Raw genomic sequence first — 72,089 nt, 5'->3', positions numbered from 1 at the left:
AAAATGTCACACGGGCAATGTCTCTACATTTCAGTGCGACTGCACAAAGGGAGATTGGTTTTGCTCTATCCTCCTCATCCAACTCCGAGCCTAATCTTCTCCAACTAGTTAGTCTTAAGAGAGACTGCAAAAGTGACCGGCTTCTATTTGTGTGTTTATTGTTTCATCGGCAGTCCTCTATTATCGTAATCACACTTAATATCTTTGGAACAGGGACGCTCAGCTCTATTTTAGTGGAACTGCACAAAATGATCGGAATGTTGCATGCTCCAGACAGCTACTTTTTTCCCAACATGCCTTGTTGATTTAGACAGAGCTGGGGGGACGTTGCTGCCAATGAAAGCATGGATCAATTTTAATTTAACACCTTCTCACAACTCTGTCTTCAGTTGTGATGTAATTATTAGCTCTGATCTGCTAATAATTGACATGCATTAGCAAGGAAGTTAGTTTTTTATTGTTTCCGAAAGAGCATCGATGGCAAGACACGCGAAACAAAAGCTGAAAGCTCACACCATTGTACAATTTCATGTCGCTGGAAAATTATTTGTATAGTACGTCAATTATGTAAACAAATGATGGAAGCTTGATAGCATTGCCAGAAGCCTCTTCATCATCCGGGTCCATGTGCCATGCACAAAATTATACTCCTTCGTTCCTAAATATTTGTCTTTTTACAAATTTCAAACGGGCATATTTTAGAGTGTAGATTCACTCATTTTGCTTCGTATGTGTACTCCCTCCGTTCCTAAATATTCTATTCGTCTTTCTAGAGATTTCAACAAGTGACTACATACGGAGCAAAATGAGTGAATCTACACTCTAAAATATGTCTATATACATCCGTATGTGCCAGTCCATTTGAAATCTCTAAAAAGACAAATATTTGAGTAGTCACTCGTTGAAATCTCTAGAAAGACAAATACTCCGGAGTATATTTAAGAACCGAGGGGGTAGTGCACAACCGCATGGGAGACTCAGCCCGGTCGTTGCGCCGCATTAATAGTGAGTAATGAGCAGTCAAATCATAAGCCCCACCTTTCCCACTGTAAGTTGCTCTGAAGAAGCAACCATCAATACGCTCTTCTTTGAATCCGCTCATACTACTCCATCCGTCACTGTTTATACAGCGCGCTTCAGAAAAAGAAAAAAAATCTGTGGGACCAAGGCGACTAGCGATCGGCCTGAAAAATAGCATTGGTAGTTATAGCACGGCGTCTATTACTAGAGGGAATAATGCGTACACACATGCATGCAGTGCTTCCACCCCGGGTACACACATGCATGCACTTACTCCACTCCGTAGTAGTACAGTACATGGAGAGAAAATTGTGGACTTGATTGCGGTTACCACGCCCTAATTAATTGAGCATTAAACCAAACGCGTCTAAAGTCTCTCTGGTGGTGGAAATGCATTGAGAGAAATGCATCATAATGAAGCGCGCCCTGTAAACTGTGACGGAGGGAGGAGTAGTATGAAGGTGCAAAACCAAGTACGCGTATGGCCAGTCGGTCAACGCACCTCCTCTTGGCATATCACTGACATGTGGGACAGGAGTGTGAGCAAACCGATCTCAATTGACGGCAAAGAGCCAACCCGCCGTTCCTTGAGAGAGACGAGGAGCGAGAACACACAGACGGGCTCGCACGGAGGCCAAGATATATTCGAGCATGGTTGGTTGATCGATATCATTCATTACATGTTGGGCTGCCGTTTTCCGCCCTTCTCCGGAATAAACGTGTACTTTATCAGAGATAAAAAATAAGAGTACAGACGCTCCACCATGCGGTTCTAGTAGTAGTACTACTCGTACTACTGCGCTTGGCTCTTCGCCTCTTCGTGAAGTCGAACAATGATGGTACTCCGCATGTTGGGTACTACAGTGTATGCCTCTGACAATCTGACACCGAATGGACTGATGCATGTCCACCGAGGGTAGGTTGCATTAGTCAAAAGGCGTAAGCGAGCTTCACCTTGTCCTGCAAGCTTCTCCTCGTTCTGCGAGTTGACGGGACACACCAAAAAGTAGTGCTAGTCCATACTCCCTCCTTTCCGGTTAATATGGCTTAATCTTTTTTGCGGGTAAATGAGAGAGCTTTATTCATATATAAGCATTCTTAGGACGATCAGCCAAGACACTGGTCACTAGGAAGCGAGGTACCCCGCAAAAAAGAAGTAGGAAGCGAGGTGTTTCATCAAGCCAGCTCTCGGCCACATTCAAAGTGCAGCAAGCACGGTTCGCACGAAGATGCGCCGCAAGGTTTGCTGACCTGTTTACATGCTGAATAACAAAAAAGAGGAAATATTGCCGAGCGCTACTATTTGTAACAGGATATGAGCCAGAATTAAGCGAGAATTGTGGCGAGTGTTCCATGCAATCAACTTCCATTATCACATGCGAGAACCCTCGAAGAGAACCAAATGTGTTGAAGATTGCTTTATCACATTTTAAAATTATAATAAGAGTGCAGACGCTCCTCCATCCGGTTCCTAGTACTAGTATAGTACGTACCTTTATAGACTATAGTAGTAGTACTAGTAAACTTTGCGCTTGGCTGTTCGCCTATTCGGGAAGTCGAACAATAATAGCACTAGTAGTATAGTGTATGCTTCTGGCAATCTAACACCGAATTAACTGTTGCACGTCCACCGCCTGAGCGAGGAGAGCTTGCATTAGTCAAAAGTTTCTCCTTGTCCTGCGAGCCACCGCGCGCAAGCTTCTCCCGTCCTGCAACCTTCTCCTCGTTCGGCAAGTTGACGGGACACAGCAAAATAATGCTAGTCCATACTGCCTCCTCTCCGGTTAATATGGCTTAATTTCCAAACGAGATAAATACACTGTCTGTCACTGTATATTTGTAAAAATACGGTCAGTGGACTTCATAATACGCTCATTGCGCTCAATATATATATTTTCCGGTGTTTATACGGTCACTAGCTCACCCTGACTGAGTATGTGTGTGCATGCACATGTAGGTTGAGCACTTGAGCGTGACCGTGTGTGTTCCGTCGTGTGCTCGAACATGCATACATTAGGGCGTCGCGCGCGTTTTTGCGTCCATGTGTACGTGTGACTGTTGCATACACGTAGGGGGAGTATGTGTAGGGGCCACTAAGGAGCAGTCAAATCACACAGTAAGTTAGTCAGAAGAAGCAACCATCATTTCACTCTTGAATGACACGTACGCAATATAAAATGGTTGATATGGAGAGAAAAAGAAAACCACTATATATACACTAGCAGGAGCCTAAGCTACAAGCCTGCTTGCTTAGGTTGCTCTCTTCACAAGCATAGAACGACGGGCCTGATCCCGCAGCTGGGGGAAGGGAACAATGTTCTGCGTAGACGCGGTCGACATCGGCGAGGGAGAAAACCCACAGTCGGTGCGTCCCAATCGGGGGTCACCGCGGTATGGGCCGATGCCGTGTCCCAACCGCCCTTCTAGCTACAGCCCGACGTCCCAGGTAGTCCATCTTCCTTTTGGAGCCGGCTTGCTCCACTGCCGTAGCTCCATCTCCATGTCGATCTTTCTCTACTTCTACCAGCTTCTACTTGTGATGAGTTTATGTCTCATGAACTAGTGCCAGTACTATTATTCTAATCACACTTCTTCAATATCTTTGCCATCAGGGATGCTCAGGTCGATTTTAGTGGAACTGCACAAAAGCATCGTATGATCCGAGGGTGCCAGCCGTCTTTCCTTCGACAGGTTCTACCTGGCCAGGAAATTAAATCATGTTTAGGGTTTAGGGTTTAAGTCGTAGTGACCCCATCAGTAGTTTTTCTTTCGTACACGCTCTCACAACTTTTTTCTTTAGTTGTGAAGTAAATATTGGCTATGATATGTGAATCATTGAGATGCATCAGCATGCGTGTTAGTTTTCCTTTGTATTGGATGGAATGTTGTAACGGGGCAACCTTGGAATAGGAATGAAAATGGAGTGGAAAGTTTCCATTTTTCCGGAGAAAAAATGGAAACGGAGAGAAACCAACGTTTCGTTTCGTTGGATCGCGCCATCGAGCAAAACCAACGTTTAAATCACGTCTGTCGTGTTCGTGTCTCACCCTCCTCCACGGCTCGACCCCACATGGTCGCTCGGCATGCCACTCACCGCAAACCGAGTATATGATAACTTTCCTGCCTGCTTGTCGATGGATCGCGCCATGGAGTACTAGCACTACTGAAAGAGATTGACGAGTTGGGGGAGGGCAGCTAGCTATAGCACGGACTCCCAATAACTTTTTACATGCATGTTGTAGCCGGCTATTGTGACCTTTGAACACGGAGCAGCCGCGTGCACCCGGAAGCGGCGCGGGCGACGCTCTCTCGGCCGGCGCGCCGCTTCAATGCCGGCGCCAGTGAGAGGTCGCGTCCGCTCTGGCCGGGCATGAATGCGGCACTGACCGTTTCGGGCGGGAAGCACGCGCGGGTGATGAAGAGGGTTCGGGTTGGTCAGGACCGGCCATGGCAGCGGTCCGGACGTGCGCAAACAAGAGATGTTGTACGTTAATATTGTTGCGTATATAATTAACAACGTAAATAATGTGCCAGTTGGACAAATATGATTGGAGATGGAGATGGAAATGGAATTTTACGTAAACACGGATATGCATGTCTATGTCTATGTGTGTGTGCGCGACGACTCTCGCGACCTGGAAGCGGGGGCGTGTTTTTGATCGAGTTTTCTTTCTTGGTACGTTAGAAAATCAATTTGTCTAATTCACATCTAGATGTTATTTAAGGATATCACATCTAAGCTCCCACAAGTATATAATGTAGCAACAAGAAACAAAAAAAACTAGGAAAAAAATAGACCACAAACAGAATGGACATCAACTTAGATGTGACATAACTATGTCACATCTAAATGTGTCCTAGACAGACCCTTAAAAAATTGTCCGCCAGTTTTCGTTTCTTTTTTTCGGGAACACGTGTATTCTATTTAAAACCACTGCTATGGAGAGATTTTTTACTCCATTATAGCCTCTTGTTTGATAGAGTTTCTCGCGTCTCGCTCTCTCACCCTCTCCATATATGTTACACGCTGGAGACTCAGCGTTCATTTGCTAGGGTTTGCTATATTCACAGTCTCTCACCATCTCTTCACCAGATCTAAACAAGAGTGCATTGGCCTCTTGTCTCTCTCTCCCCCCTCACAGCTGGTGAAGGAGGCGTCTGTATCCCGTCGCACCGGGAAGGGGAGGAGGTGCAGCATTCACTCTATCACCTTCGGCGAGGGAGGCAATCCACTGCCGGCTGCGCTGTTCTCTTTCACCCAGCGCCTGTGCGGGAGGGCCACCGACCCCTTCTTCCTCGCTGCCGTACGTAGTGTGGGCAGATCCGGCCTCCCGCCGCACGCCTTGCCACATCTCGACGACCCTAAGGTATAAGTTTCTTTGAAACCGTCGTTGCTCTAGCTGCATGTGGATCTTTTTCGATCTGTAGTCGAATCTAGGTCTTGGTTCAAAGAGGAAAGAAGGGTGCGGTGGGCTGGAGCAAGAATCTAGGACGTGGTTCAATGAGGAAAGGAGGGGCGGAAAGTAGTATAGACTGGCTATCCAGCCGCTTTGTAGGTCGAAAAGGGAAAAGGGGGTAACCCAGTACACACATCTGTAAGGAACCGATCTCTTTGTTGAAAAGGGAAAGAAACTGGGGGGTCGGGTAGTTTGTGCAGGACTAGATTTGCTGCCCTCACATAGGAAGAAGGTTCAAAGAGAACAAATATGGGACCAGCGCATATGCTTGGCTACATCTGCATCACCCATTTATACGTGTGGACGCACATGGTGCTGGCATGTCCCATACAACTATTTTGCTGTTGTTAATCTAAGAATGCCGCCGCAAAATTGAAGCAATGCCACTGTTAAAAGTAAATTACATTTTTTAACGAATGTTGTTTCAAGAGAATGTCTCTGTTAATATGAATCAATGCAACAGTTTTAGAAATGCTACTGTCCTACTTTGTTTTCCATCCAAGATAAGTTAGATGCTTCTTTCTGTCACCGTTTGTTTCATCCTCCTTTATCGGCAAGTAATTGTTTCCTTTTTTGCCTCTGTTAAAACAGGGCTATCGATTCAACTTGTTGCTATTGCGACATTTTGCTTCGCTACTCGAAACACTTATGTTTTAAGAGTGTTTTGTGCAGTTCAACTTGAATGTCACACCGGTGACTTTGCTTAATTTTGGTGGAACTGCACAAAAGGAGATCGAGATTTGTTTCCAGTCTTCGTGGCGAGTTGTTTCAAATCTTGGTCTCAACCACATGATGTGCAGTGTGCTTTGAGATGTTGTGCTACTTGTTTTGGTACTGTTTTAAATAAATGTTGAATTGAAGCTATTGTATTGCTGTCTTTTCCCATTAAGTAGTGAACAAAAATGGGACCAACCCAGACATGATGCTTGTTGCTTTGTTACAACAAATTCAGCATCACCCCCTTTATAAGCCAGTAATTGATGCCACTCTCAGAATTAACTACTGAATCTTATTTCAAAACTGCAACACTTGTTAGGGATTGGCGGGATTACCATTTTTGTGGCCGCATGTTTCATCCTCCTTTATTAGCCAGTAATTGATTCCTTTTTTGCCTCTGTTTAAACAGGGATATCTATTCAACTTGTTGCTATTGCGACATTTTGCTTCGCTACGCGAAACACTTTGCTTGATTTCAGTGCAACTGCACAAAACGAGATTGGATTTCCTATTCGTGTTGGCAGATTCGTATTTTATCTTGTCCGTCTCATGAAAGGTCAGTACAGGCCTTCATCCACATGATTGTGCAGTGTGCTTTGAGATGTTGTGCTACTTGTATTGGTACTGTTTTAAATAAATGTTGAATTGAAGCTATTGTATTGCTGTCTTTTCCCATTAAGTAGTGAACAAAAATGGGACCAACCCAGACATGATGCTTGTTGCTTTGTTACAACAAACTCTGCATCACCCCCTTTATAAGTAGATGGAAGCACATACTGTTGTTGCGCCCACTCTCCCCTGGAACTGTTTATGCTTTTCGTTAATCTAATGCCGCTGGTAAAATTAAGCAATGCCACTCTCAGAATTAATTAACTACTGAATCTTAGTTCAAAACTGCAACACTTGTTAGGAATGGTACTATCCTGCTTTGTAGTTCTTTCTACATGTTTAACCAAGGTATTGTTAAGATAATGTCTCTGTTAAAATGAATCAGTTGCATTGTTTTAGGAATGGTACTTTTCTGCTTTGTCGTTCTTTATACATGTTGAAACAAGGCATTGTTAAGATAATGTCTCAGTCAATATGAATGAATCACACTGATGGAGAATTGCTACTCTCCTGCTTTGTTTCCCATTAAGATAAAGTAGATCAGTAGATGCTTTTCTTCTGGGAGTACAAGTCATCAACCGTTATTTCTCAGTAATTGTTTCCCTTATACCTATTGTTGCTTACAGGGATATCAAAATTAAAGCTCGGTTTTATTCCGACTTCGATTTTAGTTGAACTGCACAAAAGGAGCCAATGTGTCCAAGGCAAACTGCTGCATTACTGGGTCCAGTTGGTCGTTCCACTTTGCAGAAAGAAGCAGTCACTATTTGCGCTACATTACAGAAGGAATGACCGAGAAGCTTTACAGAGTATTATTAGACACCGGTGACATGACTAGTCTGCAGAGACCATTGGCAATTTAACAACACGTGGAGTGCCCTGGGCAAAAAGTGCCCAAACAAGTACAAGAAGCTACGACAGGACTCCACGATCATAGGCATTACATATTTTGAATGGGAAAAGCTTGTCAAAGTTTAATCATTGATGTTAGCAAGAAGACGTTAGTTTAATATATTGGAATTGGAAAACCTTGTCAAAATTTGCTCATTGATGTTAGCCAGAAGACATGCATTTGATATTTTTGAGTGGGACGCCCTTGCTGTGAGCAGCGTCGAGTGTTTTTTCCTATTCCTGTGTTCAGTTTAGAAGTAAATAGTTACTCTGCTGAGATATTCCTGTGTTAAGAGTTTGTTCTGAATATTGTCTATGTAATGCCAGGCCTTGTGTTTGATTGCAAAGTTGAGCTTGGAATGTTGTGGCATGCGGCATCACGAGCTGTTCACCGTGCCTCCTGAGAATAATGCTTCGTATTGTTTTGCATGTCGATCTAATGCCAGTGATTTGCTTGTTAAGAAGATCATCCTCTTCTGTTGTTTCCGTGCTTAAGAAGTTCATCGTCTGATGTTTCATTCATAGCCTATACGACAAGTCGGGTAGGTTAGACGTGAAACCATATGATCTTCCGACCAACTCATGATATTAGGCCGTGATTGGATCGTCGTTTTCCAACCAAAACCGCTTGTAAAACTGACGCTTGTAAATTAAAGCAGATGGTCTCGGGCGAAGGCGCTTGGTTGGTCGATTTCGACTAGTAAAATATCGGAAGTACTTCACACACGATAAAAACGCTGAACGACACTCGGACGATTGCTAATCCAGCCGTTAGCTGCTGTTTTAGTCTTGCCCATGGATGGCATGATACACACGTCGTGCATGTATCGTCTGGTAATGTCGTCCATATAGCAGTGCTCGTAAAATATACACTGGTCTCTCAAATTACACGCGTAACCCGCCGGTTTTACTTACAGACCTCGGGCCCTCGGTTTCATTACGCCTGTATTTTACGCGTTGTTTCCGATGACGAGTAAATTACACTTGTATGTTAATACAGGTTTGAAATAAACCAGAGCTCCCAAGCGCGGCCTTACCGTTTCATGCCGTCTCAGTTTCTCGAAGGTGCTCATAGGTGTCCGATGATCCTGGCTTCCTGAATGAGCAGCGGGCGCTGTATCAGACCATCCGTAGGGCCTGCGAGGCCCTCTCCGTTGTCCTTCGAGTTGTTGCGCTCGCCGTGGCGCCGAGCATTGTTAACATCGTCAACGAACATGAGGATTCAGGAGATGACTTTATTTTGACTGGATGACACTAGGGACCCACTAGGGCCATAGCCGTACGTACGCAAGTGCCTCCTTATTATGTACAACTATATTTTTTTTGCTTTCTCCTGGTTTCCTGACATCACGGTCCCACACCATTGTCAACCTATGTAGTCAATATAAACGAGAGAATTGCACAAGGTGCGGCCGACAGCTGGGACCAAGCAGCTCGAGCAGTATTTGTGTTTTTGAGGCGTGAGCACTGCAGAGTTTTTCTTGGCGATGATTTCGTTGTTGTTCAGAGGAGAGCGGGGTATTAACTGGGCGGGCTGTGGCCCGTCTAGCCCACGCCAGATATCCAGCCCAGATACTAATTTTTTCAAGATGAAAATGGCTAGCCCAGCTATACGTTTTGGGATACCAGGCAAGGTCAACTTGTTATTCTCCGCCCGCTGGGCTGCAAATCTTTCCTAGGAGGGATGCATTAGGCTTAACAGGAAAATGGGCTTTAAAAAATAATAAATGGGATGTAATTATAAAAACTGGGCAGTAACTATAAAAAATGCACCAAACACGAAATTAGTTTATAAAATATTATTTATGGATTTTGAAAATCTTAAATTTTCATTGTTGCGCGCGCAATGTTTCGTTGGATTTTTACGTAATACAAATTTATATTTAATCTGACTAGAAATTTCGGGATAAAAATATTTCGGATCCCATCAAAATGTGGGAAATTTTATTGAATTCTGTCTTCAACGGTTGGTTGAAATTATTAATCGTTGTCCTAGCTAGAAAATGGGCTGTACTTTTAACAAACTGTAAATGGGCTGTTGTAAATTCCATTAGAATTCAAAAATGGGATGTACATTCTTACAAAACGCAAATGGGCTATAAGTTCTCTGCCACACACTTGTGGGCCTACTAAGTGACGCGTCCCCTAAAAAAATAAGTTGACGCGTATGCAAGGCTTTGTCAACTTATTATAGTCAACACACGGTTCTAGCAGCAGTGGCCGTTGGATGTCTATCCAACGGATGTCGTGCTTCTTCTTCAATCTCGGATATTCTTAGCTTCGGCCGCCCAAAAAATGATTCCTCCCCCTGACATCTGGGGCGCACCGTTTCGGAGGCTGACCTGTGGGCCTACTAAGTTGGAGCGTACCAAGGGCTTTGTCAACTTAGTCAATATAAACGATTCTAGCTTCAGTAACCGTACGATGTTCATCCAACGGCCGTAGTGCTTCTTCAACCTCTGGTCTTCTTGGTCCAGCCGCCCAAAGCAGCGCCGGTCGTGCCGCCTGCTCCTGCCTCCCGTGGCCGGCTGTGCTGCCGCGGAGGCCTCACCGCCCCCATACTACTCCCACCGCTGGCCAGGCCATCCCTCCACTCACCCACACCCCCTGTTATTCTGCGGCGACGGCAGCCTCACACCGCAGCCGAACCAGTGAACCCTCGTACTCCTCTCCGCGCGGGCTTCCACTGCTGCGTCTTCCCCGGCTCCGCGTCGTCCCCTTCCTAGGCCTCGCCGTCGTCCACCGCCCTGGTGCTCTCGGCGCGGCGTGGTCAACGTGGTCAACGACCGACTTCCATCGGAAGAGTACTATACGTGGAGAGGCTGACAGCTGGGTCCACGGCGGCCGCAAGGAAGTGCCTCCTTATTACGCGCAAAATAATTATTCCTCCACCTGACAGCGGGGACCCACCGGACGGGCCACCTTATTTCACGAAAAAAATGTTTCCCCCCTGACTGCTGGGACCCACCGGACGGGCCACTGTATTTCGCGAAAAAAACGTTCCCCCCGCTGTCAGCTCGGACCCACCGGAAGTGCCTCCTTATTACGCACAAAAAAATGAATACTCCCCCTGCTAGCTGGGACCCACCTTGGTGGGAGGCTGACTTGTGGGCCTACTAAGTTGACGGGGACGGAGGGCTTTGTCAACTTAGTCAATATGAACGATTCTAGCTCCAGTGACCGTACGATGTCCATCCAATGGCCGTAGTGCTTCTTCAACCTCTGGTCTTCTTGCTCCAGCCGCCCAAAGCAGCGCCGGTCGTGTTGCCTGCTCCTGCCTCCCGTGGCCGGCTGTGCTGCCGCGGAGGCCTCACCGCCCCCTACTATTCCCACCGCTGGCCAGGCCCTACGGCGATGGCAGCCTCACACCGCAGCCGAACGAGTGAACCCTCATACTCCTCTCCGCGTGGGCATCCACTGCCGTGTCTTCACCGGCTCCGCGTCGTCCCCTTCCTAGGCCTCGCCGTCGTCCACCGCCCTGATGCTCTCGGCACGGCGTGGTCAACGTGGTCAAGGAACGACTTCCATCGGACGTGGACTGTACGTGGAGAGGCTAACAGCTGGGTCCACGGCGGCAGCAAGGAAGTGCCTCCTTATTACGCGGAAAATAATGATTCCTCCACCTGACAGCAGGGACCCGCCGGACGGGCCACCGTATTTCGCGAAAAAAACCGTTTCCCCCTGACTGCTGGGACCCACCAGCTACACCTTCGCACGCAAGGAAGTGCGTCCGGGAAAAAAAACGATTCGCCCCCCTGACTGCTGGGACCCACCAGCTACATCTTCGCACGCAAGGAAGTGCTTCCAGGCAAAAAAAATCAAAACGATTCGCCCCCCTGACTGCTGGGACCCACCAGCTACATCTTCGTAGGCAAGGAAGTGCCTGACAGTCAGGACCCACCTGGTCGAAGCATACGTAGCGTTGTCATTCTGGTCGCGAACATGTACGTACATATATACTGGTCGATGTAGAGGCGCGCACGTAGCATGTACACGTACGTACAGCGGCCAGGGTGCAAGAAAGAAAATCCGGCCACGTACGTGCATACGGGCAGGGTCTCGAACACCTACTCGCGCATACATACGGCGAGGGCTCGTGTACATGGCTGGGTCGGAACGGAGAAACAGCGTCGTCGTCGTGTTCATGGGGAGGCAACGGAATGCGTCGTGTTCATGGGGAGGCAACGGAATGCGTCGTGTTCATGGGGAGGGGTGTGGCGTACCGCAAAACGGAGGAAACGGACCTCCTACGGTCGAAACGGGGGTCCTGTTGATCGGGAGGAGTGTGGCGTACCGCAAAACGGAGGAAACGGACCTCCTACGGTCGAAACGGGGGTCCTGTTGATCGGGAGGGGTGTGGCGTACCGCAAAACGGAGGAAACGGGCCTCCTACCTCCTACGGTCGAAACAGGGGTCCTGTTGATCAGGAGGGGTGTGGCGTACCGCAAAACGGACGAAACGGACCTCCTACGGTCGAAACGGGGGTTCTGTTCATCGGGAGGGGTGTGGCGTACCGCAAAACGGGACTCCACGGGATATTGTTCATCTCCACCGTCGACCTCCTCTAGCCTCCACGGGCTACCGTCGACCTCCTCCAGCCTCCACGGGCTCCTGTTCATCCAGCCCCCACCGCGCGCTACTCCACCGGCTACTGTTCGGCCACCCCTCCACGGGCACCCCTCCACCGTCTACTGTTCATCTAGCCCTCCACACCACGGGGTCCTGCTCAACCACCCCTCCACGGGCACCCCTCCACCGTCTACTGTTCATCCAGCCCTCCACACCACGGGGTCCTGTTCATCCAGAGGCAACGCCACCGCTCACTGTTCATCCAACGCGCCCCCCCTGCAACGCTCACTGTTCATCCAATCGATCGGCTTCAATTAGCAGCAGTAGCGAAGGAATCGCTCGATCGGGTTCAGTTAACAACCATCGATCGATCGCTCGGGTTCAGTAACGTGTAGCCTGCAGTGCAATCGCTCGGGTTCAGTTAGAGCCCAACGCCTCGCTCGGGTTCAGTTAGAGCCAACGCCTCGCACACACGCGCGTATGTGTACGAGAGAAACGCGCATCGCTCGGCCCCCGACCTCCCACCGTAACCGGGAACTCCCCGAAATTTTCCTCCCCCTTGCTTCTACCATGGTTTTTTCCGTCATGGACGGCCCAAAGAATGTCATGCAGCTGCGTCTCCGGCCCGCCCAGGACGAAAAGCCCATTTTCTGTCATGATTTTTTGTCGTAGAAGTAGGATCCCACCACATCTATGATGATACCGGGTTTTGTCACAATTATCGTCATAGAAGTGTCATATGTATGACAGAAAAAAATTCGTTCGGCCCAAAATGTCACGGATGTGTCTTTTTTTTGTAGTGAGGGGCAGGCGTTAGCTAACATCCTAGCCACACATCCAATACCCGATGATTTCCCCATAGATGATGACTTGCCGGATGAAGAGGTGTTCACTACATCAGTTGCTAGTACATGTTGGCAAATGTACTTCGATGGCGCATGTCGACGATCAGGGGCAGGTGCTGGAGTCGTCTTCGTGACCCCTAGTGAAGGGATAATCCCGTACTCATTCACCCTAACTTCAGCGGTTTCAAATAATTCGGCTGAATATGAGGCTTTGATAATTAGGCTTGAATTAGCTCTGAATATGGGGTTAGATTCACTCATTGTTTATGGTGACTCTCAGTTAGTGATCAACCAACTACTGGGAATTTACATGGTAAAGAAAGAAGAATTAAGGCCTTACTTCCAACGAGCCAAAATGCTCATGTCCATGTTTGCTGATCTAAATATTCAGCATGTTATAAGAAGTAAGAATGAAAAGGCTGACGCCTTAGCAGGTTTAGCCGCTAGTATGTCATTAACTTCACATCAAATGATGGACGTTCGTGTTGAAGAATGCAAAATCCTACCTATACTCGCCGAGGAGGAGGAGACGACGACATCGGTTGCAATGACTGCAGATACCTACGAGATTAAAGTTGGAGACTGGCGAAGCCCTTTCCTGGAATATTTGTTCCATGGATATTTACCTCTAGACTCCGCACAAAGGTCTAGAGTTCGGAAAAGGTCAGTTCACTATACATGTATAAATGATACCCTATATAGGCGTTCCATCGATGGCATCCTCCTCCGCTGTCTAGCAGGGAATGAAATTGTCGAAGCCTTAAATGAAGTGCACGCCGGGGTGTGTGGGGCGCATCAATCTGGCCCTAAGTTATATTATCAATTGCGACATCTTGATTACTATTGGCCTACCATGTTTGACGACGCCATGAAATTTGCAAAAAGGTGTCACGAGTGCCAGGTACATGGTAATTTCATACATCAACCCCATGAGTCGTTGCATCCCACAAATATTGCATGGCCGTTTGAAATGTGGGGAATGGACATAGTAGGACCTATTAATCCGCCATCATCAAAGGGTCATAAATTTATCCTGGCTGCCACCGATTACTTCTCTAAATGGGCTGAGTTTATACCATTAAAAGAGGATAAGGGAGAGCACGTGGAGCACTTCATAAGAACACACCTCATATATCGCTTCGGAGTTCCTTCCTGTATCATGTCTGACAATGGGGGACCATTCAAAAATAAGCATGTCGATAAGTTATGCTCGAAATTCAAAATAATTCATCACTATTCTACGGCTTATAATCTGGCAGCTAATGGACAAGCGGAAGCTTTTAATAAAACCCTCTGCAAATTGTTAAAGAAAGTCGTGTCTAGAAATAAGCGTGAGTGGCATGAGAAACTTCTTGAGGCCTTGTGGGCTTATAGAACCACGACACGTACACCGACGGGAATGACACCATACTCCCTCGTATTTGGAGGAGAAGCAGTTCTACCACTAGAAGTACAAATTACTTCGCTCAGAGTGGCTGTTCGAGAGAAACTTTCGGAAGAGGAGGCCATAAAATTACGCCTCGGTGAACTCGAAATGCTTGAAGGGAAACGTCTTCAGGCATTACAAAATTTGGAAGCTTATCAGGCTAGAATGTCGCGTGCTTTTGACAAGCGCGTTAAAAGGAGATCATTCAAGCAAGGAGACCTAGTGCTCGCCGTCATTCGTCCAATGAATGTTACACGACGGATGGGAGGAAAGTTCGAGCCAAAATGGGAGGGTCCCTACATCTAGTGGTGCATACAGGATAATTTCCCCTGACGGCGAGTATTGCCCGCCACCGATAAATGGAAAATTCCTTAAGCGCTACTATGCTTGAGTATAAAAAACAAAATGATACTCCATACCCTCATGAGTGTAAACTGGGGCACAAACAAAAAGACTCCAACGACTTACGAGTATAAACTGTGATGGGAAAAAAATCGAATCATCATACTTACTCCATACCCTCATGAGTGTAAACTGGAGCACACCAAAAAAAAGATACTCCAACAACTTACGAGTATAAACTGTGATGAAACAAAAGGATCATCCAAAATACTCCACACCCTTACGAGTATAAACTAGGGCACAAAAAAAACTCCAATGACTTACGAGTATAAACTGTGACGTAAAAAAAAGTAATAAAAAAATATAAACATCAAGCAGGCTCCAGACTTCATCATAAGCTTAAACGTCGTACAAAAAATAGTACGCACATGCATTTATATAAAAAAAATAGAATAAAAATATAAGGCTTCAGGCCATACACAACGATAGTGTAAATAAATAAGGATGCTTCAACGTCAACACTGGCGTACTAGCACATCATGCATAAAATTCGGAGTTCCCACGTGAATAAACAAAGTACTGCTACATTTGAAGTGAAACTGAGTACTGAACCTAAAATGATTCAAAGGGAAATGATAAATTGAAATGGCTAAATAATAATTAAAAAAACTAAGCGAAGTCTAGGCCTTCTCAAGGAGCTCGCCAGTTCTGCACGCTGTTCAACAAATGACTTGCTTCAGTCTTTAATTTTGCCGTCTTTTGTTCAAATTCAGCAAGCCTTGTACGCTTGCCGGCGTTGGTGTCCTGCAGACTCTTCACCAAGTGCTTCAGTTCAGATTGATGGGCATTATGTGCTTGTCGGCGCTGTTCCCTCTCTAGTTTAAGCTTCTGCAAACTGGCGGTAGCCTCCTTAAGCCGCACCTTAAGCGCTGCTTCCTGCACCTCCATTTCAGCACACTTCTTGTATAGGTCAGATAAATCCCCAATTGCAGCCATGGAAACTTCATGGACGGACTTAATTTTAAGCTCGACTTCAGCAGCAGCATGTTCATCTCGCTCGGATCCCTTCGTGAACTCAGTCTGGCCAACCTCCAATTTCTTGGAAAGGTCAATAAGCCCGACCAACATGGCATGCACCTTAGCTACCTCAGGTACTTGCTTGGGCAACGTCTGAGAAACGCTCTCAAGCATGATGCGTCGCTTGGTATCGGGTAGAGTCATTCAGTCCTTCGAGGGCTCGTTTCACCATGGTATCCGTGGCATCTATAAACGTGTCTTTGACAAAGCTGCAGTACATCTGTGCGCCTTCCCCTGATACAACCGTCATTACAGGGTCTCGCGAATGGTAACTTGCTTGTTCGCAACCTAAAAAAAATAAGTGAAGAGTCGTGAAAATTTGATGATAATGATGGTTCATAGACACGGCCAATTAAATAAATGCATAAGTAAATAAACTACCAGGTAAAGTTGACAAGAAATCAAGAGCATTAGGGGTATGGGGCACAGCTTCGGTCACACCCGGGCTGGAAGGTGGACGACTTGCGCCACACTCGCCAGCGGTATAATCCTCGACGGATAAATCGAAGAGGTCACCAAGGCCATTGTCCTTTTCTCCTGTGAGAACGTGAGCAAAATCTTCATCATTAACCAAGTTACTGAGTTCGACATCTAATGACAGACTGTCCAATGTTATTGGTTCAGAAAAATCACATTCATGGGAAAAGTCAAGTTTGCGCTTGAGGGGGAGCCTCTCTTCCTCGTCAGCATGAGTGGGCGATAAATTTCTACGCTTCTATCCGCTGGTGGCCGGGGCAGTTTCTGGAGGATCATCACTACCCACTAGCACTGGATGAGCAGAGAAAGAACCAGCTGCAACAATAGACTTTGGTATGCCACTTTGCTGCGGCCACATATATAAAAGGATAATATTATTAGTACTGGTTAGTACAATAAAGAAATAGATAAATTTTACGCGGACCATTAGTTCACCTCTTTGGATTTCATGGGTTGAGTAGAGCAACGTCTTGTAAGTAGCTATGGAGGATCGGCATCCAGTGATCTTTGACACGTGCTTCCTCCTGTTCAATGACACCAATATGCTGGTCCCGGTGCTCATCAGCCACCCTTCTTACTACCTTAAAATCCTCATCAGACAATGGACGAACTCTAATATGGCGTTGCAGTGCGGACCTATTTTTTCTCCTTTCATTATAAGGGACCTTCCCATTCAAATTACCATTGCGAAGTTGGTCAAATACATCAGCGAATGGCTTCAGAAATTCATGTAGCCAATTTGCCCATGCCACAGATGAGTCACCGCCGCGAGAATCGTCTGGAATGGGGCGTGGATCCTCCGCATCCCGCAATAAATGAAGCCAAAAGGCATATGCAATACCTATATCATGTCTTGTATACAGACTGGTGAAGGGAGGAAAAGGCACCACTTGGTCAAGCCTAAATTGTCTTGTTACTCTGTCAGGATGATAAGGTTCCGCTATAAATTCTTCAACACGCCTCCATGGAAGCATACCCCGACGTATGGAAATTTGGAAAACCCGATTCAGATGACCTACATTTTCTAATTTAGAGAAACTGTAGGGGTGCCATGAGATCTGGGTGTGCTTTCTAAGAAGTTTGTGTGCTGAGTCATGATCATGGAAAAGTGGAGTTCTAGACAGTGTTCCACATTTTTGGTTTTGGAGCTGGATGTTTATAGAATGGGAGTGATTTGGTGCTAGATTTATTCCCAAAAACCTTCCTTAAGTATATACCTATCCATCCGATCAGATAGTGGACTTGCCATGCCCTTTTCAAAAAGGAGGGACCAATGGGATGAGTACTGATCAGCCGAAGCGAATAGTATAAGGAGCAAAGGGCCGGCGGAGCTAAGGATATGCGACGCCCTATTGTGATCCAAGAGGCCATCACTAATACCCCGGGACGAATATATGGCCCTCCACCTGGAACAACAAAGCGACAGAGCCAAATAGTAATATAGGCTGCAGTGTAGAGGCGCTCGTCTTGGAGACTATTGATAAAGAATGTGTCGTTTAGACGATTGTGGAAGTAATCGCACCATTCCCGAAAGCCTACATTGCCGCTTTCGGAGAGTTTGTTCCATATGTCAAGGAGTTGTGGCAAAAAGCTGGGGTACAACAACAGAGAAGGATCCAGTTCATGAGTAGGGGGTATAAATTCTTCATACGGATCACCATCTAAGGGTAGCCCAGCCATTTGGTTCATATCAAGAAGAGTCATTATGCGTTCACCACAGGGGAATAAGAACGTGTTAGTGTTAGGATCCCAGTGCTCTAACAAAGCCCTCAGAAGCGGGGGAGATACAGAGTACTCACCCAAAGAGCAGTAAATGGCTCCATAGATATAGTCAGTGTTCTCTTCACTACCTTTCAAATGCATGGAATAATTCTTCAAAATGTTAGTTCCCCATTCAACGTACCCAGGGGGAGCTATTGAATATTCAACCTCGTGGAATTCCCAACCTAATCCTTTGGATATCATGTGAGTCCCGAGGGTGACAGCTGTATCGACTCTAGGATGAGGAGCGACAGGATAATAGCACTGCGCTATGAAGGAGCGGCCTGATGTCCACCCTCGCCTAGAATATTCAGGATTTCCTTGGGGTGTCAGTTGTTCCCTTATCACAGGATTGTACAACAAATTAGTATCTGGTTCAAAAAGTTGCCTCTTAGCTAGCTGCAATAGAGACATCCTATGGACTTCATCCGGCTCCATCTATATGCAAGGAAAATATGCATATTGGTACATGCACCAAACACTATCGAAAGATAAAAGAACAAAAGAGAAAATACAAGATAGGAAAAAAACTTACCAAGGTGGACGTGCCCAAACAGCCAGCCCACAACAAGGATGAGAGAAGTAGTATCTACAAAAAAAATCAACGATATCAAAAGTTGGCATATACAGAATGAAAATACATGGGATGTGAGAAGAGAGGTATGCATGATTAAAGATAGTCCTCACGCATAAGAACAGTGGCATCGTCGTCGAACGACAGACGAAATCAATATATTGGCCTCCCGGAACGCCGACGATGATCAAGTCATCGATTCATATATATAAGATAAAAAAATCATCGCCGAACGACGGACGAAGCCAATATATTGGCCTCCCGGAACGCCGACGATGATCAAGTCATCGATTCATACATACATGATTAAAAAAATCATCGCCGAACGACGGACGAAGCCAATATATTGGCCTCCCGGAACGCCGACGATGATCACGTCATCGATTCATACATATATGATAAAAAAATCATCGTCGAACGACGGATGAAGCCAATATATTAGCCTCCCGGAACACCGACGATGATCAAGTCATCGACTCATATATATAAAATAAAAAAAATCACCGTCGAACGACGAACGAAGCCAATATGAAGGCTTCCTGAAACGCCAACAGTGAGCAATCTACTAATTCATGCAAATATAATAATCCCCGAGTCTAACGACGGACCAAGCCCTGGTAGAGGCTTCCCGGAACGCCGACCATGGGATCACGTAGTAAATACAGATCAAGCACATCCAGAGACCAGGGCTATATACACCCCAAAAAAAATAGTTCAATGCGTTCAGGGCATTATATCCCTGGCACTTCTAGAGAATGAGAGAAATGCAACAACGAACGAATATAATCAGACAATTTGGAAAAGTAGATTACCTAAGCAAGATTTGACCCAAGCCGTAACCTAGTCTCCTTGTCTTCCTGCACCTACGAGATAAAAAGATGGGTGATAAACTAAATGAGCACCCAAGACATTAAAAGATAAATCATGGCTTAATAATGAGAGAGCTGAAGGGGCATACTCAAGCTGGACGAATCAATAGTTTCCCACACAGAGGTGCATCTTGTGAGGAATTGAAAGCAATCTGGGAGCAATGAAATAGCAAACCAATCAACCAATGAATTGATCTAGGTACTAGCGAAGCAATCTACAGTTTGCTAGCCCATGAAAAGAATTGCATCCGCGGCCGGACGGAATCAAACCTTTTTCTCCAACGTCTCCTGCCTATCTAAAGAATCGCGTCCACGGCCGGACGGAAGCAGACCTTTTCTCGTATGTCTTCTAGCTGGTCTAAGGAAAAAGAAGAAGGCAGCTGGCTGTTTAAAAGATAGTTGAGGGGATAAGGGACGCAGTTTGTTAGCCGGATAGAGTTTGTTACCCAGCTAACCTCAAACGTGGCCTGATTTCTAGCTTGCATGGTTGCAAAATCGGTTGGCAACATGTGTAAAACAAAGGAAAATGCACAGCCACGTATAACTGGCATGCACTTGACTAAAAGGTCCAACGTTTCAAAAGTGATATTTATATCAATAAAACAGCACGATTACGTATACTCACAGGAAGTGCTCTAAACACAAGAAATATGTATAATTAAGTTTCGAGCTCTGGGTCCAAAAAAAAATCGCTTCGAACCCAGACCTCGAGGGGCATCTGTTGACATAGATTTTAACCAAAATAAATTAAAATGTATGAATCACATAAAATATAAATGCAAAACGGCAAAAATCTGTTTGACATAGATTTTGATCACGTTAAATTAAAAAGGCACGAATCACATAAAATATAAATGCAAAACGGCAAAAAAAGGATAATCAATTAAAAAAGGATAATCAATCGCTCAAAATGAGGAATGACAAGATAGGCGTGCGATATATTTTCGAATGTCGATAATGCACGTTGCTACTGATGGCGAAAATACAAACATAAAATTGTCAGAAAAGACGCAAATATCACCAGAATGTCGACTGACTATATGATAAATGTTCGGCATCCATTGACGAGGTGAAATATTGAAGCGATGCCTAAAAAAAGGAATACATCACGCAAATGAAATATACGCATGGTGTACTTTGTCAAATAACAAATATCCATATAAGGCTGGACCGTAGGTTTCATCCAAAAAAAATTAACGTGTACGTCTACCTTAATGAGCCGCTAACTAATGGCCGATTAAGGCCAGCCCATTAAAATATGCTAGATGACATGCAAGTGGGTGACGCCAAGGCCCATACTTTGATTAGTTGATTAGAAAAAGAAAGAGTTCAGCTATCCCACCAGTCAAACTACTGGTTGCACCAATTAATAATTAAACAAATAAGTAAAAGAGGCAGCCCACGTCCCATGATCTCACACGATCCCACGAGGTGGAGAACGTGGGCACGTCCCACCGATTGGATTCCTGGTGCTGCACTCCTCCTCCTCCTATAAATACAAGGCTCCTTGGCTGCTCTAGGGGTTCGGCTCATTTTACTTCTTGGTTCTCTGGTCTCCTTCCCTCTTCTCTAGTAGCAATATTCTACTACACATTATACTACACAAAAAAGCACACCGTGAGAAAAGGAAGCAAGGGGAGGAATCTTGGTTGGTTCCAAGAAGGAAGAAGGTGAGATATGATACTACCCTCATACCCTTAGTTTCGGCCGTTTGGTTCGAATCAAGGAATCCTTTCCCCTCATCCATGAACTCTCGTCCTTAGTTTCGGCCATTCTGGTTCGGATCAAGGATTCTCTCTCCCTCACTTCAGGAAATCATGTCCTTAGTTTCGGCCATTTTGGTTCGGATCAAGGAAAATACATATCATGAAATCATATCCTTAGTTTCGGCCATTTTGGTTCGGATCAAGGAAAATAGAATGAAATCATATCCTTAGTTTCGGTCATTTTGGTTCGGATCAAGGAAAATACATATCATGAAATCATATCCTTAGTTTCGGCCATTCTTTTGGTTCGGATCAAGGAACATAAAACTCATAAAATTATACCCTTAGTTTCGGCCTTGTGGTTCGGATCAAGGAATATAATTCATAAAACATTGTCCTTAGGTTCGGCCTTGTGGTTCGAATCAAGGAATATGTATATCATGAAATTATGCCCCTTAGGTTCGGCCTTTTGGTTCGGATCGAGGAATATGCATACAATGAAATCATGCCCTTAGGTTCGGCCTTTTGGTTCGGATCAAGGAATATAAACCCATAAAATCATGCCCTTAGGTTCGCCCCTTTTGGGTTCGGATCGAGGAATCTAGATACTACATGAAATCGGGGATTCGCATGTTCATGTAGATATGCCCTTAGTTTTGGCCATGTGGTTCAAATCAAGTATGCATATTTTTCTTCACGTAGACATGTCGTGATTGGGGAACATATAAAATGCTCTAAGCATGGGTTCTTTCGTGTTCATAAAGCACATCTCGCGCATGGGTTCTTTCTTCTCACGAGGATGAATTCCGTGGCATAAGTCAACAAAATGCAAAATACCATATGACATGGGTTCTCTCATGAATCCCATGGCATAATAAAAATTGTAGTATGGCGTGGGTTCTTTCAAACGAATTCCGTGACATATACCATCAACCAAACAAAACGGAACTTTTGCTCTAAGCATGGGTTCTCCTATATGAATTCCATGACGTGGGTTACAAATATTGAAAATATATGCATCCAAATATGGGGCCAGATTAAGCCTCGCCAAAATCAAACTTCATTTACACCATAACATAAATGAAGTCAAGCACGAACAAAATATGTTGCATGCATGGTAAAGAAACATATGACATAATATCAAACATAATGTCATTGAAGAAAACCTACGCGGATAAACTTCAAGTTCCCCCAGGCCGGAGTTCAGCGTCGATCGCGAGGAGGATTCCTTTTATTTTATTTTATTGTAGCATATTGTAATAGGCATGTGATGTAATCCTATGTAATAGAAATGTCGGAATTCCTAATCATGGGTTTTCTCTTCGGAGATGTAATTAACAGAATTTTTATGTAAATGTAAGGGTTCTGGAAATAATGTACCTGCAATGTTTGATTCTACTTTTATTTTATGCATTTAAATTTCACTCTGTATCAATGACGTGGACGCGTGTCTCACGCCCGCCATTTTCCCGTCATCAAAGACGCATGCAAACTCCGTTTTCGATGAACTCAAGCTTGTCATCAAGATGACCATAAGCTCTAAGACTCACAAAGAGAACCAAACAAGAACCAAGAAACATGATGCAAGGATGCAATGGTTTGATCTCTCGACGAACGATACGATCAAGCTACTCACTTGAGAGCCCCCCTTGATAGTACGGCTATCGATCCTATAACCCGGTCTCCAAACTATCACCATGAGACCGGTAAAATATAAAACCTATCAAGGGCAAACATTTGCCTTGCACGAAGTCCACTTGAGCTAGATGATGACGATCTTGACTCCCTCAAGTTGGACCACCTTTCTTCATTGCATTCGCTCGATGAAGACTAGTTGATTGCTCCCCCATACTCCACTATGGGTGAGCCACTCTTTGGCACATCTTCACAAGTCCATTGATACAATAATGGACGGCAAGCTACAAGCATGATTTCTTCGTGATGCTCCACTTGAACTTGCACAACACAACCTTGATTTGATGTCATCCTCCATGGGTTGTATGTGATCTTCCTCTTGACGCAAGCCCATGGAAGATAACCTAACCCCACATAGAACTCTCACAAAGACCATGGGTTAGTACACAAAGCATAATTGACAATGCTTACCATACCATGGGATCGCTTGATCCCTCTTGGTACATCTTCTACGCTTTGTGTGTTGATCAACTTGAAACACTCTCTGTACTTAGTCTTGATCAACCTTGAATCTTTCCAACTCTATTCATTTGGATGATGTAAGACCAATCATTGGATAATTCCTTAATAGCACCTCGGTCATCACAAACTCTCCTTGAAACCAACAAATGGACTCCAAAAAAAAGCCTATGGACAAACCCTTCAAAAATAACTCAAGGCAACCATTAGTCCATAGAGATTGTCATCAATTACCAAAACCAAACATGGGGGCACCGCATGTTCTTTCAATCTCCCCCATTTTGGTAATTAATGACAATCACTTTCAAGAGAGTTTATATAAGGAATTATGCATCACCATACCATGCAACAATAATGTATGCGCATGAGATGCAAAAGTTTAGGAACAAAACCAAAGCAAGAAGAGATGACTCTCTAAACTTCTCCACAAAACTCTCTGAAACTTCTCCCCCATTGGCATCGATTGCCAAAATGGGCGAAAGGCTTCGAAGGCCAATATAACTTGTGTTCCTCCATAAATTGTCTATTTCTCAACTTGAGAGTGGAATGCAATACACATATCCAACGGTCAATACTTGGAGGAAGACAAACTATATTGAGGCCCAAAGATTGCCAAAAGAATGACATGCCACAAAGGCATAACAAAGAGAGAAACAAGAACTCAAGCAATCAAACGATACCAATTGAAGCAAGCTATCAAAAGATACCAATTGAAACAACTAGACTAATGATCCTACATGCCACATGAATAAAAGGTATTATGATATGAGCAAAGGAGTGTTCTAGAGAAACTAGAGAAGCTCCCCTTGTTTTGTGCACAATTTAGTTTTGCAATTGCATACAACGAGCACAAAATAGGATTGTCACTCCCCCAAGATCAATAGAACCTCACGACAAGTGCAAGAGACCAACGAAGCGTTCTAAAAGACACTAGTGAAGTTCCCCATGATTTGTGCGCTCCTTAGAATATTTGCATTAGGATACCAAGTGCACAAAATAGGATCATCACTCCCCCAAAATCGATAGAATCTCACAACAAGTGCAAGTGAGCATGTAGGAAACAAAGCCTAGCACTTCCAAAAAAACAAATAGTTGAGCAACATATAAAAGAGGCAACTTGGAAATAGGTTCAACCAAAAAGATGTGTGTGAGTCATGGCAAAGCACTTGAGGAGACTAATATAAGGATGAGCATTAAGCATCAACATAGTCTTTAATAGTTGACATACAAGGTGCATGACATCTCCTTCTCACACACACCAAGCAAATGGATTCACAAGCTCACTAAAAAGAGAAAATTTAACCAAGCTTGTGACAACCCATGGTGAAGATAGAAAATGAAAGCCTCATCAAGACGAGGGATACCAATTAAATGGCAAGCTTTGTCAAGACAAGCATGAGGAAAATGATCTTCATCACAAAAGAGTGCATCAAGATGCAACGATATAAGATCCGCACTCAAGACACACACCTTCAAGGAGCCACCAAAGAAATAATACAAGAAAGAAAAGGTGGACGCGAAGGAAGGGGATATCAATTAGATATGAAACTTCTCTCAAGTGTATAGGATTCTAGGTAGATGAGATCATGATGATATCAATCCACAAAGAAGGATGTGCACATGAAATTGTTGCAAAAGGGAAAGAATAAGATATCCACAAGGAAGTCATAAATATACCAATAAGATATTTGCTTGAAGGCATAGCACATGGCTAGATATGGTCTTATTGTATATAAATGAGTTCCAACCACACGAGCATCAAAGACATCACAACTAGCAACAAGAGATCATTGTTGGGATGCTTTGAGAAAGGAAACAAGTATCACAAGAAAGAATGAATTACATGCCATGATACAACATACACAAGGTTGATGCAAGAAATGTGTGCATGAAGTAGATGATGATACTTGTTACCGAGATACCATTGGAAGGATGTAGTAGATACCAATTGAAGGTGGATAGTAGTTCATTGATCATCCTAGCTTGACTCCAATAAGCACATGGTGACAACACCTCCCTTGTTAGTGAGCCGAGCATCCAATGCATCTCCAATTGTTCCTAGAAGAACAACACAAACTAAACGGTACCCAAACTCATTGGGACCAAAGAGTTAGAAACAATTGTATAGGACAAAATCCACATATATATGTGCATATAGAGAAGGAAATGAATTTCATGCACATCTCATCCAATTTGAGACTTGGTGGAGTTTCCCTATATATTGGGTCAAATAAAGAAAGCATGCCACAGAGACTACATGAAGTAAAAATGCATGCTCAAGACCTTCAAGAACCAATACCAAATGACAAAGAAAAACCAAGTGAAGAAAAGATACCAAATGAATAAAACATCACTTGGAGGATATCCATAAAAGATACATCAAGGAATGAGATATCCATTGATACACTCGAAATAAAAGATATCAAACTCCCAAAAGAGAGGATGGTTCCAAACAAACCAAGCTCTCTACAAAGTTTCATGATGGCACAAAGTACCAAAACGAAAACGGCTTGCCTTCCACCAACACACACTTGACAAGGATCGCAAGATGAGAGTTTTATAGAAAATAGGATAGCTCCCCCAAGACTAGTGCATTATAGAGAATTTGCATTTGAATACAAAATGCACAAGGTGGGATCACCACTTTCACTATATCTAGAAAACACTAGACAAGATCAAAAATAAACAAGATCCACAAGTGGTATGGAAGACAAAGGGAATTGATACATTCCTTGGCAAGAGAAAAGGCAAATAAAAGCAAAAGCCAATGTAAAGATGATCAATAAATTCTACCACACAAGTGAGTACCAATTGTCAAAAGACAAGAAGTAAATGGAAATAATTCCCGGTGGTAGATAGCAAGGATATCTGACATCATCTTCACACCAAACAAAAAGCAAATTGCAACTTGTAGAGCTAATATGACACCTAGGAACAAGATAATTTACAATATCAACTCTAGGTGACAATATCTCAAATGTACACATTTTCTAGGCTAGTAGTATACACATAGCATATTACTCCCCCATAATGTGATACCAATTAAGGGTAAACAAGAGGCAAATAAAAGGATCCAACAAGAGATAATTAATGGACTATTTAGAATTTGAATTTCTCATGAGAAGATATACCACATAGTGACTAGATAATCTTGAAATATCAATACTAGATGGTATTACTCATGTACACACATTTATAGGATTGTGAGGTGCACAAAGCACATCACTCCCCCATAATGGGATATTCCATTAATCTCTCGCAAGAGCCAACTAAGATACAAACAAGATGCACAAAGGCTCAACGAACGACACACATGTACATGAAGTGCAAACCAACACACACAAAGGCAATTTGGAGACACATCATATACAAACACATGCAAGGAACAAAACCAAAACATGCAAGGGGGCAAGTAACCTTCAATGTAAGCAATTTAAGTACAAGTTACCGCAAGGAGGCACATTGGATATAATATATAAGCTTGATGATTCAATTGACTTGGCTTGAGACAATAAGAGTGATGAAGTCCCCTTAATTCTTCATAATGTAGCCAAGTCTCCAATGTCCTCCAACATCACCTATTGATCAAGTTTGAGCTTGTTGGTCCCCAACCAAGTTGGGTCCTAAGAGGTTAGTCACAATAGGCTTGGCTACCCAAATGGTTTTTTGCTTCAAACCACTTTGAGTACCAACAAACTTGGCAACCACATTGCCAAAGCCAACCTTATCCTTCCCAAGAGAATAGACATCATCAATAATAATTGGGTTGGATAAGATACCACTAGTGCATGAAGAAGCGAGGTGACCTTTCTCACGACATAGGTAGCAACGTGTAACACCCCGCATGTAACTTGCCATATTTGTAACTCTGACTCTTGCCATTTTTAGCTATGTGTTATGATATTCCCTCCGTGGTTGGGTTTTGTTTGTCGTTTTGTATTTTGTTCATGTCATGCATTTCATATCATGTCATCATGTGCATTGCATTTGCATACGTGTTCGTCTCGTGCATCCGAACATTTTTCCCGTTGTCCGTTTTGCAATCCGGCGCTCCCATCTCCTCCGGCGCACCCCTCTTGTTTTCTTTCGTGAGCGGGTGTCAAACATTCTCGGAATGGACCGAGGCTTGTCATGTGGCCTTAGTATACCACCGGTAGGCCACCGGTCAAGTTTCGTTCCATTTGAAGGTCGTTTGGTACTCCAACGGTTAACCGGGCATCCGCAATGTCCATTTGTGTGTTGCAGCAAAACCCCCCTCAAAACAGCCAAAAACCCACCAAACTCTCTTCCATGCTGTAGGTCGTTCGATCACGATCGTGTGGGCGAAAACCGCACCTCATTTGGAGCCTCCAAACTCCCTCTACCTATTTATATGTGACCCTCCCGAAAAACATTCTCAGATAAACCCTAGACCCGCTTCCTCTCCGCCGCCGGACACGTCCGGGCGGAGCAAAACATTCTCAGATAAACCCTAGACCCGCTTCCTCTCCGCCGCCGGACACGTCCGGGCGGAGCCGGACGCGTCCACCTCCACCGCCGCCGCCACGTGGCACGCCACCGCGCCCCGCGCCGCCGCGGCCCGCCGGGCCCGAGGACGGCCCACCCGCGCGCGACCGGGCCCCGAGCCGCCGCCCGCCGCCTCCGCCGTGCCCCGCCGCCGCCGGCGCTGCCGTCCCTGTCGCCTTGCCGCTCGCCGTCGTGCCCGCCGCCTCGCCCGTCGCCGGCGTGCCCGCGCGAGCCCGGCCGGCGCCGCCGGCGCCCCCTCCTCCGGCCGCCGGTGCCTCGTCCTCTCCTTCCTCCGTCGCCGGCCGCCATCTCCGGCCACCGCCCGTCGAGCTCGAGCCCCCATCGCCAGATCTCGATCCAGTAGAGTGCGTTGACTTTTCCCGAGCCCCCCAAAAATTCCTGTCATTTGATTTTGATGATATGTGCCCCTGTTCAACATTGCATAACTCTTTGCATATAGTTCCACTTCGCGCGTGTAATATGTCAAATTGTTCGTATCGTGATGCTCTACATTTTGTTCAATTGCACCATGTTTATTAGAGGTCATCTTGATGCCCAAATCTCTGTTGCAAAAGGGCTAGTTGCCGTTATCTGCTGGTACTTAACAGAACTTGGAGATTTGTCATTTTTGTATCATTTAATCTGTGCATCTTATGGACATGAGTTATACATGTGTTTTGTTGCATGCCATGCCATCTTTCCAGTGGTATATGCCATGTATTTTTGTGATCTCTGTGGTGACTAGCACAAGTATGCAAACTAGGCCCCGTAATGTTTCTGATTTCAGGGACTTAGTGTTTTCTCCAAGTCCTTGTCTGCTGTTATTTTGTTGCCATGTAAACTTGATGCTACAGAGAGATCCATGCATATTTTGGTGATGTTCAGTAAGGATGTTTTGTAGATATTGTTGTAATTGATCTATTACTGCCCTTGTTTGCAATTATGGAGTGCCATAGAATGACTCAATCTTGCTCTACTTTTGCTATAAAATATTTCTGGCAGATTCTTAACATGATATGCAATTTTGCAAGCTTATTGTAGTTGATCCATACATGCTATGTATTTTCTCTTGCCATGGATAGCTTCATAAACATGCCATCTAGCTGTAGGTATGCTTGTTTTGTCATGTATTGCTTTGTGGTGAGTGCATCAAGCTCACCAAGAGGCCTTCATATTGTTGTTTCTGCCATGCTCTGTTTTCTGCTAAGTCTGGAACCTGTTAACGAAAATTGCTATGTTTACAAGGTTGCCATCATATCTTCTGGTCCTGTTTGGCTTATGGTCAGTAAGGGACTTTTGTCATATGCATTTAGTAGAATAGTGCCATGCCTTGTTTTTCTATGTTAAGTTCATGTAGCTTGTTGATTTCATGCTCTAAACATTGCTACCTGATGCTGTTTTCTGCCATGTCCAGTAATTTCACCAAGTCTGTGATCCTGTTATCTTTTGCACTTTTGCCATACTTGTTTGAGCTTGTTATGTTGTGAACTAGCCGTAGCTCAGTGTTCATATTTTGTCAAGCATCTCCTGTAGATTACTGTCATATGCTTTGTTACTATGTTGGACTGCTGTAGCTTTGTTACTTGTTGCATTCTAAGTGCTATCATGCTGTTAATCGCAGATTCGTGTCAATTCTTGTTTTGTTTGCCATTTGCAAACCGTGCATCCGTTTCCGGTGATCTTTATATCGATTTCGACCGAAATCATCTCATCTTTCCAGTGGCATGCTTGGTTTTCCAAGTTATTGCCTTGTTCATCATTTTCCTTCCGGAGCACGCATATGCATCGCATATCATATCTTGCATATCATACATGTTTTGCATCATGTTGCTTGTGCATTTCTCGTGATTGATTGTGGTTCCCTTGCTTGTGTTATTGTCTTGGGTAGAGCCAGGAGACGAGTTCGTGAACGAGGAACCTGTTGAGTACGCTTACGAGGATCAAGCTTTCGACAACTCTGAGAACCTTGCAGGCAAGATGACCACCCCTCGAAATCACTTCTATCTTTGCTTTGCTAGTTATTCGCTCTATTGCCATGCTGCGCTACCTATCACTTGCTATATCATGCCTCCCATATTGCCATGTTAGCCTCTAACCATCCTTTCCTAGCAAACCGTTGTTTGGCTAAGTTACCGCTTTTGCTCAGCCCTTCTTATAGCATTGCTAGTTGCAGGTGAAGTTGAAGTTTGTTCCATGTCAGAACATGGATATGTTGGGATATCACAATATCTTTTATTTAATTAATGCATCTATATATTTGGTAAAGGGTGGAAGGCTCGGCCTTATGCCTGGTGTTTTGTTCCACTCTTGCCGCCCTAGTTTCTGTCTTACCGGTATTATGTTCCTTGAGTTGCGTTCCTTACGCGGTCGGGTGATTTATGGGACCCCCTTGACAGTTCGCCTTGAATAAAACTCCTCCAACAAGGCCCAACCTTAGTTTTACCATTTGCCACCTAAGCCTTTTTCCCCCGGGTTTTCTAGAGCCCGAGGGTCATCTTTATTTTAAACCCCCGGGCCAGTGTTCCTCTGAGTGCTGGTCCAAACTAGAGCCCTTTGCAGCGCCACCTTGGGGAAACTCGAGGATTGGTTTTAGTTGTACGGACTGCTCATCCAGTGTGCCCTGAGAACGAGATATGTGCAGCTCCTATTGGGATTTGTCGGCACATTCGGGCGGCTTTGCTGGTCTTGTTTTACCATTGTCGAAATGTCTTGTAAACCGGGATTCCGAGACTGATCGGGTCTTTCCGGGAGAAGGTTTATCCTTCGTTGACCGTGAGAGCTTATGATGGGCTAAGTTGGGACACCCCTGCAGGGTATTATCTTTCGAAAGCCGTGCCCGCGGTTATGAGGCAGATGGGAATTTGTTAATGTCCGGTTGTAGAGAACTTGTCACTTGACCCAGTTAAAAGACATCAATTGTGTGTGTAGCCGTGATGGTCTCTTCTCGACGGAGTCCGGGAAGTGAACCCGGTTTGAGTTATGAATGACGTAAGTCGGAGTTCAGGATCACTTCTTGATCATTGTTAGATGACGACCGTTCCGTTGCTTCTCTTCTCGCTCTCAGTTGCGTATGTTAGCCACCATATATGCTTATTGCCGCTGCAGCTCCACCTCATTACACCATCTTTTCCTATAAGCTTAAATAGTCTTGATCTCGCGGGTGTGAGATTGCTGAGTCCTCGTGACTCACAGATTCTACCAACACAGTTGCAGGTGCCGACGATGCCAGTGCAGATGATGGGATCGATCTCAAGTGGGAGTTCAATGAGGAACGTGGTCGTTACTATGTGTCTTTTCCTGATGATCAGTAGTGGAGCCCAGTTGGGACGATCGGGGACCTAGCATTTGGGGTTGTCTTATTTTCATCTGGATTTTGACCGTAGTCGGTCTATATGTATGTATTTTGAATGATGTATGATTTATATTTATGAATTGTGTGAAGTGGCGATTGTAAGCCAACTCTTTATCCCATTCTTGTTCATTACATGGGATTGTGTAAAGATGACCCTTCTTGCGACAAAACCACTATGCGGTTATGCCTCTAAGTCGTGCCTCGACACGTGGGAGATATAGCCGCATCGTGGGCGTTACACAACGTCTACTCTTCACTTTCTTCTCACTTGATTTCTCAACTTGAGAAGCATTAGCTTGAGTCTTCTTGGGAGGAGGCCTTTCTTCAACTTGAGGTTGAGCATGAGAATGCACTTGTAGCCGCTTCCCTTGTTTCTTGTCACTAATGGCCTTCTTCTTCAATGGGCAAGATCTAACATGATGCCCTTCAATTTTGCACTTGAAGCAAATAATCTTGGCCGAACTCTTGACTTGTTTTTGGCCCTTCTTGTTGTTGCTCTTGGACTTCTTCTTCTTATTGGAGTTGAATCCAAGTCCACCTTTGTCATTGGGGGATTTTTGTACACTCAAGATATTGTTGAGTGTGGCATTCCCTTCATGACACTTTTCCAAATCTTTCTTCAAGGAAGTGGCTTGGGCCTTGAGCTCTTTGATTTCCTCTACATGGTTAGTCTCAACACAAGCACTAGAGGAAGTATAAGCTTCATCTTTAGAGCAACAAGGCAAGGAAAGCAATTCATCACAAGATGTACCAATGTTATGCATGGAGGAATCGCGAGGACTAGCATAAGGCAATATAGCATTTTGAATAAAAGTAGTGCTAGTATCCACATGAGGCTCACTAGATGTTACCTTAGCAATCATGGCCTCATGTGCTATCTTTAGCACATTATGGGATACTAGAAGATCATCATGAGAGCTTGAGAGCTTTTCATGGCTTTCTTCCAATTTCCCATAATTGCTAGATAGCAACTCAAGTTGAGCCCGTAGCTCAATGTTCTCCTTCAAAATGGATGCTTCACAAGTAATAGAGTTAGTAGCACAAGCATCATCATTAACAACAATAGGAGAGGACAACTTGTCAATCTCTTTTAAATAAGAAGCTTCAAGTTGATCATGAGACTCGGTGAGTTTGATGAGCTCACCCTTGATGACCCTTGAGCCATTTTCGAGGTGCTCAAATCCTCAAGGAGTCTAGCATGAGCAACTTCAAGCTTAGCATTTTTAGTTTCAAAAACATTGGCCACCTCAAGAGCTCTATCACGAGATTCCTTCACTCTAGATAATTCTAGAGCAAAAGTCTCCTCAAGAGATCCCTTGGTGGTTTGTTCAAGTTCAAGAGCTTGAGAGAGGTCTGCAATCTCATTAGTGTAATCATGCTCATGACCTTCCATTTTATCAATGGTGACCTCATGCTCCTCAAGACGAGATTCCAACTCATCAATATATTTCTTGCCCTCAATAGCAATAGACATGATTTCCATGAAGTTGGAACGAGCAATTTTATTCTTATGAAGAGCTTTAAAAATCATTTCTCCCTTAATTTTTAAGGAGGCAACGGTATCATTCTCTTCATCACTAACATCATCACAAGATATATTGGGATTCAAAGTGGGAGATACCTTTGAAGCCTTAGCCAGAAGGCAAAACGCAATCGATGATGATGTAGGATCCCTTGAGGCACCATTCACGACCACATCTTGTTCCATGGGGTGTTGGGTTTCCTCTACATTGTTAGCACAACAATTCGAGGAAATAGATGCATTTTTATCATGGAAACAAGACATAGCAAGCATATCATCATGAGATTTAGTAAAGCAATTTCTACATGATATGCAAGGACTATCAACACAAGCATGTGAAACATTTAGAGAGCTCGGAGTGTTGAAGTCCAAAGGTGGAGCATTGCAATAAGATAGTGATGAAGAGTCATCAATGATAAGCACACTATCATCATTGCAATGACCACCACTACTCACCATATCATTACCTTGTGGCAAACCACATGTGGGTGATGTAGTAGAACTTGAGAAAGCAACACGGCCGGAGGTGGAGGGAGAACAATCATCCCCACAAATCTTGGACACACCATATTTATCTTGAAGCTTTGTCCACAACTCATGAGCATCCCGGAACGACATGAGTTGAAATATAACTACATTGCTCAAAGCATCGAAAAGAACATTAGAAGCATGAGCATTGAGATAGATTCTCATCCTCTAAAGATAATCTTTGGGGATCCTTTGGAGGAGAAAAACCCATATCTACAATTTGCTCTAAATTTGGGTCCATGACCCTAAAGAGATTAAGCATGCGAATTACCCAAACATCAAAATTTGTGCCATCGAAACTAAGAGTGTCAGAGAATCCTAATCCCCCAGTCGACATCTTTACTCTCTAGGCCGTTAAGCCTAACAAAGAGAGACGAGGCTCTGATACCAATTGAAAGATCGTGGATGTCGCCTAGAGGGGGTGAATAGGCGCTTTAAAATAATTACGGTTGAGGCTTGAACAAATGCGGAATAAACCTAGCGGTTAATTTGTCAAGCACAAAACCTACAACAAGTAGGCTCACCTATGTGCACCAACAACGTATGATAAGCAAGAAAAACTACTTAGGTGATAGCAAGATATATGACAAGAAACAATATGGCTATCACAAAGTAAAGGGCTCGGGTAAGAGATAACCGAGGCACACGAAGACGATGATGTATCCAGAAGTTCACACCCTTGCGGATGCTAATCTCCGTTTGGAGCGGTGTGGAGGCACAATGCTCCCCAAGAAGCCACTAGGGCCACCGTAATCTCCTCACGCCCTCGCACAATGCAAGATGTCGTGATTCCACTAAGGGACCCTTGAGGGCGGTCACCGAACCCGTACAAATGGCAACCCTTGGGGGCGGTCACCGGTACCCGTCAAATTGCTCGGGGCGATCTCCACAACCTAATTGGAGACCCCAATGCTTGCCCGGAGCTTTACACCACAATGATTGAGCTCTGAACACCACCAACCGTCTAGGGCGCCCAAGCACCCAAGAGGAACAAGCTCAAGGGTACCAAGCACCCAAGAGTAATAAGCTTCTCAACTTGTAACTTCCACGTATCACCGTGGAGAACTCAAACCGATGCACCAAATGCAGTGGCAAGGGCACACGGAGTGCCCAAGTCCTTCTCTCTCAAATCCCACTTAAGCAACTAATGCTAGGGAGGAAAATGAGAGGAAGAAGAAGAAGGAGAACACCAAGAACTCCAAGATCTAGATCCAAGGGGTTCCCCTCACATAGAGGAGAAAGTGATTGGTGGAAATGTGGATCTAGATCTCCTCTCTCTTTTCTCTCAAAAACTAGCAAGAATCCATGGAGGGATTGAGAGTTAGCAAGCTTGAAGAAGGTCAACAATGGGGGAAGAACATGAGCTCAAAGGATAAAGTTCATTGGGGAAGAAGACCCCCTTTTATAGGTGGGAAAAAATCCAACCGTTATGCTCACAGCCTGCACCGAGCGGTACTACCGCTAGGGAGGTAGTAGCCCTTTGAAACACAACAGCGAGGAGGCAAAAAAGCCAGAAGAACCGTCGGAGCGGTAGTACCGCTTGACCTCACGGTACTACCGCTACGGGTAGCGGTACTACTGCTAAGGGTAGCGGTACTACTGCTTACGAGCAGTACTAAAAAATTACATCCGTGCCTACCACCGCTGGACTTGTGACGAGATTTTGGTCCTGAGCGGAAGTAGCCACGGAAGTAGTCGTGGTAGTACCGCTCCCAAGAGCGGTACTAAAAAATTACATCTGCATCAGCCCCTTTTAAGGACACCAAAACTGACACAACTTCTGCAAACAGACTCCGAATTCGACGAAACCAAGTTTGTTGGAAAGCTAGCGACAAGGGATAAAACAATCTTGATAGAAATACCAATAAGAAGCAAATCAGAAAAGTCCCAAAATAAAATGGTGAGAAACCTTCCTCGGATAACACCGGTAAAACCTCCAACACCGAAAACATCATAGAAGACGCATGCAAACTCTGTTTTCGATGAACTCAAGCTTGTCATCAAGATGACCATAAGCTCTAAGACTCACAAAGAGAACCAAATAGGAACCAAGAAACATGGTGCAAGGATGCAATGGTTTGAGCTCTCGACGAACGATACGATCAAGCTACTCACTGGAGAGCCCCCCTTGATAGTACGGCTATTGATCCTATAACCCAGTCTCCAAACTATCACCATGACACCGGTAAAATATAAAACCTATCAAGGGCAAACCTTTGCCTTGCACGAAGTCCACTTGAGCTAGATGATGACGATCTTGACTCCCTCAAGTTGGACCACCTTTCTTGATTGCATTCGCTCGATAAAGACTAGTTGATTGCTCCCCCATACTCCACTATGGGTGAGCCACTCTTTGGCACATCTTCACAAGTCCATTGATACCATAATGGACGGCAAGCTACAAGCATGATTTCTTCGTGATGCTCTACTTGAACTTGCACAACACAACCTTGATTTGATGTCATCCTCCATGGGTTGTATGTGATCTTCCTCTTGACGCAAGCCCATGGAAGATAACCTAACCCCACATAGAACTCTCACAAAGACCATGGGTTAGTACACAAAGCATAATTGACAATGCTTACCATACCATGGGATCACTTGTTCCCTCTCGGTACATCTTCTACGTTTTGTGTGTTGATCAACTTGAAACACTCTCTGTACTTAGTCTTGATCAACCTTGGATCTTTCCAACTCTATTCATTTGGATGATGTAAGACCAATCTTTGGATAATTCCTTAATAGCACCTTGGTCATCACAAACTCTCCTTGAAACCAACAAATGGACTCAAAAAAAAGCCTATGGACAAACCCTTCAAAAATAACTCAAGGCAACCATTAGTCCATAGAGATTGTCATCAATTACCAAAACCAAACATGGGGGCACCGCATGTTCTTTCAGTGCGGCACTGCGTTGAATCTAGCAAACGCAATTCGCCCGAGCAGTGCGTGGTAGCCGCTGCGGAAGGGGACGATATCGAAGATTAACTCTTCGCTTCGGAAGATGCCCGGGGAACCAAAGACCACTTCCAGCGTGATTGAGCCGTGCAACGGGCCTCTACGCCTGGTATGACTCCTTTAAAGGTAGTCTTTGTGGGCTTGATTCGTGAGGGATTAATGCCCATTTTACGCACTGTATCCTGATAGAGCAGGTTGAGGCTGCTACCACCGTCCATTAGGACTCGTGTTAGGTGAAATCTGTCGATGATTGGGTCGGGGACCAGCGCGGCCGAACCGCCATGGCGAATACTAGTTGGATGATCTCGACGATCGAAGGTGATCGGGAATGACGACAACGGATTGAATTTCGGGGCGACTGGCTCTACCGCCTAGACGTCCCTGAGTGCTCGCTTGCGCTCCCTTTTGGGGATGTGTGTAGCATATATCATGTTCACCGTTTTCACTTGAGGGGGAAATTTCTTCTGCCCCCAAGTGTTCGGCTGCCGGGGCTCTTCGTCCTCGTCCTCGCTTTGTGATCCCTTTTCCTTGTTCTCGGCATTTAACTTGCCAGCCTGTTTAAAAACCCAACAATCCCTGTTGGTATGATTGGCTTGTTTGTCTGGGGTGCCATGTATTTGGCACGGACGGTCGAGTATGCAGTCCAAGCTGGATGGTCCCTCATTGTTCCTTTTGTAGGGCTTCTTCCGCTGGCCGGACTTGGAGCCGCTGAATCCGGCGTGAACTGCCGTGTCATCGGTGTTATCGCCATTACTTTGGAATTTGTGTTTATGGCGCCGGAGCTTGCCGGTGCTGTTTTTGGCCTCGGAGGGGCCTGCCTCGTTGGCTGTGTTTGTACTACGAGCCAGCCAACTATCCTCACCCGCGCAAAAGCGGGTCATGAGTGCCGTGAGGGCTGCCATGGATTTTGGCTTTTCTTGGCCGAGGTGGCGAGCAAGCCATTCGTCGCGGATGTTGTGTTTGAAGGCCGCTAGGGCTTCGGCATCCGGACAGTCAACGATCTGGTTCTTTTTGGTTAGGAACCTAGTCTAGAATTTTCTGGCTGATTCTCCAAGTTGTTGAACTATATGACTTAAGTCATCGGCGTCTGGTGGCCGGACATAAGTGCCTTGGAAGTTGTCAAGAAAAGCTTCTTCCAAGTCCTCCCAACTACCGATGGAATTTTCAGGTAGGCTATTTAGCCAGTGTCTAGCTGGCCCTTTTAATTTTAGTGGGAGGTATTTGATGGCGTGGAGGTCATCTCCTCGAGCCATATGTATGTGGAGAATAAAATCTTCGATCCATACTGCGGGATCGGTTGTTCCATCGTATGATTCGATATTGACGGGCTTGAACCCCTCGGGGAATTCGTGATCCACTACTTCATCTGTGAAGCAGAGAGGGTGTGCGGCGCCTCTATATCGGGCCGCGTCACGGCGCACCTCCGATGAAGTCCGTCTGCGGTTATCGGCCCGGGCGTGACTAGGTTTGTCACATCCGAATAGGTAGCCGTCATCCCGAGTCGGAAAGCGTGCTCACGATCCGGAGATTGATCTGGTGTGTCCTGCTCTACTGTTCAGTTCCTGCCAAAGGTCGTATGTATAGTCCCAAGCTGTTTTGTCTCTGTTTTTGCGGGGCGGTGGGGCGTTCTGCTGTTCGGCATGAGCTGCCGTTTTGTCCCGACCGCGGGGTGGTCGGTCCGCCGCACTGTCCCGACCACGCGGTGGTTGTTCCGCATTATGCGAGGGAGGTATGGGATCTGGTGCCTCCTCATCGAACTGAGGTAGCAGTCTGCGCTTCGGGTAACTCTTGGCTGGGCACTTGAGGCCGTATTCTTTGGCTGCCAGGACATCGGTCCATCTGTCAATGAGTAGGTCTTGATCGGCTTGGAGCTGCTGCTGCTTTTTCTTTAGGCTTCTTGCAGTAGCTATTAGCTGGCGCTTGAAGCGCTCCTACTCGAGGGGTGCCTCAGGCACGATGAAATCCTCGCTGCCAAGGCTCTCCTCATCCTCGGTGACTGGACGATAACTGTCGTCATCCGGGTCATTGGGCATGGTCTGTTTATCAGGGTTAACTTGCTCGTTGTCTTGTTCCTCCTGTTTGGATGTAGCTCCAACAGGGTCTTCATTGTTTTCGGCGTCGCCCAGACTACTATTTTCTCTGGTGCCAGTGTTGCCATCTTTTGAGCGACGAGGCTTAGAACGGCGTTTAGGGCGCCGGTGCTTGGACTGTGTCTCAGAAGGTTTATTCGCAACTGGATCTTCTTTGTCATCGTCGCTAGCTTTTGTAGGTGTGTCAACCATGTACACATCGTACGAAGAGGTGGCCGTCCAACGTCCAGTGAATGGCGGGTCTTGGCCTTGCTCCTTGTCGGCATCGTCGTCCATACCGTCGATGTCTTCGGAGCCATAGTCAAGCACGTTGGTTAAGTCATCGACAGTGGCTACGAAGTGGGTGGCGGGTGGGAAGCAAAATTCCCCATCATCAGCTTCTAGCTCGAACCGAACATAGTTCGGCTGTGAGTCCTTATCCAAGGAAAAATTCTTTAAAGAGTTTAGCACATCACCCAAAGGTGAGTGCTGGAAGATGTCTGGGGCGCTGAATTCGAAAGTCGATAACCGATCCAGCTCGGTGTCCACCGGCGTACATGGTCCGGAACTTATAGCTGGAGACGAGTCCGGAGTTTCATTGATGCAAATATTGTAGGGTGTCGAGTCTGTGTGTGGCTCCAACACTGCGGACTCTGTGGCCTCGGATGGCACGATCTGCTCCGGCTTTAAGGCCGTTGTAGCAACAGGAACCATCTCCTGGATGTGACCCGATGATAGATTTAAGTCATGTTCATCGGAGCGAGGGGGAGCGATCATCGCAGTCTCAAATCCATCGAAGATCAAGTCTCCGCGGGTGTCCGCGACGTAGTTCAAGCTTCCGAATCTGACCTGATGGCCAGGGGCGTAACTATCGATCTGCTCCAGATGGCCAAGCGAGTTGGCCCGCAGTACAAAGCCGCCGAACACGAAGATCTCTCCGGGGAGGAAGGTTTCTCCCTGGACAGTGTCACTATGGACGATCGAAGGGGCCATCCAACCTTTCGTCGACGGCACAGTGGAACTCTCAATGAAAGCACCAATGTCGGTGTCAAAACCGGCGGATCTCTGGTAGGGGGTCCCGAACTGTGCGTCTAAGGTCGATGGTTGCAGGAGACGGGGGACACGATGTTTACCCAGGTTCGGGCCCTCTCTATGGAGGTAATACCCTACTTCCTGCTTGATTGATCTTGATGAATATGAGTGTTACAAGAGTAGATCTACCACGAGATCGTAATGTCTAAACCCTAGAGGCCTAGCCTGTATGACTATGGTAATGAGTATATCCTTTCTGGACTACGCCCTCCGGTTTATATAGACACCGGAGGGATCTAGGGTTACATAGAGTCAGTTACATGAGAAAGAATCTTCATAGTTGATCGCCAAGCTTGCCTTCCACGCCAAGGAGAGTCCTATCCAGACACGGTTACAGTCTTCGGCCTTCACGTCTTCACAGCCCATCAGTCCGGCCCATGGACAATAGGCCGGACGCCCGAGGACCCCTTAGTCCAGGACTCCCTCACCCCCCCCCCCCGAGTCCGAATTGGACAAGGGGTGGGGCGGCGCCCTCCTCCTTCCTTCTCTCACCTTCCTCCTTCCTTCCCCTCCTTGTTGGACTAGGAAAGGGGGGAACCTACTCCTAGTAGGAGTAGGATTCCCCCCCTTGGGCGTGCCCCTTATGGCCGGCCGGCCCCCTCCTCCCTTCCTTTATATACGGGGGAGGGAGCACCCCATAGACACACAAGTTGATCTCTTAGCCGTGTGTGGTGCCCCCCTCCACAGTTTTCCACCTCGGTCATATTGTCGTAGTGCTTAGGCGAAGCCCTGTGTCGGTAACTTCATCATCACCGTCACCACGCCATCGTGCTGACGAAACTCTCCCTCGACCTCAGCTGGATCTAGAGTTCGAGGGACGTCACTGAGTTGAACATGTGCAGACCGCGGAGGTGCCGTGCGTTCGGTACTTAATCGGTTGGATCGCGAAGACGTTTGACTACATCAACCGCGTTACTAAACGCTTCCGCTTTCGGTCTACGAGGGTAGGTGGACACACTCTCCCCGCTCGTTGCTATGCTTCTCCTAGATAGATCTTGCGTGATCGTAGGAATTTTTTTGAAATACTACGTTCCCCGTCAGTGGCATCCGAGCCAGGTCTATGCATAGATGTTATATGCATGAGTAGAACACAAAGAGTTGTGGGCGATAATAGTCATACTGCTTACCAGCATGTCATACTTTGATTCGGCGGTATTGTTGGATGAAGCGGCCCAGATCGACATTACATGACCGCGTTCATGAGACTGGTTCTACCGCCGTGCTTTGCACACAGGTGGCTAGTGGGTGTGTGTTTCTCCAACTTTAGTTGAATCGAGTGTGACTAATGTCTATTACACAACCTTCTTCTTGTAGACGTTGTTGGGCCTCCAAGTGCAGAGGTTTGTAGGACAGTAGCAAATTCCCCTCAAGTGGATGACCTAAGGTTTATCAATCTGTGGGAGGCGTAAGATGAAGATGGTCTCTCTCAAGCAACCCTGCAACCAAATAACAAAGAGTCTCTTGTGTCCCCAACACACCCAATACAATGGTAAATTGTATAGGTGCACTAGTTCGGCGAAGAGATGGTGATACAAGTGCAATATGGATGGTAGATATAGGTTTTTGTAATCTAAAATTATAAAAACAGCAAGGTAACAAGCGATAAAAGTGAGCGCAAACGGTATTGCAATGCTAGGAAACAAGGCCTAGGGTTCATACTTTCACTAGTGCAAGTTCTCTCAACAATAATAACATAATTGGATCATATAACTATCCCTCGGCATGCAACAAAGAGTCACTCAAAAGTTACTAATAGCGGAGAACAAACAAAGATCTTATTGTAGGGTACGACACCACCTCAAAGTTATCCTTTCTAATCGATCTATTCAAGAGCCCGTAGTAAAATAACATGAAGCTATTCTTTCCGTTCGATCTATCCTAGAGTTCGTACTAGAATAACACCTTAAGACACAAATCAACCAAAACCCTAATGTCACCTAGATACTCCAATGTCACCACAAGTATCCACGTGTATGATTATACGATATGCATCACACAATCTCAGATTCATCTATTCAACCAACACAAAGAACTTCAAAGAGTGCCCCAAAGTTTCTAGCGGAGAGTCAAGACAAAAACGTGTGCCAACCCCTATGCATAAGTTCACAAGGTCACTGAACCCGCAAGTTGATCACCAAAACATACGTCAAGTAGATCGCGTGAATATCCCATTGTCACCACAGATAAGCACATGCAAGACATACATAAAGTGTTCTCAAATCCTTAAAGACTCAATCCAATAAGATAACTTCAAAGGGAAAACTCAATTCATCACAAGGAGATTGAGGGGGAGAAACATCATAAGATCCAACTATAATAGCAAAGCTCGCGGTACATCAAGATCGTGCCAATCAAGAACATGAGAGAGAGAGAGAGATCAAACACATAGCTACTGGTACATACCCTCAGCCCCGAGGGTGAACTACTCCCTCCTCGTCATGGAGAGCGCCGGGATGATGAAGATGGCCACCGGTGAGGGATCCCCCCTCCGGCAGAGTGCCGGAACAGGGTCCCGATTGGTTTTTGGTGGCTACGGAGGCTTGCGGCGGCGGAACTCCCGATCTAGGTTATTTTCTGGAGGTTTCAGTATTTATAGGAATTCTTGGCGTAGGTCTCACGTCAGGGGGGGTTTTTGAGTCGTCCACGAGATAGGGGGACGCTCCCAGGGGGGTAGGGCGCGCCCCCACCCTCGTGGACGGCTCGGGACTCTTCTGTCCCAACTCTTTTACTCCGGGGGCTTCTTTTGGTCCATAAAAAATCATCAAAAATTGGCACGTCAGTTGGACTCTGTTTGGTATTCCTTTTCTGTAGAAGTCAAAAACAAGGAAAAAACAGAAACTGGCACTGGGCTCTAGGTTAATAGGTTAGTCCGAAAAATCATATAAAATAGCATATAAATGCATCTAAGACATCCTAGATGGATAATATAATAGCATGAAACAATCAAAAATTATAGATACGTTGGAGACGTATCAAGCATCCCCAAGCTTAATTACTGCTCGTCCTCAAGTAGGTAAATGATAAAAACAGAATTTTTGATGTGGAATGCTACCTAACATATTTTTCAATGTAATTTTCTTTATTGTGGCATGAATGTTCAGATCCAAAAGATTCAAGACAAAAGTTTAATATTGATATAAAAATAATAATACTTCAAGCATACTAACCAAGCAATTATGTCTTCTCAAAATAACATAGCCAAAGAAAGCTCATCCCTACAAAATCATATAGTTTGGCCATGCTTCATTTTCGTCACACAAAATGCTCCGATCATGCACAACCCCGATGACAAGCCAAGCATTTGTTTCATACTTTAGCATTCTCAAACTTTTTCAACTTTCACGCAATATATGAGCGCGAGCCATGGACATAGCACTATAGGTGGAACAGAGTATGATGATGGAGGTTGTAAGGAGAAGACAAAAAAGGAGAAAGTCTCGCATCAACGCGGCAAATCAACAAGCTATGGAGATGTCCATCAATTGATGTCAATGCGAGGAGTAGGGATTGCCATGCAACGGATGCACTAGAGCTATAAATGTATGAAAGCTCAACAAGAGAAACTAAGTGGGTTTGCATCCAACTTGCTTGCTCACGAAGACCTAGGGCATTTTGAAGAAGCCCATCGTTGGAATACACAAGCCAAGTTCTATAATGAAAAATTCCCACTAGTATATGAAAGTGACAAATAAGAGACTCTCTATCATGAAGATCATGGTGCTACTTTGAAGCACAAGTGTGGAAAAAGGATAGTAACATTGCCCCTTCTCTCTTTTTCTCTCATTTTTTTTTGTTTGGGCCTTCTCTTTTTTTGCCTCTTTTTTTATTTTTCGTCCAAAGTCTCATCTCGACTTGTGGGAGAATCATAGTCTCCATCATCCTTTCCTCACATGGGACAATGCTCTAGTAATGAAGATCATCACACTATTATTTACTTACAACTCAAGAATTACAACTCGATACTTAGAACAAAAATATGACTCTATGTGACTGCCTCCGGCGGTGTATCGGGATGTGCAACGAATCAAGAGTGACATGTATGAAAAATTATGAACGGTGGCTTTGCCACAAATACGATGTCAACTACATGATCATGCAAGGCAATATGACAATGATGAAGCGTGTCATAATAAACGGAGCGGTGGAAAGTTGCATGGTAATATATCTCAGAATGGCTATGGAAATGCCATAATAGGTAGGTATGGTGGCTGTTTTGAGGAAGATATAAGGAGGCTTATGTGTGATAGAGCGTATCATATCACGGGGTTTGGATGCACCGGCGAAGTTTGCACCAACTCTCGAGGTGAGAAAGGGCAATGCACGGTACCGAAGAGGCTAGCAATGATGGAAGGGTGAGAGTGCGTATAATCCATGGACTCAACATTAGTCATAAAGAACTCACATACTTATTGCAAAAATCTACAAGTCATCAAAACCAAGCACTACGCGCAAGCTCCTAGGGGGATAGATTGGTAGGAAAAGACCATCGCTCGTCCCCGACCGCCACTCATAAGGAAAGCAATCAAAGAACACCTCATGCTTCAAATTGTCACACAACGGTTACCATACGTGCATGCTACGGGACTTGCAAACCTTAACACAAGTATTTCTCAATTTCACAATTACTCAACTAGCATGACTCTAATATCACCATCTTTATATCTCAAAACAATTATCAAGTATCAAACTTCTCATAGTATTTAATGCACTCTATATGAAAGTTTTTATTATACCCATCTTAGATGCCTATCATATTAGGACAAATTTTATAGCCAAAGAAAATTACCATGCTGTTCTAAAAGACTCTCAAAATAATATAAGTGAAGCATGAGAGATCAATAATTTCTATAAAATAAAACCGTGCTATAAAAGGATATAAGTGAAGCACTAGAGCAAACGACAAACTACTCCGAAAGATATAAGTGAAGATCAATGAGTAGTTGAATAATCATGTAACTATGTGAAGACTCTCTAACATTTAAGAATTTCAGATCTTGGTATTTTATTCAAACAGCAAGCAAAACAAAAGAAAATAAAATGACGCTCCAAGCAAAACACATATCATGTGGTGAATAAAAATATAGCTCCAAGTAAAGTTACCGATGAACGAAGACGAAAGAGGGGATGCCATCCGGGGCATCCCCAAGCTTAGGCTCTTGGTTGTCCTTGAATATTACCTTGGGGTGCCTTGGGCATCCCCAAGCTTAGGCTCTTGCCACTCCTTATTCCATAGTCCATCGAATCTTTACCCAAAACTTGAAAACTTCACAACACAAAACTCAACAGAAAACTCGTAAGCTCCGTTAGTATAAGAAAATAAATCACCACTTAGGTACTGTTGTGAACTCATTCTAAATTCATATTGGTGTAATATATACTGTATTCCAACTTCTCTATGGTTCATACCCTCCGATACTACTCATAGATTCATCAAAATAAGCAAACAACACAATGAAAACAGAATCTGTCAAAAACAGAACAGTCTGTAGTAATCTGTATCATTCGAATACTTCTGTAACTCCAAAAATTCTGAAATAAATTGGTGGACGTGAGGAATTTGTCTATTAATCATCTGCAAAAAGAATCAACCTAAAATCACTCTCCAGTAAAAAAATGGCAGCTAATCTCGTGAGCGCAAAAGTTTCTGTTTTTACAGCAAGATCGCAAAGACTTCACCCAAGTCTTCCCAAAGGTTCTAATTGGCACAAACACTAACTAAAACATAAAACCACATCTAAACAGAGGCTATATGAATTATTTATTACTAAACAGGAGCAAAAAGCAAAGAACAAAAATAAAAATTGGGTTGCCTCCCAACAAGCGCTAACGTTTAACGCCCCTAGCTAGGCATGATGATTTCAATGATGCTCACATAAAAGATAAGAATTGAAACATAAAGAGAGCATCATGAAGAATGTGACTAGCACATTTAAGTCTAACCCACTTCCTATGCATAGAAATTTTGTGAGCAAACTACTTATGGGAACAATAATCAACTAGCATAGGAAGGCAAAACAAGCATAACTTCGAAACTTTAAGCACATAGAGAGGAAACTTGATATTATTGCAATTCCTACAAGCATATGTTCCTCCCTCATAATAATTTTCAGTAGCATAATGAATGAATTCAACAATATAACCATCACATAAAGCATTATTTTCATGATCTACAAGCATAGAAAATTTACTACTCTCCACATATGCAAAATTCTTCTCATTCGGAATAGTATTGGGAGCAAACTCAACAAAATAACTATCATGTGAGGCATAATCCAATTGAAAATTAAAATCAAGATGACAAGTTTCATGGTTATCATTGTTCTTTATAGCATACATGTCATCACAATAATCATCATAGATGGCAACTTTTTTCCTCATCATAATCAATTGAAACCTCTTCCAAGATAGTGGAATCATTACTAAATAAAGTCATGACCTCTCCAAATCCACTTTCATCAATATAATCATCATAAATAGGAGGCATGCTTTCATCATAATAAATTTTCTCATCAAAACTTGGGGTACAAAAAATATCATCTTCATCAAACATAGCTTCCCCAAACTTGTGGCTTTGCATATCATTAGCATCATGGATACTCAAGGAATTCATACTAACAACATTGCAATCATGCTCATCATTCAAATATTTAGTGCCAAACATTCTAATGCATTCTTCTTCTAGCACTTGAGCACAATTATCGGAATCCTTATTTTCACGGAAGACATTAAAAATATGAAGCGTATGAGGCATCCTCAATTCCATTTTTTGTAGTTCTATTTCATAAACTAAACTAGTGATAAAACAAGAAACTAAAAGATCTGATTGCAAGATCTAAAGATATACCTTCAATCACTCACCTCCCCGGCAACGGTGCCAGAAATTACTTGATGTCTACTACACAACCTTCTTCTTGTAGACGTTGTTGGGCCTCCAAGTGCAGAGGTTTGTAGGACAGTAGCAAATTTCCCTCAAGTGGATGATCTAAGGTTTATCAATCCGTGGGAGGCATAGGATGAAGATGGTCTCTCTCAAGCAACCCTGCAACCAAATAACAAAGAGTCTCTTGTGTCCCCAACACACCCAATACAATGGTAAATTGTATAGGTGCACTAGTTCGGCGAAGAGATGGTGATACAAGTGCAATATGGATGGTAGATATAGGTTTTTGTAATTTAAAATTATAAAAACAGCAAGGTAACAAGCGATAAAAGTGAGCGTAAACGGTATTGCAATGCTAGGAAACAAGGCCTAGGGTTCATACTTTCACTAGTGCAAGTTCTCTCAACAATAATAACATAATTGGATCATATAACTATCCCTCAGCATGCAACAAAGAGTCACTCCAAAGTTACTAATAGCGGAGAACAAACAAAGAGATTATTGTTGGGTACGAAACCACCTCAAAGTTATCCTTTCTGATCGATCTATTCAAGAGTCGGTAGTAAAATAACACGAAGCTATTCTTTCCGTTCGATCTATCCTAGAGTTCGTACTAGAATAACACCTTAAGACACAAATCAACCAAAACCCTAATGTCACCTAGATACTCCAATGTCACCACAAGTATCCACGGGTATGATTATACGATATGCATCACACAATCTCAGATTCATCTACTCAACCAACACAAAGAACTTCAAAGAGTGCCCCAAAGTTTCTACCGGAGAGTCAAGAAAAAAACGTGTGCCAACCCCTATGCATAAGTTCACAAGGTCACTGAACCCGCAAGTTGATCACCAAAACATACATCAAGTAGATCACGTGAATATCCCATTGTCAGCACAGATAAGCACATGCAAGACATACATAAAGTGTTCTCAAATCCTTAAAGACTCAATCCGATAAGATAACTTCAAAGGGAAAACTCAATTCATCACAAGGAGATAGAGGGGGAGAAACATCATAAGATCCAACTATAATAGCAAAGCTCGCGGTACATCAAGATCGTGCCAAATCAAGAACACGAGAGAGAGAGAGAGAGATCAAACACATAGCTACTGGTACATATCCTCAGCCCCGAGGGTGAACTACTCCCTCCTCGTCATGGAGAGCGTGGGATGATGAATATGGCCACCGGTGAGGGATCCCCCCTCCGGCAGAGTGCCGGAATAGGATCCCGATTGGTTTTTGGTGGCTACAGAGGCTTGCGGCCGCAGAACTCTCGATCTAGGTTATTTTCTGGAGGTTTCAGTATTTATAGGAATTTTTGGCGTAGGTCTCACGTCAGGGGGGTCTCCAAGTCGTCCACGAGATAGGGGGACGCACCCAGGGGGTAGGGCGCGCCCCCACCCTCGTGGACGGCTTGGGACTCTTCTGTCCCAACTCCTTTACCGGGGGCTTCTTTTGGTCCATAAAAAATCATCAAAAATTGGCACGTCAATTAGACTCCGTTTGGTTTTCCTTTTCTGTAAAACTCAAAAATAAGGAAAAAAAACAGAAACTGGCACTGGGCTCTAGGTTAATAGGTTAGTCCCAAAAATCATATAAATAGCATATAAATGCATATAAAACATCCTAGATGGATAATATAATAGCATGGAACAATAAAAAATTATAGATATGTTGGAGACGTATCAGTGACTACGCCCGGTCCTTGTTGAAGGTTAAAACAGCACACTTGACGAAAAATCATTGTGGTTTTTTATGCGTAGGTAAGAACGGTTCTTGCTAAGCCCGTAGCAGCCACGTAAAACTTGCAACAACAAAGTAGAGGACGTCTAACTTGTTTTTGCAGGGCTTGCTGTGATGTGATATGGTCAAGACATGATGATATATAAATTGTTGTATGAGATGATCATGTTTTGTAACAGTTATCGGCAACTGGCAGGAGCCATATGGTTGTCGCTTTATTGTATGAAATGCATTCACCATGTAATTGCTTTACTTTATCACTAAGCAGTAGCGATAGTCGTAGAAGCAATAGTTGGCGAGACGACAACGATGCTTCGATGGAGATCAAGGTGTCAAGCCGGTGACGATGGTGATCATGACGGTGCTTTGGAGATGGAGATCAAAGGCACAAGATGATGATGGCCATATCATATCACTTATATTGATTGCACGTGATGTTTATCCTTTATGCATCTTATTTTGCTTAGTACGGCGGTAGCATTATAAGATGATCTCTCACTAAATTTCAAGGTATAAGTGTTCTACCTGAGTATGCACCGTTGCTACAGTTCGTCGTGCCGAGACACCACGTGATGATCGGGTGTGATAAGCTCTACGTTCACATACAATGGGTGCAAGCCAGTTTTGCACACGCAGAATACTCGGGTTAAACTTGACGACCCTAGCATATGCATATATGGCCTCGGAACACTGAGACCGAAAGGTCGAGCGTGAATCATATAGTAGATATGATCAACATAGTGATGTTCACCATTGAAAACTACTCCATCTCACGTGATGATCGGACATGGTTTAGTTGATATGGATCACGTGATCACTTAGATGATTAGAGGGATGTCTATCTACGTGGGAGTTCTTAAGTAATATGATTAATTGAACTTTAATTTATCATGAACTTAGTACCTGATAGTATTTTGCATGTCTATGTTGTTGTAGATAAACGGCCCGTGCTACTGTTCCATTGAATTTTAATGCGTTCCTAGAGAAAGCTAAGTTGAAAGATGATGGTAGCAACTACACGGACTAGGTCCGTAACTTGAGGATTATCCTCATTGTTGCACAGAAGAATTACGTCCTGGAAGCACTTCTAGGTGCCAAACCCGCTGCAAGAGCAACACCAGATGTTATGAACGTCTGGCAGAGCAAAGTTGATGACTACTCGATAGTTCAGTGTGCCATGCTTTATGGCTTAGAACCGGGACTTCAACGACGTTTTGAACGTCATGGAACATATGAGATGTTCCAGGAGTTGAAGTTAATATTTCAAGCAAATGCCCGAATTGAGAGATATGAAGTATCCAATAAGTTCTACAGCTGTAAAATGGAGGAGAATAGTTCTGTCAGTGAGCATATACTCAGAATGTCTGGGTACCACAATCACTTAACTCAGCTGGGAGTTAATCTTCCGGCTGATAGTGCCATTTACAGAGTTCTTCAATCACTGCCACCAAGCTACAAAAGCTTCGTGATGAACTATAATATGCAAGGGATGGATAAGACAATTCCTGAGCTCTTCGCGATGCTAAAGGCTGCGAAGGTAGAAATCAAGAAGGAGCATCAAGTGTTGATGGTCAACAAGACCACTAGTTTCAAGAAAAAGGGCAAAGGGAAGAAGGCAAACTTCAAGAAGAACGGCAAGCCAGTTACTGCTCGAGTGAAGAAGCCCAAGTCTGGACCTAAGCCTGAGACTAAGTGCTTCTACTGCAAAGGGACTGGTCACTGGAAGCGGAACTGCCCCAAGAATTTGGCGGATAAGAAGGATGGCAAAGTGAAAGGTATATTTGATATACATGTTATTGATGTGTACCTTACTAATGCTCGTAGTAGCGCCTGGGTATTTGATACTGGTTCTGTTGCTCATATTTGCAACTCGAAACAGGGGCTACGGATTAAGCGAAGATTGGCTAAGGGCAAGGTGACGATGCGCGTGGGAAAAGGTTCCACAGTCGATGTGATTGCCGTCGGCACGCTACCTCTACATCTACCTTCGGGATTAGTTTTAGACCTGAATAATTGTTATTTGGTGCCAGCGTTCAGCATGAACATTATATTTGGATCTTGTTTGATGCTAGACGGTTATTCATTTAAATCGGAGAATAATGGTTGTTCTATTTATATGAGTAATATCTTTTATGGTCATGCACCCATGATGAGTGGTCTATTTTTACTGAATCTCGATAGTAGTGATACACATATTCATAGTATAGAAACCAAAAGATATAAGTTCAATAATCATAGTGCAACTTACTTGTGGCACTGCCGTTTAGGTCATATTGGTGTAAAACGCATGAAGAAACTCCATGCTAATGGGCTTTTGGAATCACTTGATTATGAATCACTTGATGCTTGCGAACCATGCCTCATGGGAAAGATGACTAAGACTCCATTCTCCGGAACAATGGAGCGAGCAACAGACTTGTTGGAAATAATACATACTGATGTATGCGGTCCGATGAGTGTTGATGCTCGCGGCGGGTATCGTTATTTTCTAACCTTCACAGATGATTTGAGCAGATATGGGTTGATGAAACATAAGTCTGAAACATTTGAAAAGTTCAAAGAATTTTAGAGTGAAGTGGAAAATCATCGTAACAAGAAAATAAAGTTTCTATGATCTGATCGTGGAGGAGAATATTTGAGTTATGAGTTTGGTCTTCATTTGAAACAATGCGGAATAGTTTCGCAACTCACGCCACCCGGAACACCACAGCGTAATGGTGTGTCCGAACGTCGTAATCGTACTTTATTAGATATGGTGCGATCTATGATGTCTCTTGCTGATTTACCGCTATCGTTTTGGGTTATGCTTTAGAGACAGCTGCATTCATGTTAAATAGGGCACCATCTAAATCCATTGAGACGACGCCATATGAATTGTGGTTTGGCAAGAAACCCAAGTTGTCATTTCTTAAAGTTTGGGGCTGCGATGCTTATGTGAAAAAGCTTCAACTTGATAAGCTCGAACCCAAATCGGAGAAATGTATCTTCATAGGATACCCAAAGGAAACTGTTGCGTACACCTTCTATCACAGATCCGAAGGCAAGATATTCGTTGCTAAGAATGGATCCTTTCTAGAGAAGGAGTTTCTCTCGAACGAAGTGAGTGGGAGGAAAGTAGAACTTGATGAGGTAATTGTACCTGCTCCCTTATTGGAAAGTAGTTCATCACAGGAATCAGTTCCAGTGATTCCTATACCAATTGGCTAGTGAGGAAGCTAATGATAATGATCATGAAACTTCTGATCAAGTTACTACCGAACCTTGTAGGTCAACCAGAGTAAGATCCGCACCAGAGTGTTACGGTAATCCTATTCTCAAAGTCATGTTACTTGACCATGATGAACCTACGAACTATGAGGAAGCGATGATGAGCCCAGATTCCGTGAAATGGCTTGAGGCCATAGAATCTGAGATGGGATCCATGTATGAGAACAAAGTATGGACTTTGGTTGACTTGCCCGATGATCGGCAGGCCATAGAGAATAAATGGATCTTCAAGAAGAAGACTGACGCTGACGGTAAGTTACTGTCTACAAAGCTCGACTTGTTGCGAAAGGTTTTCGACAAGTTCAAGGAGTTGACTACGATGAGACCTTCTCAGCCGTAGCGATGCTTAAGTCCGTCCGAATCATGTTAGCAATTGCTGCATTTTATGATTATGAATTTGACAAATGGATGTCAAAACTGCATTCCTTAATGGATATCTTAAAGAAGAGTTGTATATGATGCAACCAGAAGGTTTTGTGGATCCAAAAGGTGCTAACAAAGTGTGCAAGCTCCAGCGATCCATTTATGGACTGGTGCAAGCATCTCGGAGTTGGAATATACGCTTTGATAGTGTGATCAAAGCATATGGTTTTATACAGACTTTTGGAGAAGCCTGTATTTACAAGAAAGTGAGTGGGAGCTCTGTAGCATTTCTAATAGTATATGTAGACGACATATTATTGATCAGAAATGATACTGAATTTCTGAATAGCATAAAAGGATACTTGAATAAGATTTTTTCAATGAAAGACCTCGGTGAAGCTGCTTATATATTGGGCATCAAGATTATAAAGATAGATCAAGACGCTTAATTGGACTTTCACAAAGCACATACCTTGATAAAGTTTTGAAGAAGTTCAAAATAGATCAAGCAAAGAAAGGGTTCTTGCCTGTGTTGCAAGGTGTGAAGTTGAGTCAGACTCAATGCCCACCACTGCAGAAGATAGAGAGAAAATGAAAGTCATTCCCTATGCTTTAGCCATAGGTTCTATCATGTATACAATGCTGATGCGAACATGGCTTCTATGGATACAACCAAAAATATTGTTCGCATATGCAATAATCAGGTGATTTCTGTTAATAATTATAGGAATTATTATTTTGTTATTATGAATAAAAATACAACACAATCTTTTATCTTATGCAGAATTGTCGAAGACTTGTACAAGCCCCGTGTTAAAATGAGAGATTATATACACATGCATGGCATATATGTGAACACATACTTGCATGTGTACTACTATGATGCAACCGAGCCATTCATGAGATTCACCATGCATGCAACGTCCTACTCCTAAGAAGGTGGGCCCCAAGGCCATGTTACATCTATCCAACGCATGCGTGCACAGAAGTCCACAAGCACCAAAGGACGTGGGCCTCCATATGGCGTCACGCCGACCAGGTTTTGCAGGCCAGGAGACATCAAGGCGGCGGCCACACGTTTCTTTAATAAATAGTCATCGTATTCTAGGGTTTCTACTCGGGTTTTTTTGTATTGTCTAGCTATCGCTACAATTTCGCATCTACGAGGCGTGTAGGACTACCGCCTTGTCAGATCCACAGTGAAACCCCAACTTTTCATCTAGTTGGTGTGCTCAATTTATCATCCGCAATTTCAGATTGCAATTCACCTTTGTTCTTGCCGGTTCTTCGGTTGCTTGCAGGAACTCGAACCTCGTTGTTCAGGTTGATCGTGCCTACGGCAAGGTCAATAACCATCGGAGATTGGTTTAGCGATTGTCGAGGCGTATCATCGGGTACGGTATAGCCAGATCATCAAGGTCAAAATCCAACAAATCGATAATTATCCCCACTCCCATCAAAACATCGGGCCGCCGTCACATCAAATGCTGTGTACCAGACCTGATGTGTGCCTTGCTATTAGTTTAGCAGGGAGGTACCAAAGTAATCCAGGAGTGGATCACTGGACAGCGGTCAAGAACATCCTAAAATACCTGAAAAGGACTAAGGATATGTTTCTCCTTTATGGAGGTGCCAAAGATCTCGTCGTAAATGGTTAAGTCGATGCAAGCTTTGACACTGATCTGGATGACTCTAAGTCACAAACCGGATACGTGTTTATATTGAATGGTGGAGCTGTTAGTTGGTGCAGTTCCAAGCAGAGCTTCATGGAGGGATCTACGTTTGAAGCGGAGTACATAGCTGTTTCGGAAGCAGCAAATGAAGGAGTCTGGGTGAAGGAGTTCATATCCAATCTAGGTGTCGTACCTAGTGCATCGGGTCCAATGAAAATCTTTTGTGACAATACTGGTGCAATTGCCTTCGCAAAGTGTCATGGAATTGCCTCGTGAAAGGACTTAATCGTGGAGCCATCGCAACTAGGAAGCTTAAAGGGGTTAAAGCGGGGCAAAGGACACGAGGGTTATACTGGTTCGGCCCCTTACGGAGAAGGTAAAAGCCTACTCCAGTTGAGGTGGAATTACTAGGGTTTCGATGACCAGGGAGCGAATCCGCTATGCCTGGCTACCGATTTGATGTTACCCGTCCTGAACCGCCGCTGGGTCGTGCCTTCATATACAGAGGTTAACGCCCAGCGGCTCTCAGAGTCCCGGCCGGCTCATAAACAGTGTCCATCTCGGTCTCTTAACTATTCTTGCCTTACAATACAAGTCATGCCATTACGGCGGTTTATCACTACGGGCCTTAAGTCGCCTATGGGCTTTAGGCCCTTTACTGAACCGCCATCTTCAAGCTTGATATTGGGCTTCATATGATGAATCGCCATAACGTAACCCGGCCCCTCCTAGGCGGGTTACGCCAGTAGTTATATCCCCAACATTAGGCCCCACATTGATTTGAACTGGTTCATGCCAATCTTCAATACCTTAAGAAAAAAAAACTTTCTGGCTTCTGTCTGTGCAAAAGTTATAACCCGCCATGACGTCATCTTCTGGATTCTTGGTAACCCGCCATGACGTCATCTTCCATTAATGCACGCTTTACCCAACGTATCTCAACGGATCCTTATCTTAATAACCATCCCGAAAAATGAGGCGTCTCTGTAGTTGGATAATCATGTTTTCGGCCTCCTCGTTTTTCGCACCCACTTATCAGTCTTCCCTTATAAATAAGCACGACCAGGTCTTTTCTCATTCTCCCCCTTTCTATCGTCTTCCTCCTCTCGACGCCTCGGAGCCCGAACTCCGCCGCCGCCATCGACCTTCGCATCTGCACCAGCCAAGGCTGCTGCATCAACCTGTCCTGACTAGAGAACTGCGACGCACCTCCGCTGTTCAGCAGCTCCAGTACGTATTCCTCTTCTTCGAATATCAGATCTGCATTAGGGTTTCTGCGTTCTTTCGTGTTCTTCATAGTTCATCACGGTTTCTTCGTAGTCCTTCCGCCGCGGTCTCCTTTGATCCAAAAGTGGTACGGAACTCATGCGGTAGTTGTTTTGCGTCCATTTTCAATACTAACAGATCCCTTTTGCCTGTAAAAAGACCTCCTTAGAGCTCACGAACTTATCTGTACCCGTTTTTTAGGTCTAGAATATTTTCTTTTCTGAACGACCATTTGATCCAAAATAACGCTACAACTTGTGAAACTTGTTTGTGCGACACTTAGGCAAAAACTGTATCCGTTAGCCATGGCGGCTCTTATCACCGGCTTAAAGAGGCAATGCTCAATGAATAATCCTGATCACTCATAGTGGATTTAAATAATTTAACTGCTACTGTTTCCCATGGCGGCTTAAACAATCTGACACAATTAGCCATATATCATTAGGCCCCTTCGTAAGCCGTCATCTTGAATATGAATTGAAATATTTTCTCTGGCTTAAATTTGAGCCGGAAATTTTTATTTTGTCATAGGCTTCCATCCTTCATAATGCCGCCCAAGGCTCCCAAAGCACCCGTCACATGCAACTGGGTTAGATCCACCGTCACTGATAGCATCTAAAACGATTTTGTGAAGACTGGTCATTTGCCAAAGAAAGAGATCATGTCTTATCGTGCTCCTGACCCGTCAGAAGAAAAGCCTCAACCCAAGGATGGGGAAGTTGTCATTTTTACTGATCACATGAACCGGGGCTTTGCTCCACCCGGCTCAAAAAATTTCAGAGACGTCTTGCACTTTTTTGACCTGCGACCTCAAGACATCGGACCCAATTCCGTGTCAAACATCTGCAATTTCCAAGTATTCTGTGAGGTGTACCTTGGAGAAGAACCCAGCTTACTACTCTTTAGAGAGTTATTTTATCTGAACCATCAAAACGAATGTGCCCACGGGCCCAGCTTGGAGCTTGGCGGAATCTCAATCCAGCGACGTAGAGACTGTCTCTTCCCTTATGCCGAGCCGCCGAGTCACCCTAAAGATTGGAATCAGACATGGTTCTACTGTCAAGAAACTTCTCCGGCTAACGAGAACCCTTTGCCCGGCTTTCGCGCCTTGCGCCTGGAGTCAACTCACCCCTTACCAGATAAATTATCTCCGGCTGAACGTCAAACACTTGCCCCCACCATAAACAAGATCAAAGCTCTTCTGGGGAACGGCCTAAACGGCATTGACTTGGTCCGGGTTTGGATTGCCTGGCGGGTGATTCCTTTGAGCCACCACCCTGGCTTGATGTGCGATTACACAGGCTAGAAAAATGATCCTCTACGGCACAGTCCCGATGACTTACCTGAGGATGTCGTTGATGACATGACCAAGTCTCTTCTGAACGAGAGCCTAGCAGATTGCGGGAAAGCGGGCTTAAGTCCTTTCTGCAAGGCTAACCCGGCTCCAGCGGTAAACCATTAACTTGAGCATCTTACTTTCCACTTTGATAATTTCATCTTTACTCAAAAACTCTTGCTATATTTTACAGGCTGGTGATAAATTCTGGAAGGTCAAGTATGACCATGAGGCTGCAAAGAAAGCCAGAAAGGCCAAGAAAGCCACCAGGAAAGCCGCTGCCCGTAAGAAGGGGAACAAACCTAGCGCCTCGGATATGTTTCATCTGGACGATACCTCCGAGTCAGAGGTAACTCTTGACTCTTTAGGCTCCTTCTTTAACCATCTTATTGACACTGATTATCAGCAGGAGGATACAGGAGCAAGTCATGCAGTAATTGAAGAGGTAACTATAATTTCCTCCGACTCCGAGCCTTTGCCGAGACAGGAAGTCCGAAGGGTAACCCGGAAAGTAAGATTTTCACATCCTTTAGCTTATCAAGATCCTCAATTTCTTTTGAAGCGACAGATTCACGAGAGTCGGAGGCAGACCCGGACCAGTAAAGATGCGGACCTCTCCTCCGGCTTACCCGATGTAACAAGAAAACGCCGGACTGAGGTTATCTCTGATTTATATTCTTTGTATCCTTTGGCGGGTTTCACTCATCAGCCACTCAATTCTTCTGACTCAAACTATCAGGGAACTTCACCTTCCTCCGGCAAATCAATGCAGTCCAGCATGCCGGCTTTCAAAACCGCTCCAGGGTAATGATAATCTGTTTATCTTGTGCTTATCTTACTCATGTTTTTGTACTAACCCGTTAATTTTCAGTGTACAAGTAAAGCCCAGCAAGAGGACGAAGAGAAGTAAGCCGGCCGAAGAGCCAATCTTTGCTGAACCGGAGCTCAGAACGGCTGCTCCTGATACTTCCGCTCATGAGCCGCCGCCTGAACCAGCCCATGATACTCCAACTCTCATGTGACGCCCCGAGACCGACGCTTCAGAAGACTTCCTTATTTTCGTGATCGTCGTGTGTTCCTTTTGGTGCTTGCTCTTTTATTTTTGCATTGCATCATGTCATCATGCCATCATGCCATCATGTCATTAAATCTTTGCATAAAAACTCAACTAAATAAATTGCATGGATCTTCGATCCATTTAAATCGAGGGAATTCACATGGTGATTTCTCTTTATAACATATCCTCCTAATATTTATGGAGCTACCATAAATATTCCATTAGTTTGGAATTAACCGGAACACACTTGCAAATATCCCAATGCCTTTGTTATCTTAATTCTTGGTCTCCAACCTCGCATTATATTTTTTCATCTTATTCCGGAGCTCCACCAAAAATCCGGACAACCCTCAATTCCTATTCAAATCATTTGAATTTAAATCAAATGAGTTTGAATTTAAATCTTTCAATCTTGGCCTTTTCTATTTTTTCGGAACAAGCACTTTGTTGTGAGTCCGGGAAAATAATCCCCATGCCCAAATTCTTGTCCACTCTTCCTTTTCTCTCCTTTTCTTTCTTTGTTTTTTTTTCTGTTTTAAGTAGAGTTTTGGCAGAAGAGGGAGAGAGAAGAAAGCCCAGCTGGGCCTCCCAACTACCGCGCCGGCCCATCCACTTCACGACCCAAGGCCCAGCCGATGTCTATCTAACCCTAGCCCCCATCTCCTCTCGCTCTCTCCTCTTGATCCCTCCAGCGCCGCCAAAGGGGAGGAGCCCCTCGTACCAGTGCCCGATCCCCTCGCTGCCTCCACCTCGAGACCCCCGCGCACGACCTCCTCCTCGCCGCCCTTGGTGCCGCGCCACCGGACCTCCCCGTCGCCCTCGTCAACGATCAGCGCCGCGGCCTCCTCCCGAGCGCCCCTCCTTCCAGCAAGCGCGCCCGCCGGCGTCGACCACCACCACCAGGAGCTCCGCCGCCCCTCTGCTCCTGCTTCCTCTCCTGCGCCTCCGCCGGCCTGGTCCGCCTCGCCGCTGCCTCCGCCGGCCTCCCTCCGTCTCGTCCCCGCCGCCAAGTCCTTCGCCACCCTTCTGCACATCGCCGCCTGCCCGCCATGGCCTCCTGCCATGGACCAGAGGAGCTGTGCCCCGCTCCTCCCTCGACCGCGCTAGTCACCAGAGCCGTGACAGCTGCCGCCCCGTGGCCCCTCCATGCCTCACCGTCCCCTGTGTGTTCCGTCGCCTCGCACCCGTCGTCTGGCCAGCTGCGGGCCAGCGCCGCCGCCCGTCGACCTCCTCTGCCATGGCCTTCTCCTCGTCCGCGCCGACCGATGCCAGCAGCGCCGGCCGCCGTCGTCCTGTTCGTATTCTAGCAAGGCGAGGCACCGAGCTCCGCCGCAAGTCCCTCTGCTGCTCTGCGTCGCGCCGCTGCTCTGCTTCCCGGAGAACCTCGACGAGAGCCTCGCTCGCGCCCCCTTTGTCCCGTCGCCAAGACCCGTAAGCGGACTGTCAAGCATCGCCTCCGGGGTTTTGCGTCAAGTACCCCACCGGCAAGACCGACACCCGTACCAGTACACCGGCGCTGAGGATTTCGTCAAGTCCTTCGACGACCGACGCTTAGTACCACTACGTTTGCCATGTACATCTACACCAAGACCGGACCGACAAGTACCCCGACAACGAGTGTACCTCTACCGTCGATCCCGTGGACGTCAAGTACCTCTCCGAAAACGAACGTGTGCCACTACTTCCACTACCGTCGCCGAAGACCCGTGTAACGGAACCGTCAAGTTCGACTACCTCCACGTGTACACCTACTTCCTTCGACACGAACGCGTTCCGCCCCGAATGCACGCTTCGAAGGTATAACCCCGAGAACGGCGCCCGTGAACGAAAGCATGTGTTGTTTGAGTTGCTTGCGTTTGCACCGTGCCCGACTTGTTCGTCGCACGCTGTCACTCGTTTCCTTACCATGCCGTCGTTCCGTGGGAACCCGGTAACCGGGAGCACCCCACCATTCTCTTGCGTGTTTCACACATCCGCACAATTCTCCTTGTGCCGGTATCTCTGTGAGCTACCGGAACCGATATGTTGCCGTGGCACCATTTTCGGATTCGTTGCCGTGGCACCCCTTCCTTCCGCCATGGTGACCAAATGCTTCATAACATGCTCTTGTCCACATTTTCATAAAATTGCTTAAACCTTGCATATGTCATCCGCATCTTGATAACAACATTTAAATGTAAATAATTGATGGTTGCATTAAAATTGCTAAATGACATGAGGATTTTCCGGTATTGTCGTTTGTTATTTCCGGCCTCAAGTTAGTTTCCATATGCTTCACCTCTTGCCATGGTTAAAAACATTTAATATTGTTGGGTGCATAAACGAGAGAGAACTAAATAATTGATGTGGTGTTTCGTCAATATGCAACTCGTTGCATATTGAACTCCACTTAATTTGTAGTATTGTTTGTTGCACTTTGCCATGCATATTTAAACCGGACATGCATCATACTTGTTTGTGCATCATGCCATGTGTATGTGGTGGTTGTTTACTATGTTGTTTGTCTCTTTCCGGGTTGCTTCTCTCGTTAGCTTCGGTTTCGTTCCGGAGTTGTGAGGATTCGTTCGGCTACATCCGCTTGTCTTCTTCATGGACTCGTTCTTCTTCCTTGCGGGATCTCAGGCAAGATGACCATACCCTCGAAATCACTTCTATCTTTCCTTGCTAGCCGTTCGCTCTATTGCTATGCCGCGTTACCTATTCACTTGCTCTTCAAGCCTCCCAAATTGCCATGAACCTCTAACCTTGTCACCCTTCCTAGCAAACCGTTGTTTGGCTATGTTACCGCTTTTGCTCAGCCCCTCTTATAGCATTGCTAGATGCAGGTGAAGATGAAGATTGCTCCATGTTGGATTCTATTTATGTTGGGATATCACAATATCTCTTATCTTAATTAATGCATCTATATATTTGGTAAAGGGTGGAAGGCTCGGCCTTATGCCTGGTGTTTTGTTCCACTCTTGCCGCCCTAGTTTCCGTCATACCGGTGTTATGTTCCTTGATTTTGCGTTCCTTACGCGGTTGGGTGATTTATGGGACCCCCTTGACAGTTCGCTTTGAATAAAACTCCTCCAGCAAGGCCCAACCTTGGTTTTACCATTTGCCTACCTAAGCCTTTTTCCCTTGGGTTCTGCAGACTCAAGGGTCATCTTTATTTTAAACCCCCGGGCCAGTGCTCCTCTGAGTGTTGGTCCAACCCGTCAGTCGCCGGTGGCCACCAGGGGCAACTCTGGGCTGGCCTACCGGAAGCTTGGACAATCCGGTGTGCCCTGAGAACGAGATATGTGCAGCTCCTATCGGGATTTGTCGGCACATTCGGGCGGCTTTGCTGGTCTTGTTTTACCATTGTCGAAATGTCTTGTAAACCGGGATTCCGAGACTGATCGGGTCTTCCGGGAGAAGGATTATCCTTCGTTGACCGTGAGAGCTTATAATGGGCTAAGTTGGGACACCCCTGCAGGGTATAAACTTTCGAGAGCCGTGCCCGCGGTTATGTGGCAGATGGGAATTTGTTAATGTCCGGTTGTAGAGAACTTGACACTTGACCTTAATTAAAACGCATCAACCGCGTGTGTAGCCGTGATGGTCTCTTCTCGGCGGAGTCCGGGAAGTGAACACGGTTTCTGGGTTATGTTTGACGTAAGTAGGAGTTCAGGATCACTTCTTGATCATTGCTAGCTTCACGACCGATCCGTTGCTTCTCTTCTCGCTCTTATTTGCGTATGTTTAGCCACCATATATGCTTAGTGCTTGCTGCAGCTCCACCTCACTACACCATCCTTTCCTATAAGCTTAAATAGTCTTGATCTCGCGGGTGTGAGACTGCTGAGTCCTCGTGACTCACAGATACTTCCAAACAGTTGCAGGTGCCGATGAGACCAGTGCAGGTGACGCAACTGAGCTCAAGTGGGAGCTCGATGAAGATCTTGTCCGTTGTGTTGTTTCTTTTCTATTTGATCAGTAGTGGAGCCCAGTTGGGACGATCAGGGATCTAGCAGTTGGGTTGTCTTCTTTCCTTTTGGTTCCGTAGTCGGACCTATGTGTGTATCTTGAATGATGTATGATTTATTTATGTATTGTGTGAAGTGGCGATTGTAAGCCAACTCTTTATCCCATTCTTGTTCATTACATGGGATTGTGTGAAGATGACCCTTCTTGCGACAAAACCACAATGCGGTTATGCCTCTAAGTCGTGCCTCGACACGTGGGAGATATAGCCGCATCGTGGGCGTTACAAGTTGGTAATCAGAGCCATCCCCGACTTAGGAGCCCCCTGCTTGATCGAATCGCTGGCGTTGTTGAGTCTAGAACAAAATGTTTTGAGTCTTAGGATTATATATATCGGAGAGTAGGATTCTTTTTACTCCTCAGTCCCTTCGTCGCTCTGGTGAGGTCTCCTGACGTAGAAGTTTTGACTACTTCTCTCCTCAAATTTCACTAAAAAAATTTTAGGATCACGCGGGTATCTTGGAATCGTTCCGATGGTTTTGTGACGAGAACATTGTTCTTGGTGCCTCCTGACATTTAGGGGTTGTGGCAGTGTCCCGGGGAGTTGAGCTCCGAGGTGTTGTCGTCACAATTTTATCGTTGCAGTTCTGGAATACCTGAGTTTCGCCGACATCGAAATCTCTTTTATGCAGTTGTTGGTGAGATCACCTCGACGCCACCCAGTACTGGGGCGGGAGTTCGGGAGTATTGCCATAACTTGTATAACGGATGTTTTTCGAAGGTTGAGGTAAACGATTTCCGGAGTTTTCTTGGTTATGTGTTGACGGATGGATACAGCTGGATCTAGGTGTTGTTAGTTTGGGTGATATATTTTGTGTCCCCTGTATCCCCAACACCAGATTGCATAACCAGAAAGTTTCGGGAGTTTATAAGTGGGAATTCAAGTAGCTCTTAGGATATCTTTTCGACAGATGCATGATATGAGATTGGGGTTCGACGTCTAGTGGTCCGCCTTTCCACGGTTGGTTTTATAGTGGTCTCGTAGTGTCTTAAAGAGTCCTTGGCTATGCCGACTCGGGGACGCTTCGTATGTCATGTGCACAGCCTTGTACATGATGGTGCTGTACGATTGAGCCCGTGTGGGCCCCACCACGAAAACTTCGGACGAAATATCTATCATATGTTTGTTCCGGCTTATTCCGCAAGCCAATCCCTTGTTTTGTTTTATTTGTGGTATTCGAGTTGCTTCGAAGTCAAATGTGGATTCCATACCTTTCCTAAACGGTGTTCTCATATTGCTATGTGAATACTAATCCTTATTGATCTTCGAGATCGTCATGTTAATTCTTTTCCAACTGGTGTGTTTCTCTTCAAGATGATCCCATCATTCTCCCTATCCGAAAGATCAACTCTAAGTTTTCTCAACGGTGTTCGTTTCATCCGACCCAAGTTGCCTTTGTTTTTTTTCCGCCCTCCCACCCTTTTTCTTCAAGGAATCAGATGTCTTAACCAAGTATCCATTTTATTGATGCAAAATCTCTTCATTCTTTTCTTTCAATGTTCTTATCCGGTGATTTTCCATGAAGATGCTCACGAAGCTTCAAGTTTACCATTCTTCATTCTTTTCTTCTCCGGTGGATTCTATTCAAGCTTACAGTGTTGATTATAGCCCTTTCCTCCTTTCAAATGCTTTCTCATGCCGGTATATCTCTTAATCATTCCCCGCTTGCTATTCAATTGTTCCAGAGTGCTGAAGATATCTCTAAAGATTCGTGTTTCCATTCTCACTTCACTCAAGCTATTTCGAGGTCTTACCTTATTCAAGCCATTTAATTCAACCGGTGCAATCTCATTTTCAAGTAATCATTCAACGGTGTTTCTTTTGAGTGGGCCCTAACCCACAGGTTTTTTTTCCAGGATCTTACCTGACTCTTTTAATTCTTTCCGGAGTTATTCTCAAATTCTTTTCGAAGTTTGACGTAAGAATGAATTATCATCAGTCAAATGTCTTTCTCCAAGATCTTTTAAATTCTTTCATCGTTGGTTCATCATTTTCATTATCCATTGTTCCGGAGTGCCTCAACAATTCTCGGTGGTGTTTCACATCATCATTCTCAACATTTGAAGACCGAAGAAGAATTTCTCTTGAATCTTGGTCCGTTCTCTTGAAGATTCATGGTTCTAGCTTATGCCATCCTCTCATAATTGTTTTTCGATTGTGAGAATTCTTTTCAACCATCCGGAGCATTTCAGGAGTCTTTTCAGTTTGATTCTCCGAAGGCCATCATTTCAGAAGATTTCTTTGTTCTAAGTTTTCAGCTTCGTTCTCCAATTATTCTAAATTGATGTCTCTTCGGTCATCTCCATATTCTTCCGGTGCATCGTTCAAATATCCTCTAATCAGTTCACGATCTCTTCGTTCTCGTGTATCTAAATTCTGTCAAGTATCTTCATTCATCTTCTAATTCTTTCCGTTGAATTGTGCCTTTGCTACTTTCATTTCCAATTCTTACGGTGGTTCGTTCAAGATTTCTTTTCCCCCGTTACCATATCAATTTATTCGTTGTTTCCAAATCCTACCGGTGTTTCGATGAAGACCTTCCCAAGTTTGCGCAATATCTATCTTAATCCTTTCTACGAGAATAAGTAGTATGCAAGATCCGTTGATTGTCATCAATCTAAATTGGTGAAGGATACGCGTAATGTAATTCTTATTCTTGTTTCGTCCAAGTGATTAATTCCTTCTTCCGGAGTTCGTTCATGATATCATTTTCGGCTCCAAGTTGTTCATCTTTTCTTTCCGGAGCTCCAAGTTATTTCAATTATACCATTTCAAAGCTTCATCTAATCATTGCAAGGCTTCTCCCGGAGTTCTTTTCAACTTCCCTTTCGTTTCATCATTCTTTTATTATTGGAGTTCGTCATGGAGGATCAACATGGTGGCTCATCAAGGATTTGTTTCATTCTTAAATTGTTCTTCAAGATTTCTCTTGAAGTTATGTTCTGCCAAGCTATACTCTAAAATAAACATGGTGCTCAACACATGTTTGTCTTGAGGAGCTCAATCATTCTTCTTCTCGCATTCCGAAGTGCAATTCTTTCTACAATATCTTTTGAGGTGGTGTTATGTCATTCTTGACAAGTGGAGTTCGCGTTTCATGATTCACAAGTTGTCAAGAATGAGATAATTAAACCCATCATTTTTCTCTTCGTTCAAGAGATCTTTTCGTCCAATCAATCTTTTTGTTGGAGTTATATTGGGTTATAATTCACCTAAAGCCTTCCCTAAGGAATGTAGCTATTTGTGGTGGTTATCAATGATCCAAATTTTCTCCTTCTCGTCTCGGTGTAGAAGATTTCATCTCCTTGTTGATATCAATCCAATCATTTGTTTCCGTTAGTGGCGGGTTGTCACCTCATAATTTTGAGAAGTTTTCCATAAGCCCACTACAAGCTTGTTCTTTTCGTTGTTGGTTTTCCAACAACTCCGTTCTAACCTTCTTGGAAGTATGCTTCCCAAATTCAATTGTGGTGGAAGTTATCATTTTATTCTCCGTTATCTTATTCCGACGATCTATCTTCTATTTGTTCGTCCCAAAGGCATTGTGATGTTGCTCTCTTCGACCAATCATCTTGTTTTGTCAAGATCATGTAATTTTTCCTTTCTTATCCGTTTAGCCGGAGTGTCGTGTTTTCATTCGAGTTTTCTCATCTTATCAAGTTTTGTCTCCTTCCTCAACCGGAGTGCTGTCTGAAATCTTTCTTACCCCTTGTGCCATTCTTTCATTAGTTCCGGAGGCCATGTGTTGTTAACTTCATCGAGTATCCTCTCATCTTGTCAAGTTCATGTTCAATTCCTTCCATTTACAGTCGGAGTGCTGCCCAAATAATATCATTCTTATTCCTTCCCTATCTTGTTTTAACCAGAGCGGTTTAAATATCTATCGTGTCATTTAACCTCAAGGTTCACATGGTGTTCCTTGTTTCTCTTTTCTACCGGTGTGCTTTCATATTCCTTTTGATCCGTTAAGCACTTGTTTCATGTCCTTCAACCCACAAGGTTCTTGTAATGGTCCTTGTTCCTCTTGCTGAACGGAGTGTTTTAAATTTTGTTCATCTCCGTCGTGTCATTTCTTTAAGCTTTGCAACCTCTCAAGGTTCTTTGGTTTCACTCGTTTGTCAAAGAAGCAATTTTGTTTTACCTATTCTCTTCCTCTTTCCGTTTCCCTCCGGTGCCATCCTAGATCTCGGGACGAGATCCTCTTGTAGTGGTGGAGTGTTGTGACGCCCCGAGACCGACGCTTCAGAAGACTTCCTTATTTTCGTGATCGTCGTGTGTTCCTTTTGGTGCTTGCTCTTTTATTTTTGCATTGCATCATGTCATCATGCCATCATGCCATCATGTCATTAAATCTTCGCATAAAAACTCAACTAAATAAATTGCATGGATCTTCGATCCATTTAAATCGAGGGAATTCACATGGTGATTTCTCTTTATAACATATCCTCCTAATATTTATGGAGCTACCATAAATATTCCATTAGTTTGGAATTAACCGGAACACACTTGCAAATATCCCAATGCCTTTGTTATCTTAATTCTTGGTCTCCAACCTCGCATTATATTTTTTCATCTTATTCCGGAGCTCCACCAAAAATCCGGACATACCCCCTCAATTCCTATTCAAATCATTTGAATTTAAATCAAATGAGTTTGAATTTAAATCTTTCAATCTTGGCCTTTTCTATTTTTTCGGAACAAGCACTTTGTTGTGAGTCCGGGAAAATAATCCCCATGCCCAAATTCTTGTCCACTCTTCCTTTTCTCTCCTTTTCTTTCTTTGTTTTTTTTTCTGTTTTAAGTAGAGTTTTGGCAGAAGAGGGAGAGAGAAGAAAGCCCAGCTGGGCCTCCCAACTACCGCGCCGGCCCATCCACTTCACGACCCAAGGCCCAGCCGATGTCTATCTAACCCTAGCCCCCATCTCCTCTCGCTCTCTCCTCTTGATCCCTCCAGCGCCGCCAAAGGGGAGGAGCCCCTCGTACCAGTGCCCGATCCCCTCGCTGCCTCCACCTCGAGACCCCCGCGCACGACCTCCTCCTCGCCGCCCTTGGTGCCGCGCCACCGGACCTCCCCGTCGCCCTCGTCAACGATCAGCGCCGCGGCCTCCTCCCGAGCGCCCCTCCTTCCAGCAAGCGCGCCCGCCGGCGTCGACCACCACCACCAGGAGCTCCGCCGCCCCTCTGCTCCTGCTTCCTCTCCTGCGCCTCCGCCGGCCTCCCTCCGTCTCGTCCCCGCCGCCAAGTCCTTCGCCACCCTTCTGCACATCACCGCCTGCCCGCCATGGCCTCCTGCCATGGACCAGAGGAGCTGTGCCCCGCTCCTCCCTCGACCGCGCTAGTCACCGGAGCCGTGACGGCTGCCGCCCCGTGGCCGCTCCATGCCTCACCGTCCCCTGTGTGTTCCGTCGCCTCGCACCCGTCGTCTGGCCAGCTGCGGGCCAGCGCCGCCGCCCGTCGACCTCCTCTGCCATGGCCTTCTCCTCGTCTGCGCCGACCGATGCCAGCAGCGCCGGCCGCCGTCGTCCTGTTCGTATTCCAGCGAGGCGAGGCACCGAGCTCCGCCGCAAGTCCCTCTGCTGCTCTGCGTCGCGCCGCTGCTCTGCTTCCCGGAGAACCTCGACGAGAGCCTCGCTCGCGCCCCCTTTGTCCCGTCGCCAAGACCCGTAAGCGGACTGTCAAGCATCGCCTCCGGGGTTTTGCGTCAAGTACCCCACCGGCAAGACCGACACCCGTACCAGTACACCGGCGCTGAGGATTTCGTCAAGTCCTTCGACGACCGACGCTTAGTACCACTACGTTTGCCATGTACATCTACACCAAGACCGGACCGACAAGTACCCCGACAACGAGTGTACCTCTACCGTCGATCCCGTGGACGTCAAGTACCTCTCCGAAAACGAACGTGTGCCACTACTTCCACTACCGTCGCCGAAGACCCGTGTAACGGAACCGTCAAGTTCGACTACCTCCACGTGTACACCTACTTCCTTCGACACGAACGCGTTCCGCCCCGAATGCACGCTTCGAAGGTATAACCCCGAGAACGGCGCCCGTGAACGAAAGCATGTGTTGTTTGAGTTGCTTGCGTTTGCACCGTGCCCGACTTGTTCGTCGCACGCTGTCACTCGTTTCCTTACCATGCCGTCGTTCCGTGGGAACCCGGTAACCGGGAGCACCCCACCATTCTCTTGCGTGTTTCACACATCCGCACAATTCTCCTTGTGCCGGTATCTCTGTGAGCTACCGGAACCGATATGTTGCCGTGGCACCATTTTCGGATTCGTTGCCGTGGCACCCCTTCCTTCCGCCATGGTGACCAAATGCTTCATAACATGCTCTTGTCCACATTTTCATAAAATTGCTTAAACCTTGCATATGTCATCCGCATCTTGATAACAACATTTAAATGTAAATAATTGATGGTTGCATTAAAATTGCTAAATGACATGAGGATTTTCCGGTATTGTCGTTTGTTATTTCCGGCCTCAAGTTAGTTTCCATATGCTTCACCTCTTGCCATGGTTAAAAACATTTAATATTGTTGGGTGCATAAACGAGAGAGAACTAAATAATTGATGTGGTGTTTCGTCAATATGCAACTCGTTGCATATTGAGCTCCACTTAATTTGTAGTATTGTTTGTTGCACTTTGCCATGCCATCATTTAAACCGGACATGCATCATACTTGTTTGTGCATCATGCCATGTGTATGTGGTGGTTGTTTACTATGTTGTTTGTTTCTTTCCGGGTTGCTTCTCTCGTTAGCTTCGGTTTCGTTCCGGAGTTGTGAGGATTCGTTCGACTACATCCGCTTGTCTTCTTCATGGACTCGTTCTTCTTCCTTGCGGGATCTCAGGCAAGATGACCATACCCTCGAAATCACTTCTATCTTTGCTTGCTAGCCGTTCGCTCTATTGCTATGCCGCGTTACCTATTCACTTGCTCTTCAAGCCTCCTAAATTCCCATGAACCTCTAACCTTTGGCACCCTTCCTAGCAAACCGTTGTTTGGCTATGTTACCGCTTTTGCTCAGCCCCTCTTATAGCGTTGCTAGATGCAGGTGAAGATGAAGATTGCTCCATGTTGGATTTATTTATGTTGGGATATCACAATATCTCTTATATTATTAATGCATCTATATATTTGGTAAAGGGTGGAAGGCTCGGCCTTATGCCTGGTGTTTTGTTCCACTCTTGCCGCCCTAGTTTCCGTCATACCGGTGTTATGTTCCTTGATTTTGCGTTCCTTACGCGGTTGGGTGATTTATGGGACCCCCTTGACAGTTCGCTTTGAATAAAACTCCTCCAGCAAGGCCCAACCTTGGTTTTACCATTTGCCTACCTAAGCCTTTTTCCCTTGGGTTCTGCAGACTCAAGGGTCATCTTTATTTTAAACCCCCGGGCCAGTGCTCCTCTGAGTGTTGGTCCAACCTGTCAGTCGCCGGTGGCCACCAGGGGCAACTCTGGGCTGGCCTACCGGAAGCTTGGACAATCCGGTGTGCCCTGAGAACGAGATATGTGCAGTTCCTATCGGGATTTGTCGGCACATTCGGGCGGCTTTGCTGGTCTTGTTTTACCATTGTCGAAATGTTTTGTAAACCGGGATTCCGAGACTGATCGGGTCTTCCCGGGAGAAGGTTTATCCTTCGTTGACCGTGAGAGCTTATAATGGGCTAAGTTGGGACACCCCTGCAGGGTATAAACTTTCGAGAGCCGTGCCCGCGGTTATGTGGCAGATGGGAATTTGTTAATGTCCGGTTGTAGAGAACTTGACACTTGACCTTAATTAAAACGCATCAACCGCGTGTGTAGCCGTGATGGTCTCTTCTCGGCGGAGTCCGGGAAGTGAACACGGTTTCTGGGTTATGTTTGACGTAAGTAGGAGTTCAGGATCACTTCTTGATCATTGCTAGCTTCACGACCGATCCGTTGCTTCTCTTCTCGCTCTTATTTGCGTATGTTTAGCCACCATATATGCTTAGTGCTTGCTGCAGCTCCACCTCACTACACCATCCTTTCCTATAAGCTTATATAGTCTTGATCTCGCGGGTGTGAGACTGCTGAGTCCTCGTGACTCACAGATACTTCCAAACAGTTGCAGGTGCCGATGAGACCAGTGCAGATGACGCAACTGAGCTCAAGTGGGAGCTCGATGAAGATCCTGTCCGTTGTGTTGTTTCTTTTCTATTTGATCAGTAGTGGAGCCCAGTTGGGACGATCAGGGATCTAGCAGTTGGGTTGTCTTCTTTTCTTTTGGTTCCGTAGTCGGACCTATGTGTGTATCTTGAATGATGTATGATTTATTTATGTATTGTGTGAAGTGGCGATTGTAAGCCAACTCTTTATCCCATTCTTGTTCATTACATGGGATTGTGTGAAGATGACCCTTCTTGCGACAAAACCACTATGCGGTTATGCCTCTAAGTCGTGCCTCGACACGTGGGAGATATAGCCGCATCGTGGACGTTACATCTCACCACTGATCCGTCCGTCGAACAAGCTATGGAAGGTTCTGAGAACCCGGAGAACCCTAGCCCGGCCAAGGCGGATGACCCGGACGTCGAAATCATCCGGACTGACTTCGTTGAACCGGGGAGACCCACCATGCTAGCCAAGTGCTCCGCCAAAGAAGAACTTCTGGAACGCCGCAAAACCCGGCTGGATGTCACTGATTATGCTCATCTGAGTATTGGAGAAATCGTCTCTGGTTATGTAAACCAAGTGCACAACAGCCGGGATCTGGAAATTGATATGATGAAAGAAATACACCAAAAATCTGAGGTATAACTCTTGTTGCTTGTTCCTTAGTTATCCTTACTATGCCAGCCCCCAAGTCTATTACTTATGATGAAATATGTTGTAGACTTAACACCAGCTTAGTAATCACTGCAAGAAAACCGGCTTATCCGGTAGCACCCAAGGGCCGGCTCAGACAGCATATTTGAACCGGTCTTCACCGTATTTTAACCAAGTACTTGAACAGCAATATGCATTAGCCCCAGGTGCCAAGTACCTTTGCCTGCAAAGTGCTTGGGACTTATTTCCATGAACCGCCACTGTAAATAGAGCTCTTTAGCATACATTAGCCCCCAAGTGCCAAGTATCTTTGCTTGCAAAGTGCTTGGGACTTAATGTTGCATTATGATAACCCTAACTGTAACCCGGAATTTATACAGGCCGCCATTAAGCAATTTGAATAGGAGATCTCTGACTTGGAGAATCGCCTGAAAACTCAAGAGAGTGAAACCCAAAAGGCAAATTCCAAGTTTGAATTCAGTGTATCCGCATAAGAGAAATTGAAAAAGAAGTTTGAAGCAGAGAGAAAGGCCTGGGCAGATGAAAAGACTGCTTTGCTCAACCGGGCTGAACAAGCGGAGGCCACTCTTGCAGAAACAACCGCCGAGTTATCCGGCTTAAAACGCCATGTATCTCGGATGGTCTCAGCAATCTTTGGTAAGTTACCTTGTAAGTGTTATCTAGTTTAAATCCTTTACAACAAGCATCTCAATTGTCATCAGCTCATCTGACTTTGTAATGCAGGCCCCAGGAGTTCCAATCTCAACCAAAGCATGCTGACAAAGCTGAAGGCCATTTATACCCTGGTGGAACAACTCTACACCGGGTCACAACGCGCCTTAGCCATCGTGGCTCTGTCAAATGAAGTTCCCACTCATCTGGCGGATGTGCTAAGGCGGCTTGCCGTGCTACCTCAACGATTCCAGGAATTGAGACGAGCTTCTGCAAGAGCCGGAGCCATAGCTGCATTAAGCCGGGCCAAGGCGTGGCTACCGGAGCTAGACCCGGCCGACATCACCCTTGGGTATCCCAGTTTGAAGGAGGACGGCACCCCCTTTGACCAGAAGGATTTCGCCGCTTGCGTGAAGGACATACGCCCTGTGGCCACTCTGATCGGTAATGACACAGATCTTACCAAATACCAACCAGGTTATGACGCCGAGAATCAAAGAATTCCAACACCACGTTATGAAGCAATCAGCCTGATCCCTCCCACTCGTAAGCATACCTTCGCCCCTGACGTTGATCCGGCCGGGTTAATTGATGATGAAGCTGAATTTGAAGCCTTGAGTGGCATTGACTGGAAATCATCAACCTTCCAGGACAGGGAAACAGAAGGAGGAGCGGAAAGGGATGAACCGGAACCTTCAGCCCAACAACACCTGTGATCCCTCAGGCGGCTCATATTTATGTCTTGATAAAAAACAATGCTTCACTATTTGGACTCGGGGAGTCATGTAATAGAGTAGGAAAACACTTATTTTTGTCGTGCCATCGCGCACTTGTGTGGCGCTCAACACTGTTTAAGCCGCCATCTTATATTCCCCCGTTTTATGTTGATCCTCTTCTTTCCTTACATTTAAAGAGCTGCCTTTAACTGTCCTGCATAGAGAACAAATTACAAGTCCCTTGGCGGCTTACCGCATAGAGGGTCATATATTTTACATATAACCCGGAGTATGAATCAAAATCATACAAAACCGGTTCTCAATTATATCTTTGAGACAACCATAACAGCATACCTGTGACCCTTCGATTACACTTCCGGTTTATGTGACCCGAACAATGAGGGTGAGAACCCAACTCTGTAATACGATGTTTATTATATGCGATCATCTTTATTGATCAAGGTGAAGCCGGTGGAATAGGAACCACCCTTGAACACTTTAGACATGATCAAAAGAACTTCCAGTAAAATCCAAAAACTTGTTTGCAAAAAGAGACTTCAAAAATTTGGAGGCTTCTGATTTGAATACGACTAGAAAACCGTCCCAAAGGGGTTAAGCTAAGATTCGACTACGATCATATAGCCCCCAGTGGCTTTGGCATTGCCGATCAAGAGGGTACCAACAGCTATGTCCTCTTTGGTTCGAATACGACCTATGTTTGAACAGGAAGCCCCCAAATGACCTGGATAGTTGTTTAACGACGCTGATTCGAATACGATCCA

General features: G+C 45.1%; 1 protein-coding gene across 2 annotated transcripts; it reads right to left on the bottom strand.

Annotated features, from left to right (window-relative positions):
- Positions 1 to 15,405: 15,405 nt before the first annotated feature.
- On the bottom strand, positions 15,406 to 19,997 carry LOC123167930 (uncharacterized). 2 transcript variants are annotated; one of them, XM_044585797.1, is made up of 8 exons: positions 19,905 to 19,997; positions 19,724 to 19,786; positions 19,578 to 19,628; positions 18,727 to 18,780; positions 16,866 to 18,629; positions 16,587 to 16,776; positions 16,335 to 16,490; positions 15,406 to 16,241 (listed from the first exon to the last, which is right to left on the bottom strand). In XM_044585797.1, the coding sequence occupies exon 5, from the start codon at positions 18,627 to 18,629 to the stop codon at positions 17,547 to 17,549; it is 1,083 nt and encodes a 360-aa protein (XP_044441732.1). In that variant the 5' UTR covers positions 18,727 to 18,780; positions 19,578 to 19,628; positions 19,724 to 19,786; positions 19,905 to 19,997; the 3' UTR covers positions 15,406 to 16,241; positions 16,335 to 16,490; positions 16,587 to 16,776; positions 16,866 to 17,546. The 2 variants fall into 2 exon arrangements, with proteins under 2 accessions (XP_044441732.1, XP_044441726.1); XM_044585791.1 differs by having other exon boundaries at positions 16,335 to 16,776.
- Positions 19,998 to 72,089: the final 52,092 nt, after the last annotated feature.

The sequence above is a fragment of the Triticum aestivum genome, chromosome 1D (assembly GCF_018294505.1).
Source record: "Triticum aestivum cultivar Chinese Spring chromosome 1D, IWGSC CS RefSeq v2.1, whole genome shotgun sequence".
NCBI classification, from domain to species: Eukaryota; Viridiplantae; Streptophyta; class Magnoliopsida; order Poales; family Poaceae; genus Triticum; species Triticum aestivum.
Note: the sequence above shows the minus strand (reverse complement) of the source record. Positions and strands in the feature narration are given on the sequence as shown.

What these genes read in the sequence shown, in the direction of transcription:
- LOC123167930 (XM_044585791.1), bottom strand. Translation starts at nt 18,629, where the DNA reads ATGGAGCCGGATGAAGTCCATAGGATGTCTCTATTGCAGCTAGCTAAG.